General features: G+C 39.8%; 2 pseudogenes across 2 annotated transcripts; both read right to left on the bottom strand.

Moving 5' to 3' along the window:
• Positions 1-6,065: 6,065 nt before the first annotated feature.
• LOC308431632 (eukaryotic initiation factor 4A-I-like) lies at positions 6,066-8,389 on the bottom strand (annotated as a pseudogene). Its single transcript has 3 exons — positions 8,288-8,389; positions 6,191-7,183; positions 6,066-6,128 (listed from the first exon to the last, which is right to left on the bottom strand). The product of its transcript is annotated as a eukaryotic initiation factor 4A-I-like (transcript).
• Positions 8,390-9,308: 919 nt separating this feature from the next.
• On the bottom strand, positions 9,309-39,821 carry LOC308431540 (DNA replication licensing factor MCM3-like; annotated as a pseudogene). The gene is made up of 5 exons: positions 39,654-39,821; positions 38,762-38,871; positions 13,887-13,937; positions 12,195-12,590; positions 9,309-11,631 (listed from the first exon to the last, which is right to left on the bottom strand). The product of its transcript is annotated as a DNA replication licensing factor MCM3-like (transcript).
• Between the last annotated feature and the right edge of the window lie 21,127 nt (positions 39,822-60,948).

The following is a 60,948-nucleotide window of genomic DNA, read 5'->3' as shown; positions in this document are numbered from 1 at the left end:
ACGTTTTCAATGCATACTGTCAAGCCCTTGAAAAAAATCAAGTACTGACTAAAAAACATATTCACATGGTTTTATGTAAAATTTATTTTAATGTCTGAAAAAACAGTACTGACAAAAATGTATAATTTTAAGCAAAAAATGTTTAAAATCTTTAAAAAAAATAATAAGCTGTTAGTCTTTTGTGTAGATGGAAATATCTCAAGAAACACTTCTTGTTATGATTAATAATTTGAGTCTTATTTGTAACAGATAAGAGACCAATGTATTTTCCATGTATTTTCATATTAAAAAAAAATAAATCTTGTTTTGAAGAAAAAAAAAAATGGTAGTTTCTAACTCCATTTTTGCTTTTCCACCCACCAGCTGCAATTCTGATTCAATAATTGCCCTCTACCAACTATTTAGTTCTAGATAAAGCTGACACATCTTTCTGCCTGTGTTAATTATGGGGTTGACAATTGTGTCTTACCTTTGGTCTCTGAAGTGATGCCCTGTCTAAATTAGCTACAGTAGATGCATGGGTTTAATCTGGAGAGTGAAAGAGGGTGGAGAGCATGCTAAAACTCTGGAATTTCCATGTCACCCTTTCAACAACTCATTAGCTACTCAAACACATGAAATGCGGTTAGCTTAGCTCCCAAATTAAGCCTTTAAGCATCTGCTCTGACTTGGATGCAATTGTTTATTCATACATTTAAGAATGTATACTGAGACCTCACTGTGTGTAAGGTGCTCTGCTGATTCGAAACTATGTGGATCCCAAATAAAGTGAACAAACAGTCTGCCATTCCTGAATTCCCAGTGTGGTGAGGAGAGGGTAAGCCAACAATTACACAAACACTGTGGGTCTGTTACACATTATCATCTGTGTGTCATTAGTCATATTTACTTAATTCATACGTCATTCATGCATCATGGTTCTCGGAGAAAGCACATAACAGAAATTTCTGAGAAGTTTGTAATGAAAAAAAAAAATCTATGTCCAAATTCTCAGCCAACCAGCACTAAAACATTAACTGCTCATGAAACAAAAAAAAAAAGAAAGAAAGAAAGAAAAAAGAAACAATTAGCAAAACTGTAGCAACCTTGCTAGAAACTGCTAGAGAAAGAATGCTTTTTCTACTTTATGATCATTTTCCATCATCAGAGCAGGTTTTGTTAGCAAAATAGTACTGGGTCGTCACTGAAGCATGTAAGGAAACAGTTCATGTGCCAGAGTCTTAGTGACTGACATGTTATCTTCCTGGCGTTCAGTGCTAGGTAAGAAGCAAAAGTTGACAGTGTAAGGTATAGAAACAAAGAATGATGTTAAATCTTTCTTATCTATTTAACCATGACTTTGCTGAGTACAGATAGTTCAGCATCCTAGCTTTTAGATAAATAGAACCCAAAAGTTGGGGGTGTGTGTCAAAATATTTATATTAAAATATTGAGGATAATAAAGGATTTTAAAAGAAAATCAAGATGGTATAATCTAAGACGTTTCCGTCACAGAGATCTCTATTTTCCCCTTACATTTAAGAATTTCCCTCTCTCAATGGGGAAAGAATTAATATATTTTAAAATTGCGGACAGAAAACATAGGAAACCCAAATAGCATGGGCAAGAAAGACCTAAGCATGTTCTTCACAGCCATCTGCTTTGTAAAAGGCTACATTACAAAATCCTTTGCCTCCATCTTCATCGTTGAGATTGTCTTACCTTCCATACTGCAAGTGAGAGGAACTGGTTGTTGTGACAATCGGGCAGTTTGGAATTCATCCATAAAGAATCTTGATGTTCCTGAATCGAGCTTGAATACAGATCTCCAGAACCACCTGAGTCAACAAATGATTCTGCTCCTAACTCTCTCTAGTTGTGAGCTGTTGTTTTAATTTAGGAGATAAATACGTGAAGAAGCACTTACAGAAGACAGCAGTCACAGAATTATTTTCATGTCTCAGTGGGTAAAGTGCTCACCATACAATCATAAAAACCTGAAGCCAGACCACCGGCCCAGGACATATATCTATATATAACTCTGTGTGACAGCACTCACCAGTACCTCAGTGCTAGCAGAAATACAGTGGAGAAATTCAGATCCAAGCTGACTTGCCAGTTCATCTAGCCAATGGGAGTAGTAGGAGAAAAGGTCATGGCAACCTCGGATCTTTATGCACATGCATACATGAGTATATGCATCCTTGCACATATATCTACGTACATGCATATGCCACACACAAACATAGACACAGAAAATAATCACGTGAAGTTTTATGAGCAGTGCAGCTATCAGGAATGAGCAGACAAGTGGATGTTGAGCAGCTGAAGAGCAATTAAGTAAATTACTCACTGACCATTACCAACCCCGGCATCATCTCCCCAGTCCTCTGCACACACTACCAAATAAGGTTCTTTTTCTGGTGCCCACTCTTCCCCATCTCTTGAATAAAGAATATCCTGGGTTTCGGATGCTTTGCTGATTATCCCTGAATGCAATTTTTAGTCATCAAATTAATCCCAGTCATTAATTTTGGTCTAATTCCATGTAATAAATAGAAGTCTAATATTCACCTCCAATAGTTCCCTTAATGTGGCCAAGCTTTCCTCTGGCTGGCCAGACATCTCCCTCCTCTCTCCATCTAGTATTTAGCCCTTGGCAAATTTTCTTTATTTTAAGATGATTCTCAAATGTTCTTTATGGGAGATTCATTGTCACATTTCTAGGGTATAAAAACAATGGCTGGCACTGATATTGAATGTGTATTTCTAATTAAGTAAATATGTTCACAAAATGTTTAAGTAAATGATGTTTAATTTTACATCCAATTACCACTCTACGCCCATTTAATCCATGTTATGACTGATGCATAGAAAGTGTTACTCACCCCAAGGATATCTTGCCATCTCCTTCACAGCCATTACCCATTGTCTACTCCTTGGTACACCTGGGGAAACATTGTTCAATTAGTTTCAACATAAATTAGTTTTAACTATTATAGTATTGGGATCATAACTGAGTCCCAAGAAATGGAATTTATATACAATGAACTCTTTTGTATCTGGCTTCTTTAACCCCTTGTATGTTTCAGATGCTGTTGGCTACAGTGTTTCATTGCACAGATGTTCCCCAGGGTGCTCACTCCCCTGTTGATGTGTATTTGGGGCCAATAGATAGGTTTGTAACTATTACTAGTGAAGCTGTTTGAAACATTCACCAGCTTCTGGGCATATTTCTTTATACTTTGGGTAAACACCTAAGTACGGAATTACTAGATCAAAAGTGGCTGAAGGTTTGACTTTGAGAAAGAAGAACAGTTTCCAAAGTAGTTTTACTGTATAACATTTCTGCTGGAAATGTATGAGAAATTACATTGTTGTGTATTCTCATGGATGACTGATGTTGTCAGTCTCTAAGTTTCAACCATTCAGTTGTATGTGAATTAGTATTTTGCAGTGTTTCAAATATGCTTTTATTTAGCAACGATGATATAATATACTTTCTCATATGCAAAATGGCCATTAGTATCTCTTCCTTATAAAATATTTTCAACTTGTTTCTGTATTTGTTAATATAAAATAAACTATCTGCATATATAATATGTAAAATATAAATATACAAGGCATATAATATACACATGTAACATATATGCATAAATATTATTTTCTCCCAGTCTATAGTTGTTTTTTCTTTTTTTTCTGAGTGTATTTTTTCTTTATAATTTACTTTTAAAATTCACATTACATCTCAATCACAGCCCCTGTTCTCGTCTTCTCTCAGTCTCTCCCTTATAAATCTCTTACCTTATTACTCCTCCCCTTCCCTTCAGAGACAAGGAAGCTCCCTTGAGTACCATGGTGCCCTGGAACATTTTATCCCAGCAAGGCTAAGAACCTCCTCTCCCACTGAGGCCCAGCAAGGCAGTCGAGGTAGGAGAAGGGGATCCAATGGCAAGCAACAGAGTCAGAGACAACCCCCGCCTAATTTTTAGGGAACCCACATGAAGACCGAACTGAATATCTGTTAAAATGTATGAGGGCCTAGATCTAGACCCTGTGCATTCTTTGGTTGTTGGTTCAGTCTCTGTGGCTCCCCCACACCCCATGGGCTAGGTTAGTTGATGCTGCAGGTCTTTTTGTGGTGCCCTCGACCCCTCTGGCTTGCTCAGTTCTATCTGCCACTGTTACACAAGACTCTCTGAGCTCTACCTCATGTTTGGCTCTTCATCTGTTTCCATCTGCTGCTGGGTGAAGCCTCTCAGGAGAGAGTTATGCTAAGTTCCTGTCTGCAAGCATAGAAGGTTACCATTAATAGTGTCAGGGTTGCCTATATCTTATGGTATGGTTAGTTGGGATAGTCATTGGTTGGATGGCCCCTAGTCTGTTCCATCTTTATCCCTGCATATCTTGTAGGAAGGACAAGTTTTGGGTTGATGTGTTTGTGGGTGGGTTGATTTCTCCCTCCTTCCACTGGAAGTCCTACCTGACACAGGAAGTTTCCATATCTCCCTCTGGCAGGAATCTCAGCTAGGGTCCCCCTATAGACTCCTCATAGCCTTCCCCATCCCAGGTATCCAGGTAGTCCCAGAGATGCCACCCCCACTGATTTTCATTCTCACTCCCAGCCCTCTCCCTCCGCTTTCTCCCAAACCTGATCACTATCTTTATATCCTCCTCATCCCCTCTCCCACCCAGGTCCTTCTCTTCATCCACCTCTGATGACTATTGTGTTCCCCCTCCTGAGTGAGATTCACATATCCTCCCTTGGGTTCCTCTTATTACCCAGTTTCTTTGTCTGTGGATTGTAGCATGATTATCATGTACTTTATGGCTAGTGTCCACTTATAAGTGAGTACATCATATTATATGTGTCGCTCTGGCTCTATGCTACCTCATTCAGGATCATATTCTCAAGTTCTATCCATTTGCCTACAAATTTCATGATATCTTTGTTTTTAATAGCTGAATACTATTCCATTGTGTAGATGTATCACATTTCCTTTATCCAGTCTTCAACTGAGGGAAGTCTAGGTTGTTTCCAGTTTCTGGCTATTATGAATAAAGCTGCTATGAACAAGGTTGAGCAAGTGCTCTTGTGGTATAGTGGGGAACCTTTTGGCTATTGACATAGGTAATGTTTTCCCAATTTCTTTCTCAGACCATTTATTATTTGTATAAAGGAAAACTACTGCTTTTGTATCCAGTCACTTTGCTGAAGGTGTTTATCAGCTGTAGGAGTTCTCTGATATAATTTCTGTTGTCACTTATGTATCATATCATATCATATAATACCATATCATCTGCAAATAGCACTGATTTGACTTCTCCCTTTTCAATTTCTATCTGCTTGGTCTCTTTTAGCTGTCCTATTGCTCTAGCTCAAACTTCAGCTACAATGTAGGATAGATAAGAAGACAGTGGGAAGCCTTATCTTGTCCCTGATTTTAGTGGAATTGCTTTAAGTTTCTCTTCATTTAATATAATGTTAGCTATTGGGTTGCTGTATACTGCTTTTATTACATTTAGGTATGGATTTGTATCCCAATCAAGGCTTCTTTGGGCAATTTTCTAGTAATTATATTCAAAATTTTGTATTTGTTTCCTGAATCAATAAATACTGTATAAAACAATGTAAAAACAATCTTCTCTCCCCTGCTCCCCCTCACCTGGGGACAAGTTCCAGGACAACCTCATTTTAGGGTTTTTTTTCCTGTAGATTTGGTCCAGCAAATGAGTCCAGCCATGGTTTAGCTCCTTGACTTGCTTTTGGAGATTTGGCTGGGGTAGGAAAGTCTTTAGGAATGAGGTGACTAGGTAAGGGAAATGCATTAGTGTAACATTACTCAGAGAGAGAGAGAGAGAGAGAGAGAGAGAGAGAGAGAGAGAGAGAGAGAGAGAGAAACAAAAACCCCCACCAAAACCAAACCTTGGTTTCCCCCCCTGCCATGCTCCATCTGTTTCTCACCACCCCCAGGATTGAACCATGGGTTCAAGCCAGGTAGCAACATTGAGGAGCATCTCTTAAATGGAGGTGTCATAGAAAGTCTCAATGTCTCAGAATCCTCTTGTCTTCTTCTGTCACCATGTTAATAGCCACACCCTTTCAGCCAAACCAACCACCTTCACCTGCTCTGTGGATGTAGTTTTCCCTATTGGTGGGAAGATCATGATTTATGACTAAAGAGACATATTGCACATTAGTGCCTCTTACCAACAGGTCAGTGTTAATTAATACTTTGTCAGAGTCAGCCTGGAACTTCCTCATGATTACATCTCATTTCTTTTGGTCCCTATCTCCATACATGGTAGAAACAGTGAAGTCCCGGGCATCTTTTCAGTGAGCCAGTCCACCTTCCGTCTGGTATTGATAAAGATTACCACCTGGGTGATAGTCAGAGTTTCATAAAAGTCACACAATGTGTCAGGCTTCCCTTCCTCTCGTTCCACATTGATGCAGAATTAGCAGATACCCTCCAGGGTCAACTCTTCCTTTTTGACAAGAGTCTGAATAGGGTCTTTCATGAACTTCTTGGTCACCTCAAGGACATCAGAAGGCATTGCCATAGACAATAAAACTACCCACGTGTTACCGTTGAGCCTTTGGAATATATCATAGATCTAATCCTTGAACCCATGGCTTAACATTCCATCGGCTTCATCCAGTATGAACATCCTGATGTATTTGGGAGGCAGGTAGCTCTGGTTAAGAATAGCAAACACTGGCCAGGAGTGCCCACAATGATGTGGGGAGTTTCCATTTGCAGCTACTGCAACTCAGCATGCATATTGGTGCTCACAATACAGGCATGACAAGAGGCACCCATGTAGTCTTCCAATGCCATAACCACCTTTTGTATCTGCTGAGCCAATTCATGAACGGGTGTCAGATCAAAGCCTGAGTGGCCTTCGAATCTAATCCAATCTGCTGCAAAACTGATATTGCAAATGGAGTTGTTTTCCCAGTCCCAGACTAGGCTTGAGCCATTACATCATAACCCTTAATACAAGGAAGAATAGCTCACTGCTGGATGGCAGAGGGCTTCTCAAAACCATAGGCATAAATACCATGGAGGAGAGATTCTGAGAGATTCATGTTCACAATCTCATTCCAGTTACTCTCAATGATGCCTCCCAGCTCTACCTCATCGAGTCCATTGTTTCTGGATTGAAGATCTTGACTCACAGATGTGAACCTTATAATCTCCTGATCAAGGCATTTAACATGAGGGTTATTAGCAAATCTTTTGAGATCATTGTGTATTTTTTTATTTTAGTTTGTTTATACAGTAGAATACATTGATGGATTTTCATATATTGAATCATCACTGTATCCCTGGGATGAAGTCTACTTAATTATGGTAGATGATGTTTTTGATGTGTTCTTGGATTTGGTTTTTATTTTATTGAGCATTTTTGCCTCGATATTCATAGGGAAATTATCTTTCTTACTTGAGTCTTTGTGTGGTTTAGGTGTCAGGGTTACTGTGGCCTCATAGAATGAGTTTGTTATTGTTCCTTCTGTTTCTATTTTGTGGAAGAGTTTGAGGAATACTGGTATTAGGTCTTCTCTGAAAGTTTGCAAACTAAAACCATCTGGCCTTATTTTATTTTATTTTTTGGCTGGGAGACTTTTAATGACTGCTCTTATTTCTTTGTGGATTGTAAGATTGTTTAAATAGTTTATATAATTTTGATTTAACTTTGGTAAGTGGTAATTATCTATCTAGAAAATCATCTCTTTTGTTTTGATTTTCCAATTTTGTTATGTACAGGCTTTTGAAGAAAGACCTAATGATTCTTTGAATTTCCTCAGTGTCTGTTGTTTTGTCTCTTTCTTCATATCTGATTTTGTTAATTTGTATACTGTCTCTTTGCTCACTAGTTAGTTTGGTTAAGGGTTTGTTTATCTTATTGATTTTTCTCAAAAAAAAAAAACCTAACTCTTAGTTTTATTGAATCTTTCTACTGTTCAAATAGTCTAATACTTTGTTTGTAATTGATTGCTTTCAGCCCTGAATTTAATTATTTTTTCCAGATACTCCACTTGGATGTGTTTTCTCCTTCTCTGTCTCATTCTTCCTTTTTTTTCTTCTTATTTTTCAGAGCTTTCAAGTGTTCTCTTAAATTTCTAGTATGATAGCTCTCTAATTTCTTTATGAAGCCACTTAGTGCTATAAAATTTCTTCTTGGCACTACTGTCATTGTGTCCCATAAGTTTGGGTAATGTTATGCCTTTATTTTTATTAAATTCTAAAAAGTCTTTCATTTCTTTTTTTCTTTTCTCCCTGAACCAGTGATCACTGAGTACAGAGTAGTTCAGTTTCCATGAGTTTGTAGGCTTTCTGATGTTCCTGTTGCTGCTGAATTCCAGCTTTAACTCATTGTGGTCTGATAAGATAAAAATAGTCATTTCAATTTTCTTGTATCTGTTGGGGCTTGCTTTGTGACTGACTATATGGTCGGTTTTGAAGAAGTTTCTGAGAGGTGCTGAGAAGAGCCTTTTGTGTTCAGGTGAAAGGTTATGTAGATATCTATTAGGTTCTTTTGAGTAATACCCTCTGTTAGTTTCACTATTCCTCTGTTTAGTTTTTGTCTGGATGGCTTGTTCATTGATGATAGTGGAGTGTTGACATCTCCTACTATAAATTTGTGGGGTTTGGTGTGTGGTTTAAGCTATAATAATGTTTCTTTTAAGAATGTGGGTTCCCTCGCATTTGGGGCATATATGTTCACAATCGAGATGTCATCTTAGTGGATTTTTTTCCTTTTAATGAGTATGAAATGTTCTTCCCTATCTCTTGATTAATTTGGTTGAAAGTCTATTTTATTAGATATTAGAATAAAATAGCCACTTTAGTTTGCTTCTTGGATCTGTTGGGTTGAAAAACATTTTTCAGTCTTTTACTCTGAGGTATTGTTTGTATTTGTTTTTGAGGAGCATTTCTTACATGCAGCAGAATAATGAATTCTGTTTTTTTTCATTAATTTTGTTAGTCTGTGTCTTTTTTATTGGGAAATTCAGTCCACTGATGTTGAGAGATATTAATGACCAATGATTATTAATTCTTGTTATTTTGACATAGTGTGTGTGTGTGTGTGTGTGTGTGTGTGTGTGTGTGTGTGTGTGTGTGTGTGTGTAGTTAATCTCCTTAATCTCCTTGGGTTGGATTTTTCCTTCACATATTTTCAGTAGGAGTGGATATGTGGATAGATATTGTTTAAACTTGGTTTGTCTTGGAATATCTTGTTTTCTACATCTATTGTGATAAAAGTTTTGGTGTCGTAGTCTAGGTTAGTATTTGGCATAAAACTATATGAATATATTTTTGTCAGTACTTGATTCTTTTAGAGGTTTGGAACACTTCTAAGAGGGCTGCCTTAAAAGCCTTCAGTCTCTACTCACTCAGCTCTGTTTTCTGGGATTCCTGGGTATCCCGAGAATCATCAGTCTTCTCTTGAGAATCGTCGGTTTTCGGGGTGTCCACTTGAGGCATTTCCTTCTCTGCTTCACTGAAGTCATAAGGGTCATAGGACTCCCCACCTTTGGCAGAAGTCTTCTTCTTTGTCTTCTGCTCACCGTCTCCTGGATCTTCTCTTCATCTTCCAGGTCTGACTCATCCTCACTTGGATTTACGTTTCTTCTCCGTCTACAGAACCTTCCTGAAACAAGCATACTGAACCAGCTCCACAGCTTCCTCTGCATCCTGCAGGTCCACGGTCTTTCTCATATGGGCCTTCGCATGGGCTGTGACAAGTCGGATCAGGGTTCCCAGTGTTCGTGCTGTAACCAGAGATATCCGAGCAGTGTCTGAGCTCATGCTGTCCTGGCTGCGCAGGCTCGGGTATTCTGCAATTCAGGCTGCTGACTCCTGCGTCAGGGTGGGCTTAATAATTTTGGCCACATGGATGTACTTCCTAATGAAAGTTGTGCTCACCATCTCTCCCCGCCCCCTTTATTTCTTGGTCCGATATAGAAGGTTGTCATGCTTGTCATAAGTCCTGGTATCTTGCTGGTCATTCTGGGGAAAGTCAGGATCATCTGTGGCCAGGATATCCACTGAACTACCCAGTGGCAGAGCATCGCCGTTCTGCTCCCCCGGGGCCCTGTGCTGGTGCATCCTAAGGATGTGGTCTGAGATCTCCCAGTCTTGTTTATGATCCCAGTCCTGTTTACGATCCATCTGATCCATCATGTTGAAAAGCAGGTCCAATCGAGACAGCAGTGACTCCTGCAGCCCAATATTCTCCATAGGTGTCTTATACTAATCATACGTGCCATAGACCGGATTGGCAGCTGCCAAAACACTACAGCGGGCATTGAGCCCGGCATGGATGCCAGCTTGTGCGATGGTCACTCGACCCTACTCCTTCACCTTGAGGATGGCCGTGCAGTCCATGTTAGACATCTTGTCAAACTCATCGATGCAAACCACTTCTCGGTCAGCCAGGACCATGGCACCAGCTTCCAGGTGACGCTCCCCCTTTTCCGGGTCTGTAATGACAGCCGCTGTGAGACACACTCCAGATGAGCCCCGCCCCATGACGATAATGGCCCTGGGCGTGGTGCAAAAGCACTTACCGCAGGAGTTGGGACTTGGTAACTATTAGAAGAATATTGATGTCTCCACGGATATGGCTGCCATTTTCAAGTTCCCGTTCCAGGCCTCCCAGGAGCAAGCAGAGGATTGCCTTCTTGACATAGTCATGCTCATGGATGCTAGGGGCTAACGATCAGGCCAGCTGCTCAAAGACATCCTCAGAACGAATTTTGCTGAACTTCTTGATCTTGGCAATATCGTCTGCAGAGAATGCAGGCTGAACATACTTGCTCATCTGCTTCGTGTTACAGGCAATTGGAGCGGCCCTGAAGGTCCCTGAGGTGTAGCCGCCCTTCTTCCCTGGAAGGCAGCAGTAGGTCCCCGCCAGCTATATTGTGTCCAGAATGACATCCACAGAGCGAGGAAGCTGACCAGCCAGGGCCTTCTCCGGCATCTCCTGGATGGTGATGGTCTTGTGGTCCTTGTAGACAGACAGGCATACTCTGTCTCCAGGGGGTTGTTCTCCTCATCCTTTGTGGAATAAACAGAACTGGATGGGAAAGCCACCAGGGTGGTGAGGTCAGAGTAGCATTACTCTATGATCTTCTTAGTAGCAGGACAGTAGTGAACACTACGAACGACTATGGGACGAACCGAAGAGCATTTAGTATCGTTGCCTTCCACACAGACCACAAGGCTGAGGAAGCAGGACTTGAGAGTCGGGGTAGAGACGTGCTTTGAGGCAAAGCTGTACTCCAAGCCTATGTAGAACTCCTCATATTGCTTGGCATAGGTCGCATTAATGGAGGCCACGAAATCCTTCGGGGCTTGCTGGGAGGCTACCTCCTCAAAAGCATTGTTCAGGAGGTGGTTAGCACTCTTCATTTTTTCCTGAGCATTCAGGTTGACAATCAGCAGATACTGGTTGTCACTGATCAGCTCCTGGACTTTGTTCTGGTAAGTTTCTTGGTCTTCCTCGTCATCCAGAAAGTCCAAGTAGTCTCTCTGCGTTTCCCTCAGCTCCACGTCGTCTAGCACTATGGTTCCCACCGTACCGCTGCCCCGAAATCGCCGGCCATCAAACAGTGCCGGGAAAAAAAAGTGTGACTCCGCCCTGGCGCAAAAACTTCCCCCAATATCTGTTTTCTAAGCATGCTTCAATCTGCCTTATGGTTCTATCCATTTCTGGTTTGAGTTCCACCTTTACCCCTGAAAATGATGATTTCTTAATGGATGAATAATGTTCCACTGTGTGCATATATGTGTGCATGCATGGAACATGTTTTCTTTATCCATTCGCCCATGTTTGGTCCCTAGCTGATTTCCTGATTTGACTATTGTGAGCAGCACTGCAATACGCGTGGGTGTGCACGTGTGATGTCGGATGCTGGCTTTGCCTCTTTCTTGACACATGTCCAGGAAGGGCATGTTTCAATCATTTGATAGCTTTTAAAAAGTGTTTTGAGGAACCTCTATAATGATTTCTGTGGTAGCTACACTCCATTCACCCCAACACTGTGTTTGTTGTTCCAGGTTTCAGGTTTAGGGTCAAGGCCTTGATCCATTTTAAATTGATTTTTTTATACAAAATGAGAGAGTTTGATCTAATTTCATTCTTCTGAATGTGAATATCCCATTTGCAGCACTATTTATTAAAGAGGCCATCTTTCCTTCAACATAAGTTTGGAATTCTTTTTACGAATCAGATGGCCGTGAGCAGCAGATTGCAGGGTGAGCTGCTGATATTCACCAGCCCGGACTCCTGCAACCTGCAGCTCAACCTGGACTCCTGCAACCTGCAACTCAGCCTGGACTCCTGCAACCTGCAGCTCAACCTGGACTCCTGCAACCTGCAGCTCGGCCCGGACTCCTGCAACCTGCAGCTCGGCCCGGACTCCTGCAACCTGCAGCTCGGCCCGGACTCCTGCAACCTGCAGCTCGGCCTGGACTCCTGCAACCTGCAGCTCGGCCTGGACTCCTGCAACCTGCAGCTCGGCCTGGACTCCTGCAACCTGCAGCTCAACCTGGACTTGTGCAATCTGCAGCTCACTATGTAGTGCGTTTTTTCTTCCTCTTCATTTGTAGATGTCACAGTTGGAAGATAAAAGAAGATAGAGAAGCTGAGAGCGAGGGCCACACTGGGGCCCGAACAGAACTGCACACTTGTTTTCATCTCCAGTTAACCGAACCCATCATGAGTAAAGGCAGCAATTTACACAATGGCAAACACACACACACACACACACACACACACACACACACACACACACAAAGAATCAGATGGCTGCAGGAGCTCATTTCGGAGTCTTGTAATGTTCATTTTTCCACCAATTCATTGATGGTTTTGCTACTACAGTTTTGAAATCAGACATCGTATTACTTCCAGCATTGTTATTATTTTTTTGTTTGGATTGCTTTGGCTACTAATGATCTCTTGTGCTCCTACAAGCATTTTAAGGTTCTCTATCTTTGTGAAGAATGTCACTGGAGTTTGGTGGCTATTCCACTTAATCTTTAGATACCTTGCCACAATCTAGCCATTTTCACTGCTAATTCTTCAGCCATTTCACATAATAAACACAGCAATACAATCAATATGACTTAAGTTAATGTCTTTTGATGAGTTTATATTAAAAGTTTTAGGACTATTCATAGTGCCCTTATAGCTTCTCTTAAAACTAGATAATCAGCTCAATTAAAATAGAGCCTTTAAAGTTTATTGACAGAGCTTTGAGATCACAGGTTCATCAAGTCGCATCATTGAGTATTTTAATACATGAGCATGATATGACTCTCTACTTACTTACGATTTCAACTTCATTAATTATGTTTGTGTTTTTATGCATGTTACTGTATTTGGCTCTAACTTGAGTGTTAGAAAGTTACTGAGAGGATAATTTTAAAGCCTTAATTCGTAAAAGCTATTTTCTTTAACAACCAAGCACAAAGTTCTTACACCCGGTGACCTTGGTTAATGCATGATTAGCTTTAGCAGAGTATTCACATATTTCTTGGGGTTTTATACAGTCAAGACCATGATAACCCAGGGATATTCCTTCTTCCCATTGTATCTATCTTTTCTCTGTCTTCTTCCATTGGCTAGGATTGCCAGCTCGATGCAGAATAGATGGATGAATTAGACCTTTTCTGTAGTGCACTCTGTAAATTTATACTAAAAAGGGGGTTGATGGTTAATTACAAGCAACAAACTCTCAGGGAAAGGGTTCATGCATCTAGAAAAATCAAGCTATTGTTTTGTTTTGTTTTGTTTTTGTTTGTTTGTTTTTTAACTACTACCAGGAACCGTGAGCTGAACAACTCCAGAGGACACTCAGAGGTGACAATCTTCCCAAAAGACAGCTGGGATACCTGAAGGCACAGTCAGCCACAGTATGAGGATCTGCAGTGAGGAAAGATTTTCTTAAATAAAGAATAAATTAAATTGTCAGCTGAGAGTAAAATTCTGTATACTAGGAAATAATGAAAATTGCTTTATTCTGTTAAGTTTCATTAGGTCCCATTTACTGATTTTAATGCTGATGCTCTCAGGGTCAGGACAGAAAGTCCTTTCTTGTAATATTGAGTTCAGGTTTCTTTTCCACTTTCTCCTCTCTCAGATTTGGGATGTCAGGTCTAATGTTGGGATTGTTGATTTATTTGGAACTGAGTTTTGTGGAGGCTGAGAGAAAAGGATAGAGTTTCAATTTTTCACAATTAGCTATCCAGTTTGAGCAGCACTGTATATTCAAGACATTCTCTTTTCTCTAGCATGTGTTGTTGGTCCCTTTGTCTAAAATCAGGATAATGTAAAATTCCAGTTGATATGGGGGGTCCTCAATTATATTGCTTTGATCACTGTGTCTGTTTTGATGCCAATACCCTTCTGAATTCATTTCTACAGTGCTGTAATATTACCAGTAACCTGGGATGGTGAGACCACCTGCAATTTTTTATTGTTTTGGATTGTTTTGGCTGTTCTGAATCTTTAGAGTTTGCATATGAGATGTAAGATTATGCTTTAATTTCTGTGAAGAATGGTATTGGAGTTTTGATGTGAGTTGCATTGTATATGTAGATCCCCTTTGTAGGATGACCACTCATGTTCACGGATGCTGTATTTGCAATAGCCAGAGATGGAAAGCGAGTGGTGAGCGAATGTTGGAAACGTAGCACATACACACAATAGAATATTATTAAAATGTCAAGGAGGATGAAGTAATGAAATTCACAGGTCAAATAAAGCCAAGCATTCTGAGTGAGATGAGTCAGACAGAAAGCAGAAATTTTGGAGTCAGGGGGAATTACTTCTTTGGTTTTTAGCTCTGTAGCCTAAGAAATTGAATTCTCTGAGACTCATATTTTTCATTTGTCAAATAAGAATGAAAATATTTGTCTCAAAGGGTCTTTATGAGGTTAAAGCTCCTCAGTCTAATTCTTGGGATGTGGTAGACACTAACCATAAGACTAAGACTTTTGCTGTTGTTATTGTTAACCCTTTCTACTTGCAAAGTCACATTCATTTCTACTCTACTTGCGTTACTATTCATGTTCCTTGCAAGAACACGTGTTCCATGCATGCACATCTCTCCCTTCCTCCCAGTCACTCTTCCTCTCTCCCCAGTTCTCTCCCTTACCACACTGTGTGAGTATGTGTGTGTATGTATGTATGTATGTATGTATGTAAATTTAAGTAAGTATTGTTGTCTTGGTAGAGATGCATCTGGCTTCTCATGATAGTATACTGTGGATATTGATGGAGAAATTATTATTGATATTATCAAGCAGTAAATGAGATGCTGAAAAATTAGAGCTACTTTAAGGTAGATTTAATATTTGTAAATTTGCTCACAAATTGTTAGTCTGATAAGACCCAGCTGTGTCATAACCACTGATGCCAGCCTCTAAGACACAGCACCCAGCTCCATCTTGGAGTACATCCTTTCAGACGGGACGTGGTGCTAGTGTGTTAAGATGCTCAGTTACTGGTCACTGTGCAACTAAGCATGTCTTGGCATTCCTTCCCAACTTCTCATTATTTCCCTCCACCCTGGCTTTTGTTGCATCACCCTGGACTGTCTCTCCGATGATTTCCCCGCAGGAATTTCTAACTGATTTCTGGAAAGTTTGAAATGGGAATAAATTAGGAAAGCTTGGGGGGATTTTATTACACTTCTATTTGACTCATCAGATGAAGAAAGCCTGGGATAGATGGGTGGTTTGCTTTACTGCCAAGTCCATCCAACCTGATAGGATAACTTTCCACTCTAAAAGGGGGGGGGGTGCATTACTGACTCTCCTGATTCTTGGGAAATGATTAGAATACATGCTTCTTGGATGGAGCCCATGAGATCTGAAAACCACAGATATGCAAAACCTCAGGAAACTCGGTGGAAAAGATATAGTTGCTATGAACAGCCTAGTCAGTATAAAGCTTCAGGAACTTCAAGGGAGAGGTGGGGATGAGAGCTGCCATTCCCTACATGATGAGGTGGTTTTAGGTTTTTAAATATGTGACCATGAGTTTGGCAGGTCAGAGGCAAGCCTTTCTAAACCACACTTGGAGCAGTCATGGAAGATAACAGGAAGCAGATGTGAAGACTGACTTTAAGTCAGACCTGGGTTCTTAATCACATCCGGGGATTTACTAGCTGATGAGCCCTAGGAAGGGAGTTTCCCATACACAAGTTCCAGCTCCTCCTCCGAACACTGGTGACATCAAATATCTGCTTTCCTGGGTTTTGTTTGTTTGTTTTGAAGATTAGAGAAGTCATGTGTGTAAAACATTCATCAGAGCTAGTGGGATTTATTAGAAGCCCAGTAAATGGCAGGATTCTTAGATGGTGGCCAACACACACACATGCTTGCTGAGTTAAATTAATCAAATGTTTATTAAATACCAAGTCTGCAGCAGACACTAGGCCCAGAGAGGAAACTAACACAGTCTACGCATCTGATCTATCTTCCAGCTGTTTACAGTCAGGGCATCTTTCCTTTATTTTTTTATTATAAGTCTTTGGGAATCTGACTTTCATCAGCATAAGGCTTTGAGTTGGTTTTTGTTCTATGCTATAGGAACCTAAAGATTATTTTTAATTTTTGAGATTACAATATAATTACATTTCTCCTTTACCTTTTCTCCTTCCAAACCCTCCCATATACCATACCCTGTCTATTTCAAATTTGTGACCTCGTTTTTTACTAATTGCTATTTCATTTCTATACATACACATTTATATGTTTATATATTCCTAAATATAATGTCTCAGTTCATATAATATTACTTGTATGCATGTGGATGGACCATTTGGAACTGGACAAATAATTGGTGTGTGATCTTCACTGGGAAGACCACTGCTTCTGCTCCTAGCTTTCCTTGGTTGTCTGGAGTCCTTCATGTAGGGTTGAGGCCACATGGGCCTTCCCCAATCTGCTTGGCACATCCTTCAGTGTCATTCTTCATCTGTTCATGTTGGCCAGGAATGTTGGTGAGAGTCTATGGGTGTGGCTTCTGACATCACAAGGAGTCATAATCACACAGCAAGCTCTCCCATCCTCCGGCTCTGCTCTTTCTGGTCCTCTTCCCCAAAGTTCCCAGAGCCTTAGGTGCTGGAGTTGTTTTGTCCATGCATCCACTGGGACTGAGCAGCACAACTTTGCATTTTGATTTGCTTTTGGTTTTCTGTAGTAGTCTCTATCTCTTGTGAAGAGACTTTTTATTGATGAGGGGTGAAAATGGCACTTATCTGTAGGTATAAAGATAAATGCTTATAGACAGGTGTTAGGAATTATGCTGGTTTAGTAAGTTAGTGGTTTTAGATTCTCCTTTATAACCACAACTGTACCGAGCAATTAGCTAGGTTCCCAGCACCAGTCTCTCTCTTACTGGGCTAGTCTTATATCCAATTAGAGAGCTATTGATTGTGGACAGGGCATGTGTGTCACTACTGTACTTTGGGGTTATCATGCCATTCTGCTCATCGGTGTGGTATAAAAGGTGTTGTAGCTGGGTAGGACTGTTAGTTGCCTCGCTACTTTGGAAGCTTATGTAGTGCTTTCTTGTACCGTGAAAGCTAGTCTTCAAGGATGAAGCAGTGAAATCACTTCCTTAGAGATCTCTCGGTCCTGTTTTTGAAATGCAATGTGTGTTTAGCAACAGGGGGTTACCTTTCACCTCTGGGGGTAACCAGGGCATGAGCATGTTTTGTGAGTCTCATGGACAGCTCTGACCAACAACTCAAAAGGTGGTTGGGTTGTTACCTGGTATTAGAGTTTCTTTGTTAGGTAAGTTTTGGCTCTTGGTGGCAGAACCAATACCCTGAATGAAACTATACATGCATATTTATTTACACACATAATTATGTATACTGTAGGATTATTTTTAGGTAAGTAGTAGTATGATTCCTTGTGGCTTTTTAAAAACCATTTTACAACTGATCATGTTAAAAGTCTTTAAGAGTAGAGATTTTCTATATCTTAAATTCATGTGTCTCCAAGGTATAGAGGAGTGAAAAAAATCAGCAAATATTGGTTGAGACAATATCTAAGGCATTGCTTTTGGAATTTTAGATACACAAATGTCTAAAACAGTGAAAAGTAAACATTCAGGATCTTACATTCTCTGCCACTGAACAGATGAATGGAAGAATCTATGTTCATTCAAAACTTGTTGTAAAACATTTTACCTGTAGGTAGAATTTTCCCTTAACTAATAAAGGCAATTCAAAAATAATACCCTCTTAAATAGACCCATTACCTACAACCCACAGCATAGTGCTGTGTCCTGCACGGTTACCGAAGCTTATTGCAGATTTTCCGAGAATAGCACGACAATGTTTGGTCTGAGGAGATATCGAATTATTTGGGAAAATAAGTTTTAGGTGACGAGGCTTAGGATTGTTGATCTCTCCTCCAACAAATGGCTTCATGGGTCCTCTCCTTGGAAGGCGTAGTGCTGAGACATCTAGAAGGGCCGGGAGGTTTGCCAGCTTGCTTTGACTAGTAGGTGTGTGTCTACTGCACCTCAGGGTCTGTCTCTGTGGGAATTGTGTGCCTCCCTCATCAAGAAAGCTGCCAGCATTCACAATTGGGACATAAACAGGCCAGCAGGTTCTGATTAGTCCAAATTGGAACTATTCAAACAGTCACAAAAAGAGATCTTTTCCCCTGAAGGAATTTACATGTGAAGAGAGACTAAGATGGGAAATAAACATTTCTATAATGATTAAAGTTAATTGGCTTGAAAGGATGCCTCTGAAAGAAATGCTTTCTGGTTTTAGTTCCAATCTATTTCGGGACAAGCCTGTTTTTCATAAGATCAGTAACTGCAAACAGATACTCCCCTTCCATTGGAAACAGATGGCATGGGACATAATTAAAGAAGCATGCCTTGGCATCTCAAATAACTGCTTTCAATTACAGCATTTCAAGAGTATTAAGGGGAAATATTTTAAACAAGACCACTGCAAAAATAGATTTTGTCATTAACTTTGAAATAATATTTGACTTAAGGCTGAAATTTCCATGGGCCAGGTCTGAATCTCACGGGCTGATGCTGATTGGCGAAGGAGAAATTGAATCATTATGGTCATATCGTTCAGGGGAAGGTTTTCTTTTCTTTCTTTTTTTTTTTAATGCAGAGGAAAAATGCATTTTCCTTCTGGTAAAACTCATATTTTAATTTGCACTTGAATTTAGGTTATATTTCACAACCTTGAAACACTGTTTTGGTGAAACCATTTCAGTTCTGAGCCCAGGTTTTCTGTCTGTCACTAATGTGTTTGTGTTGTGTATACAAGACTATTCCTCACCACCAAGCACGATCATGTGTCCTTTAGCCCGTGTTGTTAAGAATGCACTGAATAGAGCTAAACAAAGACTTCTCAACTGAGGAATACCGGAATGGCCAAGAAACACCTAGAGAAATGCTCAACATCCCTAGTCATCAGAGAAATGTAAATCAAAACAACCCTGTGATTCCATCTCACACCAGTCAGAATGGCTAAGATAAAATCTCAGATGATAGCAGATGCTGTCGAGGATGTGCAGAAAGAGGAACACTCCTCCACTATTGGTGGGGTTGTAAGCTGGTACAACCACTCTAGAAATTAGTCTGGTGGTTCCTCAGAAAATTGGACATAGTACTACCTGAAGACCCAGCTATTCCACTTCTGGGCATATACCCCAAAGATGCTCCAACATATAATAAAGACACATGCTCCACCATGTTCATAGCAGCCTTATTTATTTTATTTTTTTTTATAATTTTTTAAACGACTTTAGTTTGCAAAACAAAGATAAATGTAAAGATTTTAAACATTTTTTGCTTAAAATTATACATTTTTGTCAGTACTGTTTTTTCAGACATTAAAATAAATTTTACATAAAACCATGTGAATATGTTTTTTAGTCAGTACTTGATTTTTTTCAAGGGCTTGACAGTATGCATTGAAAACGTACTAGTTGCAATAAGCGTAAAGTACATGCAAAACAAAACGCAACATGGAAATAGTCAAAGTCTTCTTGTTTTGTAAATATATGTATATTTTTTTGTTTTCTTTATTTCTTGGACTTCATACAGTCTGTGAGTTGTTTCTGGGGGAGTGCAAGCCTCTGGGGTTAGCATCCCACTATCAGTGACTGCATATTATGTCTGTTCTTTTGTGACTGGGTTATCTCACTCAGGATGATATTCTCTAGATGCAGCCATTTTCTTAAGAATTTGGTTAAGTCATTGTTTCTGGTGGCTGAGTAGTATTCCATTGTGTATATGTACCACAATTTTTGTATCCATTCGTCTTCTGAAGGACATCTGGGTTCCTTCCAGCTTCTGGCTATTATAAATAGAGCCGCTATGAACATTGTGGTGCATATATCTTTGTTGTGTATTAAAGTGTCTCTGGGGTATATGCCCAGAAGTGGAATAGCTGGGTCTTCAGGTAGTACTATATCCAATTTTCTGAGGTATCGCCAGACAGATTTCCAGAGTGGTTGTATTAGCTTGCAACCCCACCAACAGTGGAGAAGTGTTCCTCTTTCTCCGCAGCCTCGCCAGCATCTGCTGTCATCTGAGTTTTGGATCTTGGCCAATCTGACTGGTGTGAGGTGGAATCTTAGGGTTGTTTTGATTTGCATTTCCCTGATGGCTAAGGATGTCAAGCACTTCCTCAGATGTTTCTCGGCCATTCGGTGTTCCTCAACTGAAAATGATTTGTTTAGCTCTGTACCCCATTTTTTAATAGGGTTATTTGATTCTCTGGTGTCTAGCTTTTTGAGTTCCTTGTACACCTTGGATATTAGACCTCTATCTGATGTGGTGTTGGTAAAAATCTTTTCCCATTCTGTTGGTTGCCGTTTTGTTTTCTTGACGATGTCCTTAGCCTTACAGAAACTTTGCAATCTCATTAAGTCCCATTTGTTAATCTTTGACCTTAGAGCTTGAGCCATTGGTGTTTTGTTCAGAAAATTTTCTCCTGTGCCTATGTGTTCTAAGGTTTTCCCTACTTTCTCATCTAATAGTTTCAATGTATCTGGTTTAATGTGGAGATCTTTAATCCACTTACACTTGAGCTTTGTACAAGGAGATAAGAACGGGTCTATTTTCATTCTTTTGCATGTTGAGTGCCAGTTGGACCAGCACCATTTGTTGAATAGGCTGTCCTTTTTTCATTGAATGTTTACTGCTTCTTTGTCAAAAATCAGGTGACCATATACATGAGGGCTCATTTCTGGATCTTCTATTCTATTCCATTGATCCACTTGCCTATTTCTGTACCAGTACCATGCAGTTTTCAGCACAATTGCCTTGTAATATAGCTTGAGGTCAGGGATAGTGATTCCCGCAGATGTTTTTTTGTTCTTGAGGATGGATTTCGCTATTCTAGGTCTTTTGTTATTCCATATGAAATTGCACATTGATCTTTCCAATTCCATGAAGAACTGGGTTGGAATTTTGATGGGGATTGCATTGAATCTGTAGATTGCTTTTGGTAGGATGGCCATTTTTAAGATGTTGATCTTTCCAATCCATGAGCATGGGAGATTTTTCCATTTTCTGAGATCCTCCTCAATTTCTTTCTTTAGAGGTTTGAAGTTCTTGTCATACAGGTCCTTCACTTCCTTAGTTGGAGTCACACTAAGGTATTTCATAGTTTTTGTAACGATTGTGAAGGGTACCTTTTCCCTAATTTCTTTCTCCACATGTTTGTCTTTTGAGTATAGGAAGGCTACTGATTTGTTTGAGTTAATTTTATATCCAGCCACTTTGCTGAACTTGTTTATCAGCTGTAGGAATTCTCTGGTGGAATTTTTGGGGTTACTCAAGTACACTATCATGTCATCGGCAAAGAGTGATGTTTTTATCTCTTCCTTTCCGATTTGTATCCCCTTGATCTCCTTTTGCTGTCTAATTGGTCCAGCCAGGACTTCCAGTACTATGTTGAATAGGTAGGGAGAGAGTGGGCAGCCTTGTCGAGTCCCTGATTTTAGTGGGAGCAGCCTTATTTATAATAGCCAGAAGGTGGAAAGAAGCCAGATGTCCTTCAACAAAGGAATGGATACAGGAAGGGCGGTATATTTACACAGTTGAGCTTTTAGAAACAATGACTTTACAAAATTCCTAGGCAAATGGATGGAACCAGAGAATATCATTCTGAGTGAGGTAACTCAGTTACAAAAGAACACACTTGATATGTAGTCACTGATAATTGGATACTAGCTCCAGAAAGCTCTGAATACCCAAGAATTCACAGATCTTAGGAAGCTCAAAAAGAAGGAAGGCCAAAATGTGAAAGTCTCAGTCATTTTTGGAAAAAAAGAGAGAGAGAGAAAAGAAAAAAAAAATGTGTATTCGTCATATATTATTATGTAACAAATTTTGTCAGCTATAATAGTATTTTATAAAATAAAAATAAAATAATATTAATAAAAAAGAATGCACTGAATAAGCAGATGCCTAGGCAGACATGACACTATGTAAAGCAGGCAGATTGCCTGAGCTGATAACATATTTTTTAAATTTCTGTTTTTTTATTGTAATTTTTCTTATTAGCTCTGATCAATTAAGATTATAATAATTATATCTACATTGCATTCACAAGTTGCAAAATGCTTTAGCTTTGTTGTGTTCTGTAATATGTAGAATGGTATTTACCTCTGTCAATTAATTCTCAGTGAGTACCTAACTCAATCCAAGCACTTTGTTGTAGGATAAAACAATGATGCCAAGCATTCACTTCCTTCCCTGAGTTTATGCCTGAAAGGTGGAGACAAACAAGAGAATAGACAGGTACAGAAGTAGATTCTAAGTAAATGGGGAAAAGTACTCAGGGGGCACTGAAGCACAAAGCAGGGGTACCAGACTCAAGAAGTCGCTTTTCCTTAATGGTTTGGTGGTTTAGTTATAGAAACTAGAGAGTAAAGCATCAGAATACCATATTGCCTTAGTAAGTAAAGCATATATACTTCATGATAGACCATCAACTTCCAATACAAATGGGATATATGATGTACTGATTATTTGTGAACACAAATTAGTTTAAAATAGAATAAATGTACTTTATTATATGTTATTTATCAACACACATGCACACGCACACACACACACACACACACACACACAGAGGCAGAGCAACAGAAACCAAGAGAACACATCAGCCATTCTACTTCTGAGTCACAGTCAACACTGCAGAGGGCCTTCTGCCTTAGTCACACTGCTGTCTGTGCAGTGTGATCTTGCATTTCTCCCTTTCCCCGATGGCTTGCACACCCTGAGGACAAATGGAGAGGGAGAGTGGTGGTGAATAATTACTAAGCAAAGGCTCAGAACAATGGCCAGTTCACACCCCATCCCTTATCATACAGCCCTGGAATAGAGTGATACAGGTGGGATTTTATCTAGATTATTTCTCACAAAGAACAGTGACTTGTTTCTTCAAGTTTATGCCTTATGTTCAAACACCCCATGATGATGTTCAGATTTCTCTTATCCAGTAATTAGCTTCTCTTCATTTTAGTAACCCATTCTAGGTTAGAGTTGGGATGTATGTGTAAACCTTGTATCTCTTTTAAATTTATAGTTCTAACTGGGACGATGCCACAAATGCTTAAGGCATTCAAGGAGAGTCTTATCGATTTGTTCCCAAATAATTGAAAAGTAAATAGAACACACAGTCATCGTGTCCAACAGATAACCAACAGGAAATGATTTCATTGAGAGGCAGGAAATGGAAAGAAGGGACTCTAATCTCCAGATCAGGGAAAACTGGTGTAGAGCTGCACATAATGGTGAAAAGTGACAGAAGAAAGAAACTTTTTCAAAAGAAATTAAAAATTATTTAGAGGGGGATATTTTAGTCCTAGGCTAGACATTATTTCAGAGTGATAGACATGTAGCTTCATTCTTCATAAGTTTCTATACTTTACATTTGGTCATGTAACTTGCTTTGGTCACCATAAGTAGAGCCGACAGGCTGGTTACATGTGCAGTGTACAGCATTCCTTTTTCCTTCATAATATGTGACCTAAGTTACGTGGTGAGCTTTTGAGCCCCAAGACAATGAGAAATGTAGCACTAAGTGACCCCATCTGACTCACTAACCTGTAATGTGAAATAATGTCATCTAGGAGTTCGGAGCAGACCCATTAGCTGGGCTCAGTCTCAATTCAACCCAGCCAACTCATACTCCTGTGAAAATAAAGGATTATTCTTCTAAGCCATTGAATTCTGGTGATTTCCTTTTCATTCAGACATATTATAGCAATAGGTAATGATTATTTGGTAAAGAAATATGGATGGTCAGAAATGAAGACGAAAGTAGAGTAAGAGTCAGGCCTATTTCTGTTTGCTTTTGACAATTTCTAAATAGAGGCAGCTATGTGGGCAAATGGCTTGATACCCCAATGGTGGAATACTTTGGCTTGAAGAAACTTAATTGATGCTTGTTTGACCCGAACTTGGCTTCTTTCAAAAATGAGGACTAACATATACTGTTGTTGGAGGCAACAGAGCCATTATTTTCGACTCACAAATACTATGGACATCCTAAATCTGATAAAATTAAAATGGTCTATGAAACATGCAGACTCCTCGATTGTAAAGCCTAATTCCACTTGTCTTTCTTGACTAGGAATTCTAATAAAGGGATTTTAACAATCAGAACAATCAAGTGATTGCCACATTTGTGGTTCTTTTCTCAAATCCCCTCATATGGTCTGATAGCTTTCCAATTCTTTCTTTCCAAGATTTCATTCCCTCAAAATACTGGATTTAGATCACACAAGTTCTAGAGCTATTTGGTCGGATTATTAATGCTAAGACTTTGAATGACATATCTCCTGCCTCTGCATCAATGCCTTGGGGAATCTAGACACTTACTGGATCTGGAGGTTAATTGTGTCAGCAAATGTGCATGCAGGAGGGAAGGACTGATGGGGAGTGAGTGATTTATTTGTTTCTAAGATCATTGATTTGGCCTCTGATCTGGATCCTGAAATAATACATTTGTGCTAAGCAGGGTTAGAAACTCTGGGTGGTTGCTAAACAGCCAAGTGGCAAGTCCTGTTGTGCTACTTGGGCTGCACTGAAGATTTGCACGGGGGAACTGATGGAAACAACAGTTAGAACACTATCTTGTCACTTGCTATTGGTCCACACAGCCACTGTACCGCATATGTTATGCTAACTCCCATCAGCCACATGGCCATTCTCTAAGGTGCTACCTCTTACCAATCTAGAGGAATACCCCAGGTCAGTTAAAAGTCACTCCAGAGAGATTCGAACATCCAGAAAATGCCCTTCGGTCTTTGCATGTTATTACTTTGCTACGGACTGTTAGGTCTTTTCATTTTATTAGGGAGTGTTAGTTGAAGGCATGGTTTTGGAGTATAGTTTTATTAAACACTAGGAATATCCTTTCTCTATTCTTATGACTAAAAATTCCAACTAAAGTGTAGTTTTAATTTTACTTTACTCCAAGTTTCTTTTGATGGAACTCCAAAGCCACCTTTAATTGTTTAAATGTACTAAAGGCCATCTTTTCTCTTTTCTTATTTACACGCTCTCTTGGGGGTGCCTCTCAAGGGTCAACCCTTGAAACATCCCATTGGATTGAGTTCAATCTGATTGCTAGAAATAGATGGAAAGGAACCAAGAAAGAGGCACAAAAACTATTGCGCCCTCCACCCAAATGAGCACCTCATTCTACTGGGCTCTTCATAAATTCTGATTCAAAAAAAAATAAATCTCACATGTGGAATTTCAATGATTTCTTCTTTCTGAAAATAAGAAAGCATCCCTCGGAGACTATCTGAGACTCAGAACTGTACAGCGTTGTCTTGGTCAGGTCAAGAGTTATAGAGAGTCTACCTCAACAGATTCCACAGGTCAAACTGCCTGGGTCCTATAGGTCCGATGAGTCATATGTTGTCTGTTTTGCCTTGTTTTGCTTTTTAGGCTATTTAATGTGAGAATGAGAAAACTGTGCTCTAGTCTAGTCAAAGGCATTTGGGAGACATTTCCTCTTGGTAAATGCCACAACAGAAACATTCTCATTAAACTTCACTGAGAGAGCACTATGGTCTGGTGACGGATGGCCTCTGGGAATAGTTCTGAGGGAGAATGTGGGACCAGGACCAGTAATTATGAGATGCCAGTGTAGAGAAAGCAGAGATCGCATACATGTGAACTATTCTGAAAGCAATAATAGAAGTGGAATGAGAGAACCCAAGGACAAATGCTTTGAAGAAAAGTAGTTCTCACCATAAAAAGCCATAGAATGCATTCACATCTGGTTTAGCAGAAAGCATCCTAATCTTAGCTATCCTTGAAAATATATTGAAAATTTAGATATATTACTTAAAGCCACGTAATAGTAGAGAGTATTGGCTTTTGAGTCTTGGCCCTTTGCTTGTGATGTGAGTAACCTTGGAACCGTTTCCTACATATGACTCATTATTTTCAAAAAAGAAAGGCATGAATCTGCTAGAGAAATGTATAGCATGTATGGCAGAGGCAAGAAGCCTATTGTGGCCAATAAAACTTTAAATATAATGTCTACACCACAGATTTCAAGACCCCAGTCATTCGATTAGTATGAGGGTAATTTCTATCACAGAGATAACAATGCATCTTGAGAAATCATGCTGTACCCTCAGAGAGCACAGCATTTTGGCATGAGTGTGGTGCAGAGGGGAAATAGCAACTCCATAGCAGAAGTGGGTAATAAGACAGGCATGCCTTGAGCTTGGGAGGTGTCTTAGTGGTAAAGTGCTAGAAAGCAAACATGAGAACCTGAGTTTGGATTCCTAGTACCTATATAAATAACTGTGTGCATGCATAGATGAGTGCTCATACGAATGTAATTCTAGTACTGGGAATGTGGAGTACAGGAAGATCCCATGGGCTGGCTGGCCAGATGATCTTGCTAAATTCATGTGCTCCAGGTTCAGTGAGAGAGAGGCTCTATTTAATAAAATAAGGTGGACACTGAAAGAGAGAAACATTGACTTTAACTGGCCTTCTACGCGAATGCACACACATCTTCCTCTCCCATATTCTCCTTTTCTTCTTCTCCTGCTTACCCTCCCCTTTCTTTCTCCCTCCTTTGGCTCCTTCTCTCTATGGTTTCATCTCTGTGACACCCTCTCTCTTTCTCTCTCTCCCTCCCTCACTCCCTCCCTCCCTTTCTCCTTCCCTCCATTCCTCTTCCTCTCTCTCTTTCTGTGTGTGTGTGTGTCTGTCTGTCTGTCTATCTTCCAAAATATTAAAAAATGAAGTACCTTTGGGGAACTGCTTTTATATCCCAATCAAGTTATCAAGTTTAGGCTACAGTCATAATGTTTGGGTAGATTTGAAATCTTTTAATGATATTTTCATTACATTTATTTATCATGTGTATGTATGAGCGTGTGCATGCGTGTGTGCATACATGTCAGGGTACAGTTCAGAGAACAACTTTTAGGAGTCATCTTTCTTCTCCTACTGGATGGGTTTCAGGGACTGAACTTAGATTCTCAGGCTTGGCTGAGCCATCTCACAGCCTCTTGAGATATAACTGACAGTGGTTCCTATGGGTTCAAATTCTCGCTTCTCTTGTGTGACTTGATGATACCCTTTTAAGCCTCAGATCTCCATCCTTAGAATGGGAACAAATATATCCTGAAATTCTTTTTTGAACAACAAATGACTTATGAAAAATGCTCAGTGTTTTATAGTCATATAACACACGACAGCTATTGTTACTTAAAAGGTCACAACTTCTTTAGAGTAGAGACAAACCTCATGAATCTTTGTCATCTTCATTGTGTTTAGCACAATGCATGTCCTATATTAGGTATAATAAATCTTCATTCAATAGATGAATAGCTAAAAAGTCGTGTTTAATGTTCTTGCCTTTGGCTCTAATTGCCATCATATGAGCTTTTGTTTGATTTAAGAGATTTTTTTCCTCTAAAGGACCAACTGAGCACCACCTTTGACTTCAGAGCATATCTGCAATACACAAAAGCCACAATAGACATAAATTGGCTGTCATGGGTGCATAGCTGTTAATGACATATTCTGATGACACTTAAACATTGGACATACTTTTGGTTTGGGACTCAGACATCCGCTCATTTCCCAGCTCTATTTAGTCTGACAAGTCACATTGAGAAAGTTAGTTATGTCTTTGAACTTAATTTCCTCACTCATAAATAACCACCTGTATCATCAGTGCAAAGATTAGACAAGACAGAATTTGTCTAGTGCTCAATGTGGAACAGGCAGGGCAGATTTTGAAACTAAGTGCATGGAGCCAGAGCTCAAACTGCTGATATCACATTTCAAAAAGGGTTTTAAGCTCATTGAAGAAAAGAGGCATATCTTATTCAGAACTACTTTGCATATAACTTGGTACCTAGCATAAGGCAGGTCAAAGTAGAACTGTGTAATCAATACATGTGTCACTGAATTGCTTCCAACTGTTATTCATACACTGTGTGAATCAAGAACAGTTCTCCAGGAAAATGTGACTTTAGGTACTAGGAACTACAATTAATTCATAAAAATAAGGCAAGCCAAAGAAACTCCCCGATTTAATCTTATTTGAGCAATTGTCAAGAAAGAGAGAGAGAGAGAGAGAGAGAGAGAGAGAGAGAGAGAGAGAGGGAGGGAGGGAGGGAGGGAGGGAGGGAGGGAGGGAGAGAGAGAGAGAGAGAGAGAGAGAGAGAGAGAGAGAGAGAGAGAGAGAGAGAGGAGGGAGGGAGGAGGATAAAGAAAAGAAAAAATAAAAAAGAAGGAAACACACACACACACACACACACACACACATATATATATATATGTTTTTTCATTTTAATAAGGCTGTCAGCAAATTGAACCATGTAGCCTGGGTTAAGACAAGTTATGAAGAATCCAAATCAAATCAAACTGGCTCCGTGAGTAGGATTATTCTTGGACGTACATATTTTGAAGCATATGTCAGGAATGATTTATCCAACAGTTTAATCATGTGACCAAAATTCTGGTTCTTTCTGTTTTCTGATCTAACAACATTGTCAGCTTTATCGTGCATGTCAGTTACTCTGGTGAAAAGCAGGCTCCAGGTTTTCCAGTCTTATCTAGAAAAAGAATATGCAAGAGACCATGTTATGGACTGAGCATAACTTCTGCCAACATAGTATTCCCGTCCCTTCCCCACGGCTTGTCATCAGTGAGATGCTATGCATGGGTAGATCAAGACAAGGGGTCCAGGCAGGGAACAGATATTATGTCTACACTTGGGGAGCAATTTCTCACATTTCATTTTTTTTTCTACATAGTGGGGGCAGAGTAGACTGGAGAGGTCATGATGGGACATCATATGTCATTTTTGACCTTATGTTACAGTTGGGTAAGTTAGTAGCTGGTAAAAATAGTTAATGACTAACAAATTAGAGAAATTTTATCTATATCTATCTATCTATCTATCTATCTATCTATCTATCTATCTATCTACCTGTCTATCTATAGAGAGAGGTGGGGATGAATGGAGGGAGGGAGGGAGGGAGGAAGGGAGGGAGCAATCATAATTCAGGAATCTTTCTCTCTTTTATTCCATCAGCTTACATTTGCTTAGGTGAATCTACATACTGCTGTTCTGCCCAGATAAATGTCATTTTACATACATAATCACATGAATTGTATAGTTTTCCATCAACTTACAAAGCTTTTGAAATCAGAAGATGTATTTTACTCATCCATCTATCCTTCAAACATGGCCCAGAACCTGGCATTATTATAAGCCTAGAGCTCAACTTTCAAAATATTTAGTTAATGAACAAACCATAGAGTGAGCTTCAAGATGGAAGATTTCAGATCTTAATTTGTAAAAAAGAAACTTCCTAAGTGCATGTAAATGTATTGTGAAATTTGCTAGCAGTATTCATCACATAACAAAAAAATAAAATGCATGCTGGATTAGTCTAGTTAGGATTCTTCCTCATCCTAGAATCCAATGATTTTCTGAGTTTACTATTGCTGATTCCATTGTATACTTCATGATGTGTCCCAGATGTCTCTCATGTAGAAGTTAAGACATGCTGGGGCACAAGGTCCATGTTTGGTTCATGAGAACTTGAGACTCCTTTTGCAGAAGCATGAGCTCTACAAAGGAAGCATGCTCTGCTCCTCTTGCCAACCGTGATGACGAGTTCTTGCTGATTGTGATCTGGCATGAACTTGGGATTTTCTGTCTGCTTATGGGTTAGATGCCTAGACAACAAGAAACATAAAGAAGTTTCATGAACCGATATTGTAAAAGTGAAGGTGGGGGAGACGCATCAGCTTTAGCAATCTTCAAGGAGAATAAATAAAGAGAGACGTCAACATGGAGCCTGTTCAGTGTTTACCTAGTGTTGAACAGGCAAACAGACCCTCTAGCTAAGGCGTAATGTATATCTGGAGATAAGGTTTCTGCCTATGTTAAAGTTTAGAGTGAGGTTACTTATTTATTGAGCACATGTATACATATACACACAGAGAGACGCTACAAAGCAGGATTCCAAAAAGTAAGGGAGGAATTAGAAAACCAGAATGCACCCCATGCAGGACTCTCTTCCACTCATCTGTCTAACGCATGATAACTTGTTCAATCTGCTGTGCTTCTGGCAATGGTGCTCCATCCTATTAGAACCAACTTTCTTATGTCTGTGGCCTCCCTAATTATCCCATGCAGCCTCAGTGCTGACTTTTGGAGTTGTACTTTAATGTATCCATAGCTATAAGACTCACACACTTCTCTTTTGTGGTCATTCATATTTATTTCTGTACATTATAAAATAGGCTTTAATTCTTTTATTTTTTATTTTTGATGGCTGTGTATTTGCATAGAGCATATTGTGATCATACCCATGCCTAATTATCCTTCTCTCTCATATCCTTTCCTCTCTACTGTTTACTTCCTTTCTTGCAACCAGTCCCCCTTCCAACCCCCACATATTGTCTCTTCTTTTTAATTTGAAGGTATCCAGAAATGCTGTGGGTTGGTGGTTGGGAGTACTATGCTACCTCCATAAGGTTGACTGAAGGAGCTTCTCTCCAACTTCAGGCTCTTAACAGTCTTCCTCTCTTGGATGGTTTCTGGACCTTGAAGGGGTGATGAGCACTCAGCAGCCACTTCGTAACCCTTTGATAAAGTGTACATCTGTGGTAACTCTCCTCTGCTAAAGCAAGCTTTGCAGGGCCAGGAGGGCAGCGCCATTCTTCCATGGGTATACTCCTATTCCTATTTGTACAATTTTCTTTTGTTTTCTCTTATTCTATTTTATTATGATTCCTTAGATGCCCGTTGTTGTTCTCATTTTTCCTAACAAGAAAGAGTAAGGGTGTGGATCAGGTGATAGTTGAGGTGAGCAGAAACTGGGAGGAGTAGGGGGAGAGGAATCTACAAAAAAATATAGTGTATGAAAAAAAATCCATTTTTAATAAAACATGAGTATTTAGAGGCATTTTAACTATATTCCTATTTAGTAAAACATCAATAGTATATTCTCCTCTAGACCCTGTGATCTCTCCAGAAATAGTCTGAGAACCAGGTATATATCCTTTCCCATGGAGTAGGCCTCCATTTCCATCAGAAAATACTTGGTTGACCCCAAAACATATTTGTCATTATTTCTCCAGTGGACAGCTGTCTGGGAGGTTTTAAGCACACAGGAAGCACATAAGCACCATGTATTGTAGCACATATAGTCAACAGGTGAGAAAGACCGTAGATAATTTCTGCCTCGGTGGCTTGCCCAGTACCTTCTGGCACTATGTAAGTTTGCAGACAGGAAGATGCTTCCAATTTAGTACCTGCTTAATTTTTTTCTGTGTCTTCTATCTAAAGTGTATGGTGTGTTCACCAATAAGGTCTTTCCATACAGTTATGGTTGCCAGCCAAGCGCATTAGCAATTTCCTGTATCATTCTGGGAGCCTCTAGGGACTCTGGCCAACAATTCATAGAAAAGCATTCTACTCTTGGCGCTGGGGTTTTCTGTTAATATTGTTGACCTCTTGGAGCAAAACTGTCAACCCATGCAAGGAACCTCTATTCAAAAACCTTTAAAAATGCATATTTTAGTTTGTTTCTGTACTAGTAGGTTTCAATATGGTTCTACACATTCTCAGTGTTGGTTGACCCTTCCCATGTCTTCCCTTGCCACCCAACCAGCTTTAATATTTCTGTTCCTGATAGTTTAAAAGCTGCTTTTCTATCATACTTCCACACATTACTCCTTCTTTGATCACACTGGCATGAGCATCTCTGGCACACAATGTATATACTATTTCCTTTCTTCCTTTTCCCTAGCTATCAAGGTTTTCCACGTGATGTTTCTAGAAGGTTACTTAAGCACAGAAACAAATTCAAACTCATTCATTCTGGAAGGGAAGACATTACAACCTTCATATTTTATTCCTATTTTTTCTGTGCTACTGTTTTAAACAACAGCAACAAAAAAATACGTAGATAAATTTGTAAAATATCTAAAAAGAAAAAACTAATATGTCCTCTTTAGAGATAGGCACAGAATTGCTCAGGTGCCTGAAACTCTGTGTGGGTTCTGTTATGTACTTGACAGCTTAGCCCCTTTTTCTGCATGCTCTGAGAAAAGCATCTATTAGTTTCAGACTCTACCTGCATCAGGGTGCACAGACACCTGAATAGTAACATGAGTTTCTCTTCTTCTAGTAACAAGCAAGCTTGACAGTTTCTATTCAAATACATACCTAATGTATCCAAGTATGAAAAATGGACAGAAAGATTCAGCCTGAACTCCGCTGGAGTAAATGCACAGTAATTCAAAAACTATGCCCTCAAGTATATTTTTGTGAAGAGTTCTCCATTTAGTATCTTATGCATATACATAATTAGACATGTATATGATTGAAGTATGGTACACTATGGAAAGACTGTACAGTAGGAAAAAATGATATGACCTAACTTATCAATTAAAAGAGAATCAGGGTCAGAAGGTGGCTCATTGGGTAAAGGTGTTTGACACCAATGGTTGAGTGTTTAATCTCCATCCCATATGGTGGAAGGAGAGAATTGAGTCTCCCAAGGAATTCTCTCATCTCCAAACCTATGCCACTGCATGCACACATCTTCCAGACAGTAAATAATAAATAAGTAATAATTTAAAGATATGCAAACCGAGAAGCATTCTCACTTCCCCTCCTAGGACTCAGATCCCTTCTCTTGAACCCATAGAGAGAATCCCCAAGCAGTGGTCAGGTCATGGTCCTTGAGTGCTCATGCATAAAGCTTGCTGTCAATCTTAATGGCATATTCCTTTCTTATCTGAACTACGGCTTCTCTCTAAATAAAGCTTCCCCCCTCCAAATCTGTGCGAACACTTCTTGTTGAGTTCTTCAAATAAGTGAGCCAAAAACGTGGAAACACCTGGCTTAGATCCCAGGCAACAGTAACACACTGCAATTACTAATGAAAGGCTTTTGTGACAGCCAAATTTCTGTTGCTATGAAAAATGTCTAAGACAAACAACTTGAAAGGAAGAAATTTTATTTTGGGTCACAGCTTCCAAGGTTTGGGCTTTTACTTTCTTTTTCCTTTTTTTTTTTAATGGGATATTTTTGTGTATTTACATTTAAAATGTTATCCCCTTTCCCGGTTCCCCCTCTCCTATAACTCCTCCCCCTGCTTCTATGAGGAAGGTCCACCTTCCACCCACTCCCACCTCAACATTCTGGCATTCTCCTGCACTGGGGAATTAAGCCTTCACAGGGCCAAGGGCTTCTCCTCCTATTGATGCAGCTGGAGCCATGGGTCTCTTCATGTGTGCTCATTGGTCAGTGTTTTAGTCCCTGGGAGCTCTGGGGGGTCTGGCTGGTTGATATTGTTCTTCCTATGGGTTTGCAAATCTCTTAAGCTCCTCCAGTCTTTTCTGTAACTTCTCCTTTGGAGTCCCTGTGCTCAGTTCAATGGTTAGCTTTTTTCTGAAGAAAAAAGAAAAATAAAGGTAGCTCTTTATTTTTCCTTGAGAATTCCATACATATATACAATGCATTTGGGTCATAGCCCCTCCCCCTTACCACACATACACTCTTACTGAATCACCCTCTTTCACATTTTCTCCCAGTTTCATATCCTCTATATTTTTTTATAACTCACTGAATCTAATTAGTGTTGGTTAAATACAGAGCACTATGAGGCCATCAGCCTACCAATGAACCATGCTTTCCCATCCATATCGGAATGTTGACTGGCTTTATCTTGATCAGGTCTTCTGCCGGCAACCTTAGCTGCTGTGAGTTCATGAGTGTAACCATCCTGTCATGTCTAGAAGACTCTGATCAGATTTGCGCTACAAATGACCTCTGGCTCTTAAAATCTTTCTTCCTACTTACTGAGACTTGAATGGATTTTACATATGTATGTAATATATGTAATATATTTAATATATTCATATATAATATGCTATCACATATACTCACAAAATGTTACTATTGATTGGAACCTAAGTTAGATGTTTTCATAGTCTTGGCCTCTGATCCAAAGAATTGAAAAAAAAGTATCCACACAGATATGAATATATATACAAATAAATGCACACACACATATGCAAATGCATGCACATATATGCAAATATATGCATATATTGCCATCAGGTTCCCACTCTGTTCAAGTTCTTGCCCTGACTTCCATAGATAATAAACAGTAATATGGAAACATGGAAATAAGCTCTTTCCTCCCTAGTTTGTGTTTGGTCAGGGTGTTTCGTAGCAACAATTGAAACCCTGACTAAGACACAGCTGTAATAATCTATGGGTATAGAAGTACATATTTTTAATTAAAATATGAGTGCATTACTTCTCTCCTCCTTTTTCTACTCCTTAATCTCTTTATGTTCCTCCCTTCTAGCTCCTGCTATCCATCCTGTACTCCTTACTTCCTCTCAAGTTCATGACCTTCTATTCTTTGATTACTATTCACACACACACATACACACACACACATACACACACATACACACATACACACATTAATATGTATATCTAACATGCTGAATCTGTTTAGTGTTGCTTAAACGTTTATGATTTTAGGCTGACCACTTTGCATTGGGTAACCAATTAGGACCCTCATCTCTGGGAAAACCAATTGTCCTTCTTTCAGAAATTGTTAGTTACTAGTAGTTCTTTGTCTAGGATAAAGCCACTGAGATTCCCCCTTCCATGTTACCTTCTCCTATATATCCACGCCATCACTCATGGTATATCCAGCCAGGCTGTTGCTATCATGGTTTTCAGTTGGGGAGAGTGCTGGCAACGTTTCTAACAGCAGTCTGCACAGAACCTTTCATTTCTATGAAAGCTGGCAGCAGGGAGAAGGCTTCTAGACTTGTAGCAGTTTGATTTCTCCAAGTCCTGTGGCCAGTTGTGTAGTTGTCAGCAACAGCATCTGTCTTAGTCACTGTCCTGTTGTCATGAGGAGACATCCTGAGCAAAGCAATTGTTATGAAAGAAAGAATTTAATTGAGGGCTTGTGTACAGTTTCAGAGGACTTTTAGCATTTTTATTGGATATTTTGTGTATTTGCATTTCAAATGTTCTCCACTTTTCTGGTTCCCCCCTCTTCCATCCCCTCCCCCTGCTTCTATGAGGATGCTTCCCCCTCCTACCTACCCACTCCCACCTCATCACCCTGGCATTCCCCTACACTGGGGAAACAAGCCTTCACAGGACCAAGGGCTTCTCCTTATATTGATATCAGACAATGCATCCTCTGCTACATGGGTGGTTGGAGCCATGGGTCCCTCCATGTATACTCTTTGGTTTGTGGTAGTCCCTGGGAACTCTGGGATCATATGGTAGGGAGCATGACAACATACCTGGTATTGGAGCAGTTGCATCTGATCTATAGGCTGAAAGAGAGACTCTGGGCATGACATCACCTTTTGAAGCCTCAAAGCCCATCCCCCAGACACACTCCCCTAATAAAGCCCCACCTCTTAATCATTCTAATCTTTTCAAATCGTGCCACTTCCTGATGACTAAGCATTTAAATATATGAGCCACATATGTCTTACCATGCAAGAGCAAGGACAATAGCCTGCACTGTTTTGGTAGTCTCTAGAACCCTGTCTGATCAACAACTCAAAGGTGGGCATTCAGTAACTGGTAGGGACCTTTCTATTTGGAAATGTATAGCTTCTTGGAAAAGCATTATCTTTCATATAGAAATAACTCTGTTTAAACTATGTTAATGTATCTGTTGATTTACCTGTTAGGAGGTTTATCAAGTAGTAGGTTTCTATAAAGCCTTCAAAAATATCCTCAGTGTTAGCTAATAGCTAGCTCTCCCTCTTTCTCATTTGAACCCCTCCCCATCATTCCCTTTCCCCTTCCTATCAACTGTACTATTCTATATCCTTCATGTAAGATGCTTTTTGTTAGCTCAAATGACTCATTTCTGGCTTCCTGGCTTTAGTTTGTGGTCAGTTGGCTGTGCAGTTTGGGTGTCTATACTGAGACATGAAAAGAATATGCTCAGGGGCAGCTGGAAAACAAACAGACCAGGGTCTATATTCCAGGACCTATTCAATGGCACACTCCCAAACACCTAGCTTCCCTTCCACGAGGTCCTACTTCAGAGGTTCTCAACTTCCCTAATGTTGCAGTGACCCTTTAGTACAGTTTCTCATGTTGTATGAGTCCCAAATATAAAAGTATTTTTGTTGCTGCTTCATAAATATAGTCTTGCTACTGCTATTAATCATAATGTAAACATCTGTGTTTTCCAGTAGTCTTGGGTGACCCTGTGAAAGAGTCATTTGAGTCCCAAAGGGGTGACGATCCACAGGCTGAGAAACAATGCCTTAGGTCCTGTGCTGTCTATGTTTAACCCATAACTCCTTTTGGCTCTACTAGCTGGTGAAAAAGTCTTCAACAAATGTCCTTTGGAGGACATTTAAGATAAAAACTACCATACTTTCCGAGTCTGACTCAAGGCAATCACCTCATCCTTAGGGGCATGGAATATATGAAAGTATTGAATGTTGGTGTTTAACAACCCCCTCCATGCAGGAAGAATAGAGATAGGTAAATATTGGTCTTGGGTTTCTCCTGTAGCCCAAAGCAGGAGAAATGGCATCTCTAGACAGATGAATGCTCTCCAAGTGGAGGACTGGCCTGAGAGCCAAGGGATGCTCAGAGAAGGGGCTCTAGGTCTAGATCTATGGACCTGCAGAGGTGCATAGCCTTACCTGCCTCCAATGTCCTTCCTCATGAAAATGATTCTGGATTATGTAAAACCTGGGGATTATTGAGGATTCTCAACATTTTACCTTGACAAGGAAGAATAATAAAACAGGAAAAAGCAAGCAAAACAGTCGGTAGAAACAGAAAACTTTCATCAAACCCATTGTTAACCACAAACAACAAAGTAAAGGACACTTGAACAGTACAAAGATCAAGAGACAATCTTATAAATATAATATTTATCTGTGGATCAAAATCTTTGCCTTTGTCTCTTTCTTGCATGGGCAAGTATAAATTTTGACACTTCATTTGGGCACTTAAGAAGTCAGCTTGCTTACATGACTGTCCAGTTCCTCCTGCAAAGTGTATTGTGAGCCTTCCATTGACTTCAGTTTGCTGGCCATTGATGTGCCTGACAAAGCAAGGATGCAGAAAGACAACTGTAATCCACATCAGAGCAAAGAAATTCAGCATTGACAGAAGGCTGCAAATCCAGCTCTAACACGTTCCACTCTCTCCCGAGTGATGAAATCCCATGGAGAACAAAACAGATACAAGGCTTATGTTCTAGCAATGGGACCTGGATTATTAATAGGCAAAGAGCAAATATATGACATGTCTCACTGGTGCAGATGTTGAGGACAAATATAAAACCGGGTACCCATGATAGAGGGAGTTACTCGGCTATGGAAAGTGACTGGGGTGTGGGGGATGGGGTGGTGTCTTTCTGAGCAGAGTGCAGAGGGAATAGAAGAAACATGTCTGAGGCAAGAATATTGTTAGCACAGAGAGCTACACTCAGATGCCAGTGTAGAATGGATACAGTTGGGGGACAGTTGTGTACTGTAAGAGTGACACCCAGAGCGAGAGAGCATCAGAGATAGCTGGTAGGCTCACAAAGGATCTTATGAGCTCCATCTATGGCTGACTTTCCCTAGTGAATGGCAAACCACGAGAGGGTATTTTACAGAGGAGCAGAGCACCTGACTGAGGTTTGTATAGGATTCTTGGGCTCCTTTACAGACTTACTCTGTAGGTAAAGGAGACGTAATAGAGTTCGTACACCAATTCCAGTCTGGGAAATGGTAAAGAGTAATTACAGTAGAAGAAAGGAGATGCCTGGCAATATACCCCTCATCATTCTTTTTGGAGTTTAGAATACAGGAAAACAAGCAACATGTTATCCAATGGGAAAATGGATAAACTTTGAAAGATCTTCCTAAAATATACACATTTTTATTACACACATGAAATACTCTTGATTTTTTTACTTGTTACTTAGACCCTCACCCCTAGTTCTCTCCAAACCAATGTTTTATATTTTATGTTCCCTTAAAACTTTCATTTATTAATTTGCTGTTAAGATTGCTTTATATAACCCAGGGAGATGTCATGTGTTAGTATGTGCTAAGTTGTGCTTTTATAACAAACTCTCAATCTTTATGGTTAAATGTAGTAATGCACAGATGCAGTGTGAGTCAGCAGAGAAACTTTGGTCATCTTGGAGACTAGTTGAGAGACACTCACTCCATCATAACATTTGCATCTATAATTGCCGAGGCCAGAAAAGCAACCATTTCAATATCCACCATTTTTCTCCACACTTCCTTGGTGTAGGTCATGTGGCCATTCCGAACCTCAAATAAGGTAGGATCATGCATTAATGTTATCTAACTGAAGAATAACAGATGGGAAAAATTAAATACTTCTAATAGCTCCCATAGTCTGTCTCTGGTTCTCTCACTGAGCACTAGCTTTTTCTCGCTTTAACCTTTTCTAATGTCAGCTTCTTTAACAGGGTTTCCCGGCTTATCTCAACTGGAGTTTTTATGAACTGTATTTCTGAATGGCCCAAGACACTCACGTGTCGCCTTGGCATTTGCTAAATATACTTTATTTGAATAAATAATATAATTAATAATAAAACATAAATAGGTAAAAGAAAGTGTTCAAATCAGAAGAAAAACACATCTGCTCAACCCAGAAATGCAAGAAAAACCACCAGAAGCTTCCTGGAGGTCTCTTCTGTTTCTGACATTTCTTTTTTTAATTTGTCCTTTTTCTCGTTGCTGTACGTTTTGTTCTCACCCTGTTTTAACCAACCTCTTTTAAAACAGGTAATCTTCTCTTATTAAATAAATATTCTTTGGAGATTCCACACATGTATGCAATGCATGTTGGTCATGTCCACCTCTACTACCCCCTCTCAGTACCCCATGGCACATCTTCCCCCCAACCTCATATCTTTGTTCTTCAACCCACTGAGTTCAGTTGCTGCTGCCTGTATGGGCTTGGGTGTGAGACCATCCACGGGGGCATGAACAACCTCCCAGCAGTTGTACTATCAAAGAAGCGAATGCTTCCTCCTTCAGCAGATGTCAGTCAATAGGGGAGGGGTGCATCCCCCAGAAACTCTTACCCATGTGTGCCTCTCCCTCTTCTCTGCTAGAAACATGACTGACTTGATCTTGTGCAGGTCTTGTGCAAGTAATAGCTGGCGTGAGTCTATGAGTGGGGCAGCCGTGCTGCGTTCAGTAGACAGCAATGCATAGCTCTTCTCTCCATCCTCCGGCTCTTTCTGCTTCATTTCCTGCGATGTTTCCTGAGTATGGGTGCGGGGCAGTGATAGAGATGTGTCTCCCCGAGCTGTGTGTGTGTGTGTGTGTGTTTTGGTGGAAACATACATGTTTAGAAGGCAGTTTGAATAACTGTTTCTTTCAGACCTTTTCTGTTTTCTGATTTTCTGACTCACAATCTCACAGTATGCCTGTCTGGGTTTTCGATAATGACGGTAGCAAATCCAGACTGTCTCTCCTGCCTGAAGGCCAGTCAAACGTTAACTGTCACCTGCTTCCTAGCAATGGGGGATAGGTGTTCCCTCACCTTTAGTCTAAAGCCTCAAGTGCCATCCTGTGGAGCAGTGAACTACTTGCAGTTCTCAAGGTATCTGCTTTATTAAGCACCTCTTCCCAGAGGAAGTCACATATGTGGGGTATAAAAAGTTGCTCTCTTAAAAATACAATATTGCAATACTGATTCCTCCCATTCCAGTGCTATACATTATAGTGATCATAGCGAACAGTAATGTTCCAAAGTAGCTAGACCGAGGATTTTAACGTCCTCCTCACAAAGGGTGACAACGTTAGCTGCATATGCTTATTATCCTGATTTAATCATTAAAGTGTTGTTGCAGTGAGTCAAAGAATCACGTTGGACCGCATACATATGTACATCCATTTACAAAACTGTATTGTAAATAATTACTGTAATGCTGTGATAACAAGTCAGTCGAGAGTTACATCAAACTTAGTAAAGCGATGCTGACTATGGCGATCCCAGAGGAGGGCTCAGGAGCGCAGGGACGAGCAGAAGCCGCGAGGAAACAACAGGAAAAGGTTTTCAAGCACAGACTTTCGGAAAACTAGGCAGTGGGATGGCCCTTGATCTGCTGGCTAGATAGAGGAGAGGCTTTTCTTTTTTGTTCTTCTTTATATGCGCTCAAACATTGAATCAACCAGAGGGGGCGTGCGAGTACCATTAAGAAATAAAGGGAGCTATGGAATCTACTTTTTTCTGTCCAGTAGGTGGCAGTGTTATCCCACAAATCCTCTTGGAAGCGGCAACCTGCTCTGCTGTAGCTTACAGAGCCCTTGGGCTGGGTTTAGTTTCAGGTGCCTTCATCTTTAGTCTCACCTGCTTTTCCTGTAATGGGACAAACACAAGCGGCTTGAAAATTACTTTTCAGAGCACCGTGTTTCTGAGGAAGCCATACATCAGTTGAGACAATTCCACACTAGTCACTGCTTTAGTAACTGATAAAAAATAATAAACTTTGCCCCAGTAGGGCTAGGAAAAAGCTCCTTACCTCATTTCTGTTAACAGTTGAACTGTAAATCATACCACCTGAGTTCATGAAACAATTAACTAATAATTCAATTCTGTGCTCTTATTTTAGCAAGGTAATAGTTAAAAGGAATTCTACAATTCAGCAATTTCATTACTCAACTGTCCAACCAAAGGTAAATACAGTTGGCAACACGTGGACTTAACTTCCGTGCCCATCGGTAAATGAACAGAGTTGAAAGCATGTGTGCATACACAGTGGAATTCTACCCAGCCACTAAGAAGTAGAATTCTTTTGTTTGTAAAACATGAATAAACTTACTCAGTATCGTTAAATGAGACAGACAGAAGCAGAAGGACAAACGGGACATGATCTCACCGTTGGAATACAAATTGAAGGTGATTGTATTAACGTATGGGATTGAAGGGTGTTTGATAGAGACTGTATAGCATGGGACAGGAGAGAAGAGGGCAGGCTCGGTCAACAGGTACAAAGTCTCAGGGAGGCAGCTTAAACTCTGCTGTTCTACCACACGACTTGATAACTGTAAGTGAGCAATGATGTTTTATAAATATCAATATAGAAAAGGAGATTTAGGATCTTCTCTCTATAAAGAAGTGACAAATTCTACACACTAATTGGATTATGATTATTATACAATGTAGGAATGAATCATATTTCACATCATAATTCACAAATGTTATCAACTGCACAATAACTGAAAAACAATTAAACTGAGTTTTGTCTGAAAGTTTAGCATATGCTAGACTCTCCTCCAATCAGTTAATTCCTGGAGCAGAGTAAGTAATCACAGTTACTCTGTCCATTTTATCACTGAGGACATGGGCACCTCAGGCAGTCATGCCCTGGCTCACTGGGGATCGGAGTCTGTGATGCAGTAACAGCTGAAACCGATGAGAAACTCATCACGTACGTGTTTACACCTTTTGAACACATTATGGCAATTAATTTTCCTGCCGACACTTTGGACAAGGCATTAACTACTCTCTTTACATTACTTGTGTTTCCCATAAGAGTTTGACTGCCTTTCTTGGAAAAATATAAATCCATTCACCTCTCAGCTCCTTGAATGTAAGCATGCAGATTTGTGCAAACACAAATTTATTAATTTAATGCCAAGTAACCTCTAGAGTGCTGATAATTTGCTTTCCTGAAAGTATAGTGTAACTTTTCCCATGAAGTACCCTAGTTACATTTCAGCCAGCATTTTTGGAAATGTCAGAAATATGCATTTTAAAATCTTTATTACTTTCTCTTCAGAAAAATACCTCAGCATAGAATTACTAATTAAATGACTAACTGGGAATTTATGAATTTTTGTTCATTTTGATTCATCAATATACCAAGCCTTTAAGTAGGGAAACACACACACACACACACACACACACAGAGGGAGAGAGAGAGAGAGAGAGAGAGAGAGAGAGAGAGAGAGAGAGAGAGAGCCTTCACAGCAAACTTTTAAAGGTCAGTCTTTGTATATCTGTAATAAAATGAAACAGAAAAATCATAAACTCCAACCATATATAGTTGTCCATGGCTATGAAAAACTACAGAAATTTTAACGCAGAAAAAATATGTTGGGAGCCGAAATTGACCAAAATTAAAGAAAGAAAGAAAGAAAGAAAGAAAGAAAGAAAGAAAGAAAGAAAGAAAGATTGGACTATGGTTTATTGATTTCTAACCATGGCATAAGCTAGCAGGGGCAAGAAAATAGGGTGATCTTTTAGAAGTTTGCCCCTCCCTGGCAGCTCCTTTCAGAAACACACAGTTCTTCTTCATTGTTGAGGACTGGGATGCTGTACACTCACCATGGGTATTTGTAAACTTCACTCAGCTGAGTCCCGGAGGCCCCAGTTAGGTATCTGGCCCTTTATGTGAGGACTGAAGCTTTTTTTTTTTTTTTTTTTTTTTTTTTTTTTTTTTTTTTGTTGTTGTTGTTGTTTTTTAAGGAAGTGAGTAAAGGTTGTAAATATGTATTTAAATTTCAGTTAAAATGCTGGAAAAATATTATTTCTCTTTTTCAGAAATTGGAACAATAATAAGTTGCTAGAATTCTAAAGTTTATTTATCTGGAATTGAACCCGTAGCTAAGTGTTTCATCAATCCTCAAGTCAGCGTTCAAATTATGGGAAATGTTCCTGTGCTCCCGCGAGGATCTTCAGAGGGCTGAGAGACAATTCCTTGTTTTTCTTTAAAAAGAAAAAGTAAAATTGAAAATTTAATCTTGTAAAATAATTTTGAACTTACAAAAGAGAAAGTATGGGGCTCTTTAGATTGTTTAATGTAGATTTTCATGTGTCTGTTGTGTATATTAATTGGGTTAGTTTTCCTATAAGAGGAGTAAAACATGACTTCTGGATGCACAAGCTTTAGAAGTTTGTCGTGATGGAGTTCAGCTTCTTCTGCTCTCTGGGGAGACCCTAAGAACTAGCCTAGCTCACTTGGGACCATTACAAATCCCCTACAGAGGTTTCTAGATACTTTCTAAAATAAGTCATAGTTTTGCACAGCAACATGGGATTAGAAGGGGAGATTTTGGATGTGCATTTTAAACATGTCATCTGAAGAATTAGAAAGAATGTCTGGACCCCAAGTTAACTCCATTTGAGACTTGAATGCTCTTAGTGGGAGGAGGCATGGTTTGCACATTTTCTAGAAGGCTTTTGAGTAACTTGTATTAGACAAAAGAAAGCAAAAACATTTTAAAAGTGTGTATTCTTTTTGACTCTGCAATTTTAGTCCTGAGTTTATATTAAGGACACCAGTGGATATTTTTACAAGGATATATGAATATCCATCACCTTGTTGTTTATAGTAATGAAACAGAATTCAAAATAACCCAGTGCCCATCAATCAAAGATTGATTAAATAAATGGTTATCCGTCTGGACAACAGGATACTCTACAGTCATTCAAAAGAAGATATTTATTAACTTAGAGAATGACCATGACGTATTGTTGAGTGACAGAAAGGGAATTGCAAAGTTGCTGCCTTGAAGAAAGAAATGTGAATTTGGTATGCTTACATAAATAAGGACTAGATATGAGGAGTGGTCCACTTAATTGAAACCTAACCGTAGCTTCACAGAGCATGCTACAAATTTCTTTAATTTATTCATGTATTACTTATTAAATGTTCTGAGTACATATTTATATATTTACTTAGAAAAATAAGGCTTTATTTTACACATATACAAGGTAAGAAAATAGAAAAAAAGCCCTTAAATAACTATACTCGGTCACCTAACCTTTCCAACAATTAGTTCAGGTTCTAATTTTAATGTCTGTCACAGCTGCTGCACATGAACTACCATCCTCTGTGCTGCTTGATTTCCTTTTCGTCTTGGCATTTTTCCTTCCTAGCTACTCCTCTCTTCTCATCCCTTCCCATCTTCTGAACTTCATTGCACCCTTCTTTTCCTTCTCCCATCTAAGTCCTTTCTACCATCCTTTCCTTGTTTGTTTTTCCCCGTGTCCCCTAGCTTGCTCCAGGTTGCACTTCTTTTTGAACAAACGCACATGGGCTTCCAAGCATCGTCAATGGGTAAGAAGACTCCACCCCACACGCTTTTGTCCTTCTCTATCACATATTTCCTTTTCTGGAAAAACAGCTAGTGAACTCATAACTAAGAAGCAATCTTATTTTTTTATGGATTTTCTTCTGATTTCTTTACAAATATGTATAAAGTATAATATATATTCATGGTTAGGAGTCTGGTTTATGGATCTAATTCTGCTTATTTTCAAATCTTATCTTTACCACAACTTACAGTAGCCAAGATATGCCAGCAGTCTAGAAAGCCATATGCAGATAAATGACTAACAAGTGTAATATACACATACACACAGGCACACACACAATGGAGTTCTATTCAGCTGTAAAGAAAAATGAAATTATGTTATCTGAAGAAAATAGACAGAACCATATGAGAATTAATATCTTAAGTAAAGTAAGTCAGACCTTACTTATCAATATATTAAATTTCAAACACTGCATATTTGACGGGAACGTGATATCAGCAGAAGAATGACTATGTGAGGAAATAGGAAATAACAGGGAGAAGACAAAATTCTTATACGTGGAGTCTAAGTTTAACAAGGATATGTACATGTGATAAAACGTCTGAAGAAGAATTCTTGGGGGAGGGAGAGGTCCCAGCAGAATGAGACAAAATGGATGGAGGACAGTACTGGGGTGAACTTGAGAATACAGCGACATATGTGTACTTAGAATTGCGTAATGAACCATTGTTCTTCCCAATAACTAAAGCGACAGAAGTATGAAGGAGATAATGCAAGATAAACCTTAGAGTAGCCACAAGCAAATAGCAGACACCCACTAGCAATTTCAGCTGTGAGATTCTATCCAGATGCACCTTACTGTGCTTGCATAGTCACCTGTTCTAGACATACAAGTCATGCCTTCCTTTATTGCTATAAAGAAATTGGTAACAAACATTTGGCACAAATTAAAAACTTCGTGTGTTAGATTACTGGGTTTAATTTTTTACATATAGTCCACTAAATGTAACTTCTCAGAATCAGGAGGTGAGGGTTAAAGAGATGAGAGATTTCATGTCTGTGAGGATTGTTTCTTACAAGGCATCTCAGAGCTTAAGGCACATCCGCAGCTGGGCTTGGGTAGACCCTTCCAACATTGTACTGGGCCAGATTACTTGTTTCCATGATTGAATACCTCAAAAAAACTGTAAGACTGAACTTGTGTTTATTGCAATAAGCATATCTTTGGCCTTGCAAAATAAATGCCTCCTTAGTATCCAGAAATCAATCACCAATACTGACCCCAATACTCCATCTGTCTTTACTTATCAGTCATTAAAGCCCAGTTTCTCAGGACAAAAATCTTGGAGTCAATGTCTGTTCTTTTGTCCTAACCCTTTTTTCTTTTTAAATCCAATCTATCAACTAGTCCGATTTTTTAAACAAAATCTAAAATATAATTTATTCAAAGCCAACTCATGCTGCAAAGAGGTAGGGACGGGTTTCCCCGTCCCCTGCATTCCACATCTCAGTTATGGTGAGGACCATTTGCTGTACGTTGACAGCTACTGAGGTTTGGGATTCAGCTCAGTCCTTGAGAATAGTGGGTTTGATCCACGGCACCAAAAGGCAAAATCAAAACTGAACCTTATGCTCAGATCCTATATGCAACTTATACTGGATAAATCCCACTCAAATTTTTTTTCTAATGCAAGAATATTCTGCCTTCATTTTCCAGGGTGTTCCTTCTTTGTGTTTTGAAATAAAATCCAATTTTTAATATTTTATGCCCAGATTTTCCATTTAGATCTGAAGAGACATTCCAAAGGCTGAAAATTAACACGAGCCTCTCCCTGCAGGTCTTGTTTAAAACAATGTGCCTTTCCACAAGGACTTGAGCCACACATTGTATCATGCAGCTGTCTACCTGCTGAGAATTCCCATTGCAGCAGGAGCCCTCTATTCTTGAAACAAGGACACTACCTCTTTCCAGAACTCTCTGCAACTGGCCTTGCACAGTACTTGGCAATTGCACTCTGCTCAGTTTTAAAAATAATTTTACTTTTTATTAACATCTAATGTCACAGATGCATTACAGTATATTTTGATTCATATCTGTATTAGGTGATGATCACATCTGGGTGTAACATGTCCAGTCATTTCATTATAATGAGTACATTAAAGATCCTTTCATGCACATACACACACACAGCACACACACACACACACACACACACACACACACACACACACACATATATATAATGTAATTAAATACAAATAACTGTGTGTCTGTGTGTCTCAGTTTTATTTCTGAGTCCCAGAGAGAACTCTGAATGCTGCTACACTGTGAATAATTTAGACTTCCACCTGAGTTAACCCTTCAGCATTCACTGTCCCTAGTGCCCAAAGCCAGAGATTTTGGTTAAGAGAAGGTAATAATTCCAGTTGAAAGGCTTTCAAGGAAGCTGAGAAGCATCTTGTGGAAATTAGGATGAATACCTTATGCAGTAGAACTTAGAAATGAGGAATGAGAAGCCAAGTCTTAAGAGAGAAAACAGAAGACCTGCTTTACGTGTGTCCCTGGCTCCTGCCTACGTTGGAACTCTCCAAGTACAACTCTTACAGCCGAGTGACTGAATACAGAGATGAGCTCTAAACACCCCAGTGCTCCTTGGACTCTGAAATTCATGTTGCTTTTTGGGAACTATCAGGATAATTGATTCCAGTTATTTTTTTTTTTAGCTTCTTGCTATAGCCAGCAAAACCAGAATTCAAATCTGAGGTTTCTAATTTTAAAACCCTTTCTCTGTTTTTAATGCTAGGCCACCTCATAGCCCGTGCACTTGGACTACCAGTGGTCATTTTTAATAGTGAGGTCAACGATAATACAGCAGCGACAGCTACTGTTGCTAATGGGTTGTTGAAATCGGTTGCGTCACAGGCCTTGCACAGGTTAAAAATGAGGAACTTCGTGATCATCTAACAGGTTTCTTTTTCTTTGCATTGCTCTTCAGCGGCTCGTAAGCCAATCAGTCTCTTTCTCACTGTGCTGTAAGTTGAGCCCCTCACCTGAAGAATGAAATTGCTTCTTAGGCAGTTACCTTTTACCGTAACCTTAGAGAAGTGCTTATTTTTATCTTTAGGAAGAGTGGTTATGTTTGAATTCTCATCTAGAGAAAGTGCTTCAGCACACAAGAAGCTTCATCAATACTTTAAACACCTGCAGTGGCTTCCCAGGCATGTTCCCGTGGGGGTGGGGGGTCCTAGATGTTGCCTGGGTAGTCTCATGTCTGCTTTCAGACGTTAATCCTATCCCTTCAACTCCGGGGTCTGGGTTTCCCTCAGCTTTTCTTTGCTGTGGACATGTGGCTGCCTCCAGGGACAGACCCCTGCCCTCCCAGCTCTCTGCAATAAAGCTTGCCTATGCACTTTCTGCATGATCTTCAGATTGCAGCTCACACATTCATTATTCATTGGGAAAGCCCATCTTGGTCCCATATTTTAATTGGATTTATCACATGCGTTCCTAGAACAGCAGTTCTTCTCTCTGGAGCACTTACTTTACATTTGTTAGTGTGGCTCCTTGGTCACCAGCTCCCTGTGTCTATGCTGAGAGCCATGAATGTGCTTATTTTGTCCACTCTGGCAGCCCCAGTGTGTGGCAGATGAGACTCGTTAACAGTTATTTGTTAAATGAGTGGCCTTAGCAGAAAACCGTATTAACTGCTGCGCCACACAGTACACCTGGAGACAGATAGTTCAAAGTCAAAACTGCATGGGTCCTATACTTTATTTCTAGTGCTGAGCACAACGTCTTGCTTGGTAATGCGCACTGGCTGACATCTGCACAAATTTCTTTATCCCGGTCTCTTGTCACTCCGAAGCATGACAACTGCAGAGAGAACAGGAAACAGTTTTGATGAAGTACAACGAGCTGAGAAAGGTCTGTGCATTTTCTGCTAGTGTTTCCAGGAGGTAAAAAAGCGCACTGAAGGCAAGTGAGAACAGTCCCATACACGTCTTTCACTGGGTCCTTGTAAAGGCTGAATTAACACACCAGTGTGACTCCAAATTCCATCCCAGCATACTTACCCGAGAGAAATGAATAAAATAAATATATACAGATATATACAGATTCTCTTATTATATATATATATATATCCATATTTACATACCTACATATCTACACATATACACATCTACATACCTATACATCTACACATATACACATACATATATACATAGATTTATAGATATGTATCACAAAAGTATTGAAAACAGAAAAAGGACAGACCAAAGGAGCTGCTGGGCAGTGTTATTTTAACAATCACTTTCCATAATCACATTTATTGACAGGATTTGATTTTGAAACACCTCTTCTATTGTTTCTTATCACTGGCCCTCTCTTAGCACATTAGTCCTGCTCTTTGTAGGGCCCTTTTGCCCCCCCCCCCCCCCCCCCCCAGATCTCACTGTTATGTCTCCATATCATTCCTCTTTCTCTCGGGATGTTCTTCTGACTTCTCCTCCTTAAGCATAGATCCATACAGTTCTCGATCCACAGGCAGGGAAAAATCTCTCCAGAAGATTCCAATACCAGTATAGACTGGCACTCTTTTCTAACATTTACCTGTGATGAAGTTTAACTCATAGATTAGGCATAGGAAGAGATTAATTCAAATCGCCAATGACAAAGTAGAATAACTACAATTCCAGGTAGAGCTCCTATGTCTCCAAGCACTGATTTGATCACTGGATATCCTGGATTGGCTCTAACTCAGCCACTTGCTAGCTTTCTGTAGACTGTTGAAATGTCTCTGACCAGCCACTGGCTTCTTGTCTCTCCTGTTTTTCTGTTGCTATCTTCCTAATGCCTAACTACAAACTTGGCAGTCCTCAGGTCCCAATGTTTTCAGATCTCTTCTTGCATAGAGAATGAGCTCAAGCTCCTGAACTAGCCTTCAAGGTCACAGCGTGGCGTCCACTTGACCTTGCTTCCTAGTTCTTTGCTATCTCTTAATCCTGCATTCCAAACAAACGAAACCCCCCGCTGTCTTTGTTTTCTTCTCATCCATTTCAACCCGATTGAAACCACTCACAATCTGCTCCCCAACTTTCCCAATGGAACGAATCTCTCCATCTACAGACATACCCAGAGCTTTTCTTGATGCTCCCTGAGGGAACAGAGTGTTTCTCTTCTGTTTTAATTACTCCTGCATTTACCCTCTGCCCCTCATCAGCTGCTTGCTCCTTGAAGAGAAGGCTGCCTCTGTTTGATTTATCTTTGTGTCAGTTTCTCATAGAGCCCCACGGAAAGCCTTGAACAGAGCTGAAACTAAATGAACATTTGTTTACTTAACTAATGAGAGCCACATGGGAGCGAAATGTAAGTTAAATAGAAATACAGATATTTAGACCTAGGTCATTCTTTAGCACTCCGATTCCTGCATGGTTAATGTTTTTCACGTGTGCCATTGCTGAACCCTTTATTTCCCCCTCTGCTACAGTTCTCTTCATACGAGTCATGTTCTCAAACATCAGCGAAGGATTCTTTTAATGTGTGGGTTGTAGAGCACAGAGATAACTCTTGATGGCCAGCTGGAAGACCAGCTTCAGAAATAATACTATATTGGTGAATGGGTGTACATGCACCCCCCCCCCCGACTTCTGTAAACGCCATCACCTGGTTGGGAAGCTGACTGTCTCAAGTGGGTTTTCCTCAGAATACTGCTACTGAGTTTAAGTCATATAAGGAAATCAGCATTGGGATATATGCTCTTATCACGTGCTAATCTCAAATTCATTAACATTTTCATATTACTGCAGAGCCTCTGTAGCGGTGCCCAGCTGTTTCAGGGTAAGGGGAGAGAAAATACTGGACACACACAGAGCTAGCACTGACCTTGGGCTCTCAACCTGTGCTCTTAATTTGACATTAGAAAAAACTGGTGTCAGAATACAAGTCATTGGTTAAGCTCACTGAAATAACTAATAGAGGAAGCAGTCCTCTTCCCCCCATTCTGAGCCTGCTGTGCTGGGAGAGATTATATATAAGGCAGTAGACACAGCATGTGTTCTCTCTTTCTCCTTTTAACTACAGGAATAACTGTCTTCTCCCTCCATACCTGCACCGTGGCATGCACGTGGACCCCTCCCCAACACACAGGGTGGAGGAAGAGAATACGTAAAATGTAATTTAATTTATTTTAAATCACAATTACAGCTCATGTGCCAGGCTCTGAAATACGTAAATTATGTACATGTTCGCCTTGTCCTGTGCCTCATGCTATAGTATTGACTTCACATCATAGCTGATGCAAATAGGATGTTAGAATTATATAACCAACAGCTTCTCCCTGGAAGGATTCACAATTTACTGCATCATCTAGTAGCTGTTCTTCTCCCTCACACTTTAATCAAGCTGACTCTAGCCAATCAAAATCTGATTTCTGTAGGTTAATGCAAGAGTGGTCAAGAGAAATTACTGGTATTTCTCACAGGCCCCAGGTTTCTCCTCATTTTTTGGCATATTTTGGGAGTCCTGTGTATTCTATTGTACCTTATCTCCTCGGCCTACCTGCAGAATTGTTGATTCTTTTTTTTATGTCCTTGATATAATCTATCATAAACACTGTAACCTGTCGCAACTTAACAAACACACTTATCACCAGAACCATAACTAATTCAGGGAGAGTGGTGGGTAGTCTGGCTCTCCTTCAGAAAAGACTTGGAGGAGTTCCTGTGTCAGGGCGTCTCTGTTGGCTTGTGGTTGATTCCCCAACCCCCACCCCACCCCCACACGCTGGGATTCATTTTATGGCCTCATATATTCAGGCCTTTCTCCTTCCTGGTGCTGAAGTGATCATGACAGCATTGTCAGAGGAATTTGGGTTGCTGAATTGAGCTCATTCCCACAGCATGCAAAATGGACTTGGTCTGAATGTCTGTGCTCTTCTATTTGGTGTAAGATGTTGCTGTCAGGAAGGAGTCTGGATATCTTAACATCTGACCCATGACTTTCTAGTCATTCAAAGCAAGACTGTGCTTCCGACACCAATCTTGGCCTTCCATCTGCCTTACCTCCTGTGTTCATTATCCAGTTGTAGCACCATGGCGTGGTTTTGAAGAGGCCTTAATAGCTGTGGTTCTGGCCACTGTCTTAATGACTTATTTATGAGCTGCTTGAGTTTGGATAGTTCATTTGATTTCTCAAAACCTCCATCTCTCCTAGACTAAGTAAGCCTAGTAATGGGTTCATGATGACTAAATTGGATAATATGGTGCTAAACGCAGTAGCTGTCATAGAATCGGTACTCAGAACTAACAATTATTATCGTATCACAATTTCATCACCCAACAGACAACTGAGGCTCCAGACGCAATAAAGACAGGAAGGAGAGCAAGCCAAGGGTAACAGGGTGACTACAGTGGAGAGAAATATTTTCTTGCCATGTTTCTTGACAAATACGGCCTTTAAATGACTACAGATCTTGGGTTTATAAACAAAGTTTCCATTGCCTACAATTTACAATCAAAAGATATGAATTGTACTGGGCTAAGGGAGCTGCGGGAGTTGTTCAATCAAACGGTGTTAGCATGGGGACTTGAATTCAGTTCCCTGGACCTGTGGGATAAGGCAGGTGGAATGGTGTATGCTTCTGATCTTAGCACTAAGGACTGATAAGACAGAGAACCTGGTAAGTCCTTAAAATTCCCAGACACTCTGCTTAATCCAGCAATGAGCTTCAGGTCCTAGCAGCAGTCTTTGATTTAAAAAAAACCAGCATGAATTGCTATCCTGGGGATGTACAGTGGAGGCTGGCCTATAGCCTTTAAATATATGTGTGAAATACAACATACCCATAAAACATAAAATATGGATAAAGGGGGTTTTCAGAAATCTTTTCATCAGCCTCTTTATTGAGAGATAATGACAACTAGAATGCAAAGAAACAGGCAGAAGGGCTAAGTGTATCTCTTCACTTACTCCCTGTGACTGTTCTTTGTAGGCACTGCTACTGGCCAATCAAAGCACAGCGCCTCTCTTTAGCTCCACCCACTGAGTAGGAAAGAGATAGTTCATTCCTCAAAGGGGAGGGCAAATAGCCTTAAGGAAAATGCAGCTTTAATATTACAGTCATTCTAGCAGTAGATATATTTGAAAAAAAATTATATGTCCTAATTGTTGCAAAAGTTCAGTATTGCCCAATGAAAATAAATGAACGTTTCCTTTAGTAGTACTGCCAAACTCAGGGCATGTCTTGACTTCCAAGGTAAGCTGGTCTTAGGTGATTTTATCGTCACTGTTTGGAGAGGCATTGTCACTAGATCCTTACATTTTCATCTTCATTTCTAACAAGGTCCTCAACTATGAGCTAATGAAGCCTGTGGGATGGTATTAAATAAGTCAACCCAAGCCGTGGTAGCTCTGTGTACTGCAGCAATAGTCACATCACAGTACCTCCCTCTTGCAGCTCCCTCTTCCTAGTGTCAGTGGGATGGGCAGAATCAGTGAGAAGGAAACCAAAGTGATGCTGTTTAAAACAAACAAACAAACACTCAACAATAATAAAAATCTAACAAAAACAAACATCCAAACAAGCAAAAACTAAAAGCACATACACACAGATTTCTTTAAGAAGTTGCTCGGTTGAACCTGGGAAAAAAACACACTCCCTTTTGTTCACCTATTGCCATAATCTCATCCCCCTAGCCATGCCCACAAAAAATATGCTTGACCAGCCTGCTAGGATTTGCTATTAAAGTATTCATCAAATACCAACTATGTGTCTCGAGGATGCAAGAATGACCCAAACAGATAAAATCTCCTAGGAAAAGTAGAACATGGAAAGTTAAGGCAAAGATAATGTGGAGACAGAAAGGACTGGGCATGCAGCTGGGATGGATAAGTGGCTGTGAGTGATGCTGAGTGATGTGGAAGAGAATGGAAGGTTTTCACAGAAAAGTGACATCATCTTATATATCTTACAGAGTCATCCTGGCCACTATAATCTACAGTCTATGAAGTCTCCAGGGAAGAAGCAGGGAAAAGACTCATCAAACCAGTAGACTCTGTGTTTTCATTGAGAGTAGCAGTCAGGAGATAAGAACACAGGGCTCATCAGTGTATGAGTAATTTTAAATGAGGCAAGCCAGTGGTTTGTCTTTCTTTTGTGTCGTTTGATGATGAAAATATAGAGGGTTGTAATGGAGTGGTGGTTTTGTGAAGCAAGTATAGAGAAATGAGGAAAGCAAGGGAAATGTGTGCAAAAAAGAAACAGGGAAATGATTACAGAGAAAAGGTGAGGTACATAAGGAAGATGAGAAGAATAGGGAGAAGTTAGTAGACTCGATGAATGAAAAAACAGAAATGGTGTTGACTTGGGCACTAGGGAGAAAAAGGAGGAATTTAAACCAGAACATGTGATCCCCAAGACAGGGAGGATTGGAAAATAATTATTGATAATGTGAAATTATAGAATATGGTATGATTGTCTGGTATGGCTTCAAAGGGTCAGCATTAGTACAACAGAATTGGATACCCAGGAAAGGAGTGTGGGGCTGCCTTCATGGCAGCTCCCAAATCCACCTGCAGAAATCAAGCCTGGGGAAAGTTTGCCAATTGTTACCAGCTGTATTGACTATTCTTGTCATGTACCTGACCATCAGCCTGAAGAGGTCTAACCAGGACTGTGAGGGATTTGGTCTCTCTATGGGGAGATTTGCTAGGATGGAAATGGTGGTAAAGTCAGTTATAACATCCCTTAAAGGAGAGCAGCATGGTTGATGATAAACTGTTGATAAGGTGCATGCGTGGGGACATAAGATCCTGCTGAACATCTAAGCTTAGGTTGAGAATTCCTCTTTCAAAATAGGCAGAATCAGTTTTTCTTTTTCATTATCTGGAAGGCTTTGGTTGGAGTATTGGTTCCCATGTCTAGGCTTGGAACAACTGCAGGTCAGAGAATGGAAAAGAAAACCTTGTGTATCCGTGCTTCACGTGGGCTCAGCGCGGTGTGCCCATTATCCCACATGGTTGTTCAAACAATCTCAGATAGTTAGTATTAAGTTAGCCCTATTTTGAGAAAATGGGGTTTAAAATTGCTCATTTATTTTATGACAGACAATAGCTTTCAATTGATATCTGTCTAATTTCAAATATTATGTATTTCATAACATTGTTCTGACTATTTCCTTTGACTGTCTTGTACTTACAATGGACAAAACAGCATATTAGCGTATTTTGTAGTTCACAGAGGAAATGTGGGTTTAATAAGATGACGTGTCCACTTTTCTGTAGCCTCTGAGATTATTCCTAGAACACCTGCTTTTATTGTTGAGAGTATATCCAAAAATAAGAATGGGCATTAGCTGCCCATAGCCAGCCTCCTATACAACAACACATGTATTTCCATAGTTCTTTTCAGTTGCCAAAGAATGCATTACACATAGTTATTTCATTGAAGCCTCAAAGATAGCTGGTAACATTATTTCCATTTTTTTAGAAGAAAAGGAGACTCAGAAAAGCTAAGTCAGTCTCTCTACAACAGTAACTAAGTTTCAAAGAAGGGCATAGCTCTGATATTTGAAATATGTCTCTAGCCCACCCATCTCTCCAGATTTTATGATCATTTCTTATATGTTAAGAATTGTGATGGAAATTGAGAGCACACAACAGAATCAAAGCTTAGTGCTAATTTGAAGGGGGCTCCCAGCCCATTGTAAATGCACCCAAGTAAAGCAGACATTCAGTAAAATGAAGAAAGCCAGTACTCCTATAGGGAACTTATAGAAGAAGTTCTGCTTAATTAAATAATTAAGATATTAATGGTAAGCCTGACTGTTTACTAGTGATGTGTGTGTGTATATCTGTGTGTGTGTGTATGTGTGTGTGTATGTGTGGTGTTTGAATGTGAGTGTGTAATGATATTTATGTGTGTCTGTGTATGTGGTGTTTGTGTGTCTGTGTGCATGTGTGTGTGGTTGTACACACTCACGTGTACATGTGTGCATGTGGTTTATGAAAAGTAAATATAACCAGGGCTGGAGAGATTATGGCTCAGCACTTAAGAGCATGTGCTGCTTTTACAAAGGATCTGAGTCCCAGTACACAGGTCATGTGGCTTATAACTATCTGTAACTTCAACTATAGAGTGGTCCAATACCTCTGTTCCCCACAGACACCTAAACTCATCTATGTACACAAAGAGACAGACACATGATAAAATTAAGATTAAAAATCATTAAAAAGTATATATGTATAACCAAGTTCGTTCTGAAGCCAAGATAGAATGACTACTGTATAAACAATTCAAGGTTCCAAGTATTTTTCCATAGTTTCCTCAAATGTCTTTTCCATTCTCATGGTATAGACACCAACCCTGTCTGTTTCCTTCTGTCCATCTCAAAACTAATATTAGGCCCAAAGAAGGAAGCTCATTTTCCTGATGAAATAAGCAAAGAAAGATGCTAGAATTTCAAAAGACTGACAAAAAGAGAGAGTTACAGCTTTCTGAGGGTTCTAATTAAAAATCTCTGCAGAGAAAAACCAATATTTTCATAAAAATCCCCTTTGGAAGACAGCCAGCCAGGCCAAGTCAAATCTAGCTTGGAAATAAGGATTCTTGACTATTTTGGGATTTCTGAAAGGAAAGTCACAGGGATGGAGCTCAGCTGGACAGGAGGAAGCCAAGAGTCTCATCAGCAAAGATCTCATCTTGACTTGTTTTTCAGGAGAAACAAAAGTAGGAAGGGCCTTGACACTCCCTCAGGGACATGTTGAATATTCAAAATATTAATTATGGGATCCCAGCACTTACATGTTGGAAGCACACTAACTCGAAGCTGTAGCTGAGTGGATTGGCAGAGAGCTTCTCTGAACCTTCTGAGGATGCCCTTCCAAGTCCCATGTCCCTTCAACAGAAAACCAAAAGAATTCAACAACCAAACAAGAAAAATAGCCAGATGGACTGCAACCTCCAGGCACCCTAAATGTCAAAACAAATCATAGACCAGCCTTTGAGACCATCATAGGACTTTCAATAACTGCAAAGAGAGCCTAACTTTAATTAGGGTGTCCACCAATCCTTTGCTGGAAACAGAGATCTCACATTTTCATCCTTGCAGCCAGAACAGCAAGATAACTCCTCATTGCTAGGGTTGCCAGCTGAGCTCTCTCTAACTCCTAGGTCTTGTTTTTAAATCCAATCTGCTAGTCTGTTTTTTTGGTGACTATTCTGAGCTGTTGTTGAAAAGTGCATAAATTACAATTGTTTTGTTGGCTTTTATAGTGTTCAGTAGTCTCCCTTTCCTCATTTGTCTAATTATTGCTTTAGTGTGGATTATTCTTTTCCATGGGCCTCACAAGTGTGCTCGTTTTTCTTTTGAGTTTGAAGAATTCCTTCAAGAAACTTCTTTCCCAATATTTCACATTGATATTTTACAGTATCTTCTTTTACTGAATTCTACTTTCATACACTGTATTAACTTCTAAATAAAAATTAGCTGCAATCATTTTAAGAATTAAAGGGACATTGTACTGTGTGCACTAAGATCTGTTACTTTTAAATAAGTTGAAAGGACAAAAACAAAGTGAAAGTGGTCATTAGTATCTATATCAGAGAGAAAAAATAGAGGTGGCAAAAGCAAATGGAGAGGGTAAAATATGGACAAGGGGTTGAGGGGGAAGAGCTCAGTAAAGACAGAATGAAAAGGGAAAGGGAAAATAACGCATCAGCCAACCCACAAATAACCACGGCTCTCAGAAGCTGAAATACAAAGACCCTTGAAGTGAACATTTCTGGTTTCTTTGGAGACTCAGCTGTGTCAATGTGTTGTTTATCTAGAAACTGTCTTATAAGAGGATGTTTTGGTTGATGCAGACACATGGGAGGATGCTCTGTTTTTCTGGAAGCTGCCTGAAAAGGGGCATGTGATGCTTTTCTAGAGCATAAGCCTGAGAGAGCAAGTAATGTTTGGGAAGAGTATAAATATAGTCTAACAACAGTGGACAACACTATGTGGTATTGGTGCGCCTTACTACTCTTTGCTTGTCATCACTGGATTTTACTGATGTTGGTCTTTGCTGATAACGCTGTATAGTATTGGTTCACCTTGCCGTTCTTTCCTGGTCATTGCTTGTTTTGAATTCATAGAAACACACAAAAGAATTTCTGGTGGTGTTCCAATGGCTTCTTGCCCCTGTTTTGGACTTGGGCTGATTGGCAGAGCCTCTTGGTTTCTTCTGGATTGACTGCCATTGCAGATTTGTGAGTCCTGCTGTTACTGGTTTGTGAATGGTGTCTGTGAGTGGATTGAGCTGATTCGCGTGAACTGAGCTGTTGATATCCTGACAATACAAATTGGATTTGCTCCAAAATACTATTTCTAAACAGGTTCACATCCTCCTTTACCCTATTATTCTTTTATTTCCGCTACCTCTGGTGGGTGGTGGGCTAGAATAGAGGTTAAAGTATTTAAGAACCTTTATTAAAAAATATAAGCCATATACCTCCAAAACAAAGCCAGCCTATATTTCTTGGGAAAGACTATTTTAAAAAAGTTAAAAATGAAGAGTACAAAAAAAGAAGGGAGAAGGGGAAAAGTTATAAAACAGAGAGAATGAGAGCACAGCAGGACAGAACTGCCCTGCTAGATTGACACTGGGCAGTTAATGAAGGAGAAACAAGTGTGAAATGAGAAAAATCACAGGAGGCACAGTCTGATGAGCTCTCTCATTTGCTTCCTGGTTCCAGCTTTGACTCTCAGTGTTCCCTTCCAGGCTTCTAGATGCCAGATCCTTGGGTGGTCCTTTGCAAGGTTAGGTCACAGATTCTGGTCTCCTGGATGGGTCAGGTTGCCAGTGTTGGTCATAACTCTGGGTAGTCCCTCCAGAGACTGGCTATTAATGCTGGTGTCACCTCTGTGTGGTGTTTCCCCATATCCAGCTTGTGTTTGGAATCTCTGTCTGTGTTTCCCTGCAGACTCAGGCTCCAGACAGGTTTCCATATTGTTAAATATTGTGCAGTTCTGATTCGATGTTTCTTCTCCACATTCTAGATCTTCTGTTGGCCCAATGTCACCACACAATCCTGTGATGCTCCTTTCAAGGTTTCCCCAGTATGTGGTTCATGCAGAGCCTAGGGTAACTGACCACAGATAAAAACTGTATTCCCTTCACATCCCCTGCATCTGTCAAGGCTTCTGTTCCATGCAATTTTTGACTCGGTGCTCTATCTTCTTTTGTTCCTTAAAATATCTGTCATTGAAAGGAGAGAGCAGTTTTCTGAGGCTATCTTAAGTAGCGATGAGAGTCTCTCCCTCTCCTGGGAGGGAAAAGCTCCCAAGACCCATCAATCATTCTTAGATGGACTCCGAGCTTTCCCTCTACTTTCTAAAGATTCTTATTTTACTATTGAAAATAGATTTGGGGTGGTCACGCTCCCTCTTCTGAAAACTGTTTCCCAAGTGTTCCCAATTGTTTTGTAGAAATTCTTGATGAACCTTCCTGTCACCCTCAATCTGCCAATTTTCAGTGCGTCCTCAAACGCATTTATTTGGAATGGGATACAAATTACCATCAAGGAATACAATATAACCATGCATTTACATTTGTTTTAAAGAACCAAATTGTATAAGCCAATGAAATGAAGCTCCAAATGTAGGCAACAAATAAGTAATGTCGGACTACGGCCAAGGAGAATAGACAGAGTCAGTCGAGCCGAAATAAATTATGGGAAGAATGAAAGGCAACCCTATACATTCAAGAAGCCATGACTGATCTCTGAAGAAAATAAAAAATGCACTTGAAAGCAGGAAACAGCAGCAGGGCTCTTCTGTCTTTAGGTGTTTCTTGGACATCTCTGTCTCCTCGTTTGGATGCAGCACCCTCTAAGGAAGGATTGGCTAAAGTTCAGTGAGTTGGTGAGAGTCGTTTTGTACACCTGACACTAAGGCCCCATCTTCATTGCTTTGTATTCTATAATGCCTTCTTGTACTTAATTAATTTTTAATAATAGTGGGGTTTTTAATATTTATTGCATTTTCAAATAATTTTATTCTCACAGAACTATGTAAAAAATAGCTAAATATTTCAGTGCTCCCTTTAGTTAGTTTTTCAAAATGTTTTACATTATGAAACCATTGAGCATCTATGGAAACCCCAGGAGAACATGGATACAGCACCATTAACTCACCTTAGACTCACTTAAGCTCACTACTGCTCCAGAATACATTGTCTTGTCTAATATTCTTAAGGTCATTTAATCTGGGACCAGTTCTCAGTCTGTTCTTCATAACGAGAGAGTCTCCTGTTTTGTGCAACTGATGCTTTCTCTTACTTAATTTGAGGCACTGGGTTTATGCGAGGAAGCCTTGGGAATGACTGGGTCCCTTCTCAGCTCAGAGCAGGAGAGGGTGCTTGTTATTATCTTAGTGCCTCCAAGTTCATGAACACTAAAGTTGCTATTTTTCTCTTTGCAGTGAATAAGCATTTTTATGGGGAGATACTTCAAAAAATGAAAATATCCTATTTCTTTTATTTAATTAACAAATTTTATACCTATGATTTAAAATTTTTATACCTATGATTTTATACCTGTGGATTTCACAAATGATGACTTTCTGTATTATAGGGTTTCTTTTTAAATTTTATTCTCTCCCTTTTCCTCATCGTTTTTTCTCTCCCCCTCCCCTTATCACCTTTTCTCCCTTTTCTTCCTTCCTCTATTCATTCTTTCCCCTTTCCTTCTTTCTCCTTTCATTTCCTCCCCTTCCCCCGCTTCATCTCACTCCCATCCTGTTCATATTGTCCTGAATTAGGCACTGGACTTCCCTTTGAGTCAGCTCCTGTTTACCTTTTACACATTTTTATTACTTTTGTCACGTCTATACTTCTTGGAACCGTAGAAAGATACTCCAGGGTCTTCAGGAGTGAATGGCAGAGAAGCCTGCTCCTCTCACATAGGCCATGCCAAAAATGTTGGAAAAGAGATCAGAGCCCAGATACCCTCATGGACAACCCCACAAAGGTCTAACTTCCTTCTACTAGGCCATACTTAACTCTAGGTTCCCTACTTCCCATTAGTTCCCACCTTTAACACATGATCTTTGATGCACAATGAAGATATAAACTATGTCATGAAATAAGCAAGCCCCACGCCTGTTCAAACTAAACATGTATACTCAAAAAAAGTAGACTGAAGATTTACACTCAGGATTTATTTGCTCATTTGTCTCCATCTGTGGATATCATTTCCACCCCAAATGATGATGTTTTACATGTGCACATTTTAGTCTTCATCTCAATTTTTAGAATGCAACTCTAGCTGGAGGTTAAAGATAAACAT

Source organism: Micromys minutus, assembly GCF_963924665.1.
Source record: "Micromys minutus genome assembly, chromosome: 1".
NCBI lineage: Eukaryota > Metazoa > Chordata > Mammalia > Rodentia > Muridae > Micromys > Micromys minutus.
The sequence above is the reverse complement of the archived record's forward strand: the minus strand, read 5'-3'. Positions and strand labels throughout refer to the sequence as shown.